Source organism: Rhipicephalus microplus, unplaced genomic scaffold (assembly GCF_043290135.1).
Source record: "Rhipicephalus microplus isolate Deutch F79 unplaced genomic scaffold, USDA_Rmic scaffold_15, whole genome shotgun sequence".
Taxonomy (NCBI): Eukaryota; Metazoa; Arthropoda; class Arachnida; order Ixodida; family Ixodidae; genus Rhipicephalus; species Rhipicephalus microplus.
Window position 1 is genome coordinate 16438088 of NW_027464588.1, and position 72089 is coordinate 16510176.

At 43.5% G+C, this 72089-nt stretch overlaps 1 protein-coding gene and 1 pseudogene across 1 annotated transcript; both read right to left on the reverse strand.

Moving 5' to 3' along the window:
- Positions 1 to 18918: 18918 nt before the first annotated feature.
- LOC142784601 (glutamate receptor ionotropic, kainate 2-like) lies at positions 18919 to 39582 on the reverse strand (annotated as a pseudogene).
- Positions 39583 to 42098: 2516 nt separating this feature from the next.
- LOC142784641 (glutamate receptor ionotropic, kainate 3-like) lies at positions 42099 to 45427 on the reverse strand. The gene is made up of 3 exons (XM_075883070.1): positions 45248 to 45427; positions 43160 to 43213; positions 42099 to 42269 (listed from the first exon to the last, which is right to left on the reverse strand). The coding sequence occupies exons 1-3, from the start codon at positions 45344 to 45346 to the stop codon at positions 42186 to 42188; spliced, it is 237 nt and encodes a 78-aa protein (XP_075739185.1). The 5' UTR covers positions 45347 to 45427; the 3' UTR covers positions 42099 to 42185.
- Between the last annotated feature and the right edge of the window lie 26662 nt (positions 45428 to 72089).

The window sequence follows — 72089 nt, forward strand, 5'->3', positions numbered from 1 at the left end:
ACTTCACGTAAGTTTCTAACAATTACAGCATAATACAATGTTGTATCTACGAAGCATCTGGCAAGAGAGGTGGCTTAGTAGTGACCTATATTCGGTTACAGCCTAAGAATGAATGAAAGCTCCGCCCACAAGAATAATCGACCAACCCAGACAAGATTTTTATATACACCCCACTAAGTGTTATGGTTTGTTTACGTGACGTCAGGAACTTTCACGTATTTGAGGCATGAGACTTGGACGTTCAGGCACATGTTTATTTCGGTAGATTTCGGTACAAAATTTTTACTTCACAAATTTCATGGAAAATTTGGACTTCACTGCTCACCCAACTGTAAGCTTTTAACAACAAACGAGGAACTGTTAATTAATATTATGCAGAGTATTGGCATGATCAGTGAAAAAGTTCTTAGGCTTTGAATGGGAATAGCCAATCGTTGTTTCGTTGTAGAGATGAATGACAGGCACGCTGCCGTACTTGGGGCGGTGCAGTTATTTATTCTGAGGTTGTAACCGACTATAGTTACATGCGCTCAAAAAGCTGGTTGTGAACGGCAAAATTCACAGATGCTGGCTAGTACAGGAAAGATGCTAACGTTGTAAACTATGCCTAAAACAGCTAAATACTCGCGTTTAACATCACTGCACTTTTTTTTTAAAGAGTTTACTGCTTTACCTACACAAAGGATGCACTTGCGGAAAAGATTCGGGTAGTCACACATTTCTCTGTTTGAATCTCGCACACTCTAGACTTTCAAAGTTGAAAATTCAGGCATCGTGTAGCTCAGTGGACTCTGCACAAGAACAAAATTATGTTAAGAACTTGTGGGGTTTCACGTACCTGCTAAACCGTATTAAATTAACAAAGCATTGTCCAGTGTGTGAATCCTGATTAATTTTCAGCACATTCGGTTATTCCATGATCAAAATTTAGAGTCCACCAGTGTTTCAGAGATCTGACCTTCATCTAAAAGCAGCCGCATTGGCAAGAAAGTTAGTGCTTAGCTACCTAACGCGGTTATAAAATATCTCTTCTGTTTTCTATGATAGCAATTCACCAATAAAAAACAAATTATTTATTTTCTCATTTCGTGTGGTGCTTCCTTGTGTAAATCAAATATGGGAATACCAAGAATATGGTACCTTATTCTGTCAATGCGACCATCTCATTCATAATGTTTGACGTTCTCTAATACTCTACTTCTAGTCTTAGTCACGACACACATAAACAAAGCATGCTGAGACACCGTTTACTAGTTGATGGGAGGCTTGTTACAAATACAAATAATTTCTTGCATGTGTTTCACTAACGTGTGGATGAAGCTAATGTGTTGATAACTGCAATTCTTACCATTACAAGATAAAACACACTGACGCGCAGGTGTTGCGAAATCACAGGAATATTACGGGTCGTGGTTCTAATGGCCGCGTTTCGCGTTACTCTGAAATGCCATCAGCGCTTATTTGGAGCAGCAACGTGGAGCCAGCTGGCGACGAAGGCCGGACCAGCAAACGTGCCCCGGCTGCGCCTCACTGTCACAACAGTTGTTGTTCTTTGAGCACGTGTAGAATAATGCAAAAAAGAAATGTTTGAGGAAAAGCCATAGGAAGCCATATGGGAACTCTCGCGGAAGCTGTACCGGTTCGCAACAGGACGTGAAAACGACCTCTTCAATTCGCATGTTCTTGTCAGCAAAGGGCGTAATTTCCGTTCATACGTTCAGCTACTCTCGTTTTACAATCACGAGCTAACTGAGCTCTCACCTATTTGTAATTTTCAGTCTTCCGTTAACCTTCTGTATACACGTGCATACATTTTTTCCCAATTTTTCAGCAAAATCTATTTTACACAAATATGAATATGCATTTACGATTTACAACCTCGGACAATTGCTTGACACACTTAAGCCAAGTTATATAATTCAGAGTTAAATGAATTGTCGCCTGCATTCAAACTCGGGTAGAATTTAAATTATTTCAGGACAAAAATGTTTCTCGGTCACACACGTTCTACGGGCGACGAATCGACGCACCATTCACAACGATCTGCCTACAACATTCTGAAGAAGGGCTACAATGTTTATTGCGAAACTTCTTTGGTGAACTTACGACTTCAAATATTCGTTACTCTACGTATTTTTTCCATTTAGCATAGCGCAGCAAACCAAGAGCCTGATTCACCGATTTCTGCACAGCACTGTGGCAATTCGACATAAGTAGCCCCTGACGTAACGCTTCTCAATCAGGAGTTTCAACGTTAAAGAAGGTACCTCCTTGAACGTTCAATGGTTCACTTTGTTGTGAATCCTTGTAGAAAAAAAATCGCCACGCTTCGCCTTTTTGAGCTGACTAACAAGAATATATGTCATCGTTTGAACATGAGAGTGATAAAAATAGTGAGAGCATTTCTGTTCATATGGTTCTTCATATTTCTATCGCTTATGGTTGGCTTTCAGTGAAGAAAGTGACTGGTATGTCTATCAAGAGATGATTATAACACAAGTTCTCTGCGCAAAGCTGTGCCTAATTTTCAGTTCGATTCTTCCAGCATATATTTAAAAAAACTGGACATCTGTCTGTAGAGCAGGTAATTGAAATATTGCCTCTCATTGTGTTATTTGGGGTAAGAACTCGCAATGCCCAGAACACAACTTTGCGATTGTGTTTGTTCTCGTGGTTATAATATTGGTGTATTAGTATTGTACGAAAATATGTGTCCTCCTAAGTAACACATTGAGTTGAACATTTATGCTGTGCATGTGGCCTTCTTTTCCGTGAATGTCGCGTCGCTGTTCGTCATACCTGCTAAGAGTCCTGGCCAACTATTCGGTAACGTGAAATACTGACGCGCTTTCTATTCGAGTGTTGCCTAAAGTAAAGCTCCGAATTAGTGAAAAACTGCCACCTTGGTGGGACATCATTTGCGGTGCGTAACTGCTAACGCTAAAGTCGTGGGTTTGATCACAGCAACGGTGATCACAATTTAAGGAGGGTAAGTAAGTAGGTCCCTCTAGACTGCACGTTGAGAAACCACGGACTCCAAAAATATCTGGCGCCGTGCGCATGGTGCACGTCACAATCATGTGAATATTTCTGTACTGAAAACTTCAACACACAGCGAAAAACTTTTACGATATTCTCCTTTTACTATACCTTCTCGATATCTTCTTATCAAGCGTAGTAAAAGCACACTGTCAAAAGGATGCAAAGTGTAGACCATTATAAACATTCCTTATCCGTGTAAAGAATCTCAACTCCCTAACATTCATAAAACACCAACCCTCCGAATATAAATGCCTGTATTGGGAAACATAACGAGAAAATTATGAAAGGAAAACTTGATTATCTCCGTGCATTTCGAGTGCGGCTTAAAAGCCTGCACTAAATGTTGGGAAGAAATCACCACGGCCACACAGTTTGAAAAAATACTACGTAAAACCTCCATGTTGAGCCAGCTTTACTCTTGTTTTAAAAGACAGCATCAAGAAAATGCACAAACGACAAAGAAGAGGCAGCGTTTGGATGACTGCAAACCAGTCGCTCTCGACTATCGTGATGCAGTCTCAGTCATACGGGTGGATGGCCTCTTCAATTAACTGCTCAAAAAGTCTTCCTTCTGGGTAACCCCATGGGAACCATTTACTCTGACAGAGTGCTTTTGATATAGAAGATGGTAGTCTTGGCTGATATAAAAACATCATACTGAGTGGAGAATTAAAAAGAAAAACTTGAACTGGTGGTGGCAAAACTTTCAAAAATTTATTCCAAACAAAAAAACCTAAAAGTGCATGACACAAGAAAGTCGGATCAATGAGCCTGGCATATTACTATGTACATCAATCTTTCTCTTCATTCTAAAAGCAAGGCTTCTGCGACACGGACACTAAAAAACTCAGCCTCCTTTCTTTTGGATCCACAAGAATTATAAATATAGGAATTCTGTTAAACTGTCACGTATGTTTTCATTCTTTATTCATTATTCTCTGATTCATAATTTTTCATAGACACCAATGCTATAGTCGCTATGGTGGTTGGCTGCTGACTCGGAAAGTGTTGGTTTCATCCGGTCCTGCCATGAAAAGTGCTACAAGCCCACCGTTCACTTTCTGATTTCCGAACACGTTAGGAAACAGCAGATTGTCTCAATTTGTTGAGCCACCACTAAGGCGTACCTGAATCACCTCATGCTTTCGGCACATAAAACAACATATATGATAATTATCCATTTGAACCAAGTATCCTGTGCATTCACCTTGGATTGGTATTTTTCAATAAACCACCAAAGATGCCATGGTTAGAAAGAGCTCTTCTGTAATCTATCCTGTTTCTCCAGAGGAGTAAGCACTCTATTAGATACCATTTATTTTGTTATCTCACTGAATTTATATAACATGGTTCTCTGGCATAGTGCGCTTCAGGAACTATTGAGCTTCTGAGCTCGGCAGCTGCTCAGAACCTACTCGGGCACTACTGATTAGTAACAACTATTGAGGAAGTGCACCCCCTGAGTGCCCCAGTGACTACTATGTGAGTGCAAGTTTTTTTCACGGGATCTACCGTTTGTTATCCACAAACCAGTGGCTTAACTGGATAGTTTAACCGAACTCTTGGTGACATGTCAATGCAGGTTGCGTCAGACCACTCCAATCGCGATCTTGTAGTTGTGTTTGTCGTATAACACCATCTCCAAAGCCACTTCAAGACTTTCAACTTTTTTATCACACCTGCGAGTCTTCCAGCGTCATTTCTGGCGTTTTCCGCACCGCCAGCGCTGCCTTCTTATAACCTGTGTCGGTGATCACTGAACAAACTGATCCATGCCAAGAACTGGCCAGTTCTTTGACGCCTGCTCAACAACGTCAACAAAAATGTAATCAGTACAAAACACCTCCTACCTAGTTCGCTGACTATTCTCTGTCGTCCTGGGTGCCACCTGCTCTTGTTTCTGGCCATTCATCTATGATTCTTTAGGTTTACCTCGGATGCCATTATTTGACTGTGCGGGTACAACTTGTAATTACATGACCCAACCTAAATCAATACTTTTCACTTACATCACTGCTGGTTGGAGATGGTTCAAACTGATTAGCTCAAGTTGTCTTATGGTCCTCTGACATCTATTAAGGTCGCCAGGATGCCTACTTCACACTCCACTTGTCGCCATCATTGTTCTGTTACGATAACTATGCATGCAAAAGAACGCTAGGCCTACTGCATACAGTTATTTATTTAGGTGCAAGCGTTAAATGTTTATCGGACGTACGACTGATTTCAGTACCCCTGGCGTTTCTGGAGCATACTTCTGAAAGAATCGCCATAAGTTTATAGCAGTTTTAGTGGACTCGAGCCCATTGGTGACGTTATCAGCAGGTCAAGAAGGGCTGCCGAAAGTATTCGTTAAAGGGGATTTACATTATCATTACTGTAAATGAACGACATGATGGTGGTAGAATGCCAATTTTTCTGTTTAGCTTCTCCTTCAGGAAATGGCCTGTTTCTGCGGCTCCAAGTAGCAACAACTGCAAGTGCTACATTTACATTGTGTGAATGGTTACACACATAAAGCCATCCTCCTCCCTCAGGACACAATAGAAGTGATGGCCAATATCTTAATAACTGAGATTTTGTACCCATATTTGGCATTTCATTGTGGTAACTTACACCATCGTTGTGGTATTCTGAACTGAACGTAGCTAGTAACCACAACATTCGCAGCGGCAATACGGAAGATGATCATGGTCAGTTTGTTCTATTTACGTGATAATCTTGACGCCACCAGGAGTGTGCAATGATGGCACTCTGAACCTTGTGATTTTTTTTAACTTACATTACTTTTGAACACACATCCTTTCATGACACAGCGGCGTTGTCCTAAGGCAGAAAATCAAGATGCGGGAATATTCGGCTGATTTTTTTTCTTTAGGCAAGACTCTACGTTTAACAAATGAGTGCCTTGTAAACCTTACGTATTTCCGCCATCTACCTTTTTTCTTGGAGTTATAAAAAGTGAACACCTTCAAAGTTGGGCTGTGAGGAGGAGTCGTAGGTATAGTTTTGTGTATGAGTGAGAGTATTAGAGCCTCATCATGTGGTGTCCGAGACAAAGGACGCCAACCATGTAGCGGCGTCATGCTTTGGCCCCCAAGCTCGCTTGTTTTCTACAACAAATATTTGCAGCCCTCTATCTCTTCTACGTTCAACGCCTGCGTTCTCTCGCGCCTGATCCACGTTGTGCTTACACAGCAGCAGAAATGTTTCCAATCTCTGCCTGCGGTAGTAGCTTCACAATACATTTGGCTTTCTAGCAACTTACTGCCATTCCTGTTTACCGCGGAAGTTACGTAAGTTATCTTTGTGATTATCCAGTCATTTCATCATGTGAAACGTCGAGCCAGGAATCGGGTAACGCGTGAAAACATCAAGCACCACACCGGGCGCAAAACTCCGGTTGGACCGGCACGCTGCGTGTTCAAACGCCTGACACCTTCAGAAACCTTCTATTTTGGCCCACGCACACTTGGTGAAGAACAAAAAGTGTTGAAGCGCGGAAAATTCAACGTCTAATTAAATGCCATCTCCTACTTCTTAGCGCAAAAGCACAAAACATGGGCTGATATTACTCGCTGTTCTCTCATCCATTGTCCTTTCGAAGTTTGTTAGGCATTCCTTCGAAAGGGCCCAAAACGTAAACACTACGTCGAGTGTTTTCTCTAAAGTTCCTTCTAAGGTCTGTTAACTATGGCAGTACTTTGCAGAATTCTGGCAGGGGGCTTGCCCTGAAACTTATTTCTGAGCAAAAAAAAAAAAAAACTTGAAAACAAGTCGAGGCAGGCACGTTTGCTAGTAAACAGTTTTCGTTTCGTTTTGTTCGTAACTAGAAGAAAGCAGCGCTCGAAAACTACGCCGCGCAATGATCACGCTTGCCTCTGCATACCTGTCTATGAACTTTTATATCTGATTCGCAGTAATATTTTTGGATGGCTTGGATAGGAGTGATGGGAAAGTGGTTCTTTGCTCTTTTAATTGTAAACAGGATAGACGCATAGAACAGCCTGAGCTTTGATGATGTCAATCTTGTTACAGGTTCACGCCAATACGACAGTTTTGTTGCGCTCCATTTAGGGCACCAGGGTCTCGTTATAATATATGCGTTTTTTTACCAGTTTTAAAAAGGCGTAGTTCATTTTTATACTATTCCGGTGCTACCGGCGAACGTATGAACTTTGCACTGAACCATATTGAATAGAAAAACCAGGCTATAGTTTAGCTGTTTTCAAGAATTACATTAAACCGACAAATGCAATGCCATTCCACCTGAAGTAAAACTGCCACGGGCAAAAAAAAAAGGAGCAGCATAGGTTTCATTCAAAGACTGTATTCTGGAGTGAAATGGTGTCCAACGTCAAGTACTATATAGACGTCTCTTATAATCATATGGTGGTTTTGGGACGTTAAACCGCGCATATCAATCAAGTACTATACTAGACGCATGTGTTTGAGTAATAATAATGAATGCTTAGTGCTGATGGCTAGTTTTGGCCCTAGTGTGGTGGTCTAGTAGCTAAGGTGTGCTAAGCTAAGGTAAAGAGTGACTAAGGTACTCCGCTGCTGACCTGCACATCGCATGATCAAATCTCGGCTGTGGCGGCTGCACTTTCAATGGAGGCGGGAATGTTGAAGGCCTGTGGGCTCAGATTTAGGTGCACGTTAAGGGGACACTAAAGTCAAATAACAATTTAGGATAGAGTAAAGCTAAATGTATGACAACATTTAAAACGACAATATTATCAACAACAGTGAACTACTTACCAATAAATAAGGTAAAAGCACAAGAATACATGAGCCGCAGTAGCACGTTCTCAAAATGATCCCGATGACATCAGATGGACATGGACAGCCTGCAAATAATTACTAGTAATTGATCTAGCTGCACAAAATAAAGAACCCTCCGTGCATCCAGAGACCAATAAAATTCTTCATGTTCGTTTCTGTTTGATTCAGGGAAAAAGAACCGTTGGACTTTACTATGGGAATGGCGCGAGTGGTTAAAAAGTACAATTTTTACGTAGTTACACTAGACAGGTGGTGTCATATAGTGCGGCGCAGTTGAATTAAAAAACGTCTGTGATCTCAGAGCCAATGGTAAGAAATTGATCAATGGCTGTTGTTGCTGCTGTGGCTCCCGCTGTTTTCGTCTGCTGCTACCAGCGCAGCAAAGCCGGGCAAGGTTGTACGCGACAACAGTGACGCGAGTCGGTCCGCTTCTTTACGCGGGTAATTTGAAGTGCGCTAACCAGATGCAGACCACTGAAACGTTAGTTTATTTGAAAATAGGCCCTTCGAAGACACAAAAGTAACACTACGAGGTTCCTGAACCACTATTTCAAGAATCAACGTCAACTTCACTCATACTTTAGTGTCTTTTTAAAGACCCCAAGGTGGTCGAAAATTCTGGAGCCATCCCCTACGACGTCTATAATAATCGAATAGTAACTTTCGGACGTTAAACCCGTCAAATCAGTCCGTTATACCTGATCAAGGGGTACTATCTTTGATATAGTACCGTTCGCGTGCGTTAGTATGTGTGTGTGGGTGCAAACCACACGCACACATACACTGTGGTCCGGTACATGTGCTGTAACACACACAAACACACACACATGCACACAGTGAAGTATTCCCGACCACCACGCTTTTAGTGAAGAAATGCGCTTTGACCTCTGAGAGACTTATCATCCCCGTGAACACTACTTCATCCTCCAGGCCACTGGCTCACATCCCACCGCGCCGCCATGTTCGTATTTTTCGTGTTTCCCGCGTTGCAGGGGTCTAGTGGATAAGTACTTGACTGCTGACCTGCACGTCACAGGATCGAATCTCAGCTGCGGCGGCTGCAGTGTCGATAGAGGCGAAAATGCTGTAATCCAATGTGCTCAAATTTAGGTGCACGTTAAAGAACCCCAGGTGGTCGAAATATGCGGAGCCCATCACTACAGGGTCTCACATATTCATATGGTGGTTTCGGCACGTCAGACATCACATACCAATCAATAAATCAATCAACCAATCAGTCATTCAATCAAGCAACCAAGCAATTGATTTTCCCGAGTTCAACAGCAACACATCTTATTCACACACACAGGCACGTAGACACACGCATGCACTCACACACGCGCAAACTTCAATCAGTGATCTAGGGAAGTACACCGCTGATGCTTGTCGACCTGCTTCTGTCTTAAAAGCTAATTAGTTTATTGCTTGCACCCCCATGCCACAATCACTGACTTTTACCCTTGTGTTTTGTCTCACGTGTGACATGACTCGATGCGCTCTTTCAGCTCCTCTGCGCGCTCGAGGCACTCTAACGCAGCGCCTCCAAAATACCATTCATGGAATTTCTAGCACAGAACATCAAATAAATGCTTTGTTCACTCTCTCCGCACGCAAGACTATCTTCTTTCGACGCCATTTGCAGATTACACGCAGATACGGGGCCTTTTTTTAGTGAATATGGCGCGTACAGAAACATTTCTTAGGAAAACACAGAAGCAACACATTGTCTGAGGAAACAAAAAAGGCGCGCCACGCCATTCTAAAAATGAGCAGGGTTTTGTATAGTTCACTCTTTTATCGTCAAGTAAATTTGTCATAACAACGACTACTTTTTGTTATTTCGTCATACTTGGAAAAATGTGAATGCACTTCTATTAAGGTTGTACTATAATGATTACATAGTCATTCATTACTTTCCTGTATTAGAGAATATACCTTAGTTGTAAATGCGATTGCCGGTTAGAAGTATCGTTATCTTTCTCTTTAATGTACCATGTTAACGGCAAGTTTTTTTATGTCTATGTGGCCTACACTAAGTAAGGTCGAGTGCGCGAATACATATGATGATTTATAACCGCTAACATTTGGTACAGAGTCCCATACAGGACAGCTTATGTCCTGGAAGAAATTTGCATGCGTGCAAATCTGGCTAATGAAATATCTTGAAAATATAATGAAAATATATGTCATTATATTTGCTTCATTTTAGCTGCGGTCACTTTCCCATGCATTGTTGTTATGGTGTATTAAATCAAGCATAACGTGGTTAACGGCTCTGCTTTTCCACTACCTCATGCACATTTCGGGGCAAAGCTCCTAAAGCCGTGAATTTTTCAGTGTATGTCTGTGACGTGTTCGTAACCACCTAGTTGTATGACTCACTCAGCAGGTGGCGCGAGTGTGAGCGACAGACAGACAAACGGATGGACGGATGGCCGGACGGATGGACAGAGGGATGGACAGACAGACAGACAGACAGACAGACAGACAGACAGACAGACAGACAGACAGACAGACAGACAGACAGACAGACAGACAGATGAACAGAAAAACAGGCAGAAGACCACATGCACGGACGCAGCAAGGACGGATGGACGGAACACTAAGGCATGGACGAACAGATGAACGCTACGCCCCATTCATCATTCAGTGCGTGGATATGCTGCGATTTTTTTCGTTTTCACTGATTGCTCTCGTAAAACTAATACCTTGAACTTACATCATCGTTTATCCAGGAATTACAATCGACTGCTTGTGCAATGACGTTCCGCAACACAAAAGTCTTGCAAAGAAAACTACCAGCAACCATGCAGGCGGCTTCACCCAACCATCAGCATTGTTACATGAACCGCGCTCAGCGGAATTCTCAGCAGCTCAAGTTTCGGTTGGTCAAGGGTTTCACCTTTAGGATTTTTTTTTCGCTCTTTGCATCGCTTCCTGTTTTCTTCTGTGCGACTTCACTAATGACCCCTAATGAGTTTAGTCGGACGGCTTCACCTAACTTCCGTAACAAGGGGCGATTTGGCCCCACTTGAATGCTTCAGCGCCGGAAATGTGGTAAATTTTAGGTTTTCATCACTGCACATGAAGGTTTGTAAGCTTACGTGAGCTCAATACCATTTAATGACACAAAAAGAAGGTAGTACACAAAAGTACTGAGAACATTCGAAATATACTAAATTAGCGGTTATGTACCACAGTTCAATACTTTCTACGCTGTGAAAATGGCGGTATAGCGACAAATGAATGAGAAGCAGTCATTTCGTCCTGCTTCCATGACGCTCACCTACAAATCATGATTACGTGCTTTAATTAACAAAAAAACGCTTCTCTATAAAACTGCTCGTGTGACGTTGACTTAGAAGTAACATTGTTTTCAACAGCATACATGGCGAAATCAGCAGCATACAATGTTTAGTTGACCTTGTTGCCAAAGCACACGTAGCATTAGTTTGTATAACAAGAAAAAAGGGGCTATATAATGAAATGTGAACTTCAGGATGAAGCAAGAAAGAGATGAAACCTAAAGACTTCTAAATACAGCTGCAAGAAGCAGGACCGTACTACATTGCAGTGAATGATACTTGACATGCTTGTACAATAAATAATCACCAACTAAAAATTACGAAGAAATACTCGCCCTTCTATATGTATTCAGTATTTTCTTTTTTCTTGGAAAGGCACAAAGTTCGGGCGAAATTTAGGTAAAAGTACACTAGTGGTCATATTGCCAGTCTGATAAGCCCAGCTGCGCTGGTGCTTTGAAATTACGCCCCGGTGGTTACAACGTCACATCTACATAATTTAGTTTCGTTTAGTCATTTTGCTGCAACAAATAGCACCCAAGAGATAACAGACCGGTCCATTCTCATTGCGCCAACGATGTAATTGCACATAATGCGTGCTAAGATGGCTGTCAACATGGCTATCTCCATAGCCAGGCTAAAAGCGTAGATGGCAGCACAACCAATTTGTTGTTTTTCTCTACTTGTACGTAAAACTGACGAATACATCCATAATATTAGTTCACGTAATGAAGGCTTTTTATTTTTTCGGCTATGAGCGCGACAGACACATCAGAAACAGCTGAAACTAAGCGCCGACATATAAGAAACATCAGAAACATTTGCGCTGAAACTTTTGAGATCATAGTTGCAAATTCTATAAGAGTTTGGTATTGTTGAACAGACAATATGTTTCCAAGAGGGAACAGCTAAATACGTAAATGAACTCGCCGTTTTTATTACTTGGGTACATTTGAGCACGAGGTGCTTTGATTATTCATGCGGTCAAGCAGCAAAAAATCTGTGATTCTTGCGAATTACTTTTGCACAGTTTGCTTTTGTCTCGACAGCTTTGGCGAAATTCCTGTGAAAGGAAATATTTTCAAGTCATAACAAATCCTTGTGAGTCTGAAAATATTCGCCTTTGTGATGATAAATAAAGAGTACTGATTCTCTAACAACACGCACTTAATAAACGAGAAACATGTGTATATGTCCAGTACAGCAAATACAGCAGTCTTTCTTCTTTTAGTGGTCTTTTGTTGCACCGTAAGGTATTGTAGTACGCATATCACATGCCAAGATTATTTGTTTTCGCTCCATTTCTTGATTCGTTTGTAAACGGGGCGTTGTCGCATTATTCTAAAATGCCATCCCTCGTCAAATCGTACATCTGTATATTTTTCTAAGGAATCCCAGAAGCGAACAATTTCGAGTTTCTTTTTATTTCCTTCTCACCATACTCACATCTATTACGCATTCGTTTTTCTAAAATCATCTGCGCTCACCCACCACAGTTACAAAAAGTGACGTACGCGATTAAGGGAAAACGTGCGTTCAGAGTTACAATGCCTTTTGATTGCAGCGAAATTCACCTTACCGGCGGATCAATTCTGTCTGTCCATGCGTTGCACCACGATGTTCACTCATCCCCAGCCAAACATGTCTGTGCCAAAAATGTCTGTGCCTATCTCCTTCGTATTTCTTTAGGTAATATTGACGCATTCCTGAGACAGTAAAGCTGTGTTCAGATGCTGTAGCGAGGACGCAATGATCTCCAGGAACGAAAACAGGCCATTTGAAAGAACGAGGTGCTTGTGGCGTGGCTGCAGCTGTTCAGGCGCACAGTTATACTAGAGCTTGTAGTGGATTTTCATTTTTCTTTTTTTTCTTTTTTTATGGGGCCTCCTGAAGTCAAGCACTTACAGCGAAGCAAAAAAAAAACATTCATGCACTGCCGCTAGGTATGTACACATGTGCTCCCTTTTTGCACTGAGCAGTAAAACAGCAGCAAAAGCAATAACAAAAACAAACAAACCGTGTAATTCAAACTACCGGTAACTAAGACCGTCAGAATAGAGTCTTGCTGGTAAAAAGCAGGATATACTGAATTGATAGTGACTGAAGTGCTTGAACTCTTCACTCTAGCCCATTCCTGGTTTCGGCGATAGTTGTGACCTTTTGGCACATTTCTGAAACTTTATTGAGGTTTTTTATTTTTCTCGATAGCTTAAAGAAACATCCAGAAAGAGCAAATATCAGTTGTTTGGAAGGACGAGAGAAACAAAGAAGCAACAAATGTTGGTGTCGTTTTTGCACGACGTGCTTTGCTGTGTTTGTAAGTTTTCGGCAGATTAACGTTACTGTTCTGCAATTTTCTTCTGGATCACAGCCTGTGAGAATGCACAAATTCGGGAAAATATTTAACTCATGGTATCTCAGTACACATAGGCACAATAACCAACAAAGATACGAGAGTAATCACGTATAGTTAGAATAATTACAGAGCAAAATCTCTAGAAGACCGACACAAGTCGACGAATTTAATTGAAAACAAATGCATGCGGAGATTTATTCAAGCAGCTTCACAAGAAAAATCTGCGGAGGTCCTATTTTCTTCGGCTCCGCCACCACTTCAAGAACATGCAGCAAATATTGAAGACATGAACTAAATTCCATTTCGTTGTTTCTAAAGAAGGGAAAGATTAAAGATCTGGCAGCCGTTCATGACATTCAGTAAATGTGAGCGTTAGTTTGTTTTTAACAGAATGTCTCTGAGATCAATATATGTGCTTCTGGCGAGATTTAGTGTTTTGTGTACTATAACTAATTGTGTGCATGGGATGATTTTGTGCTGTGGATGGATTGTGTGCTTCGGATGATTATACGCAACATTTATCTACGTTCAATGTACAGTTTCATATATTTATTGTTGCTTACAACTTTCACCTTACTGTAGCAGAACCCTTCCGCATAGATTTTTAAATGCATAATTCGGGGGAAGGGGTGACCGAGGAAATTGCTGAAGCTTGCTTCAAAAACGTAGAAAACTGGGCATTTTGTGGAATTTTAGGATTCTACATCGTTTCACTTCTACAAGTAAATGTTTGTTTCTGTATTATGCATAAATTAAGTAGAATAGTCATTCTTCCTCCAAGTCTAGCAATGTGAGCTTGTTGGTGCATATTTGAAAAGGTGGTATTTTAGCGCCGGTGAAGACGAGGCCAACAAAGAAGAGTCACTGGGTACTATGGTGAAATTTGTAAGATTTTTCGTCTTGGGGCTTTGACGAAAGTTATTGTGAGACGAACAAGCAATTCACTCACGTAATTTTTGTTTTCGAATCGCACAATGAAGGTATTAATTTCAGGGTCGGTTCAGAGTGAAGCACGTGGCAAATCCAAGTGTAAATGGCATGCTGAGGCGACTGAAAGTCGAAAATTAATTTCAACCAAGTCATTCTATTGAAGCGCGGGATTTTATAAACTAATGCTAACGTTATGTTAATGTTTCTTCCGTATATGTGACAGAGTAAAATTATTCTTGTTAAGACAGGATTGTTAAGATGCTTTCAGTAATGCACTGATTAGTATGGACGTGTATGAGTGTTCTGTGAATGTGGCGTTTCCGCCAGTGTCTTTTTATTTATTTATTTATTTCAAAATACTGCAGGCCAACTTGGCCATAGCAGGAGGGGCAGTACGAATACAAGAACACACTATAAAGACGGCCTAATACTTAAGATGGTACAATTTGGAAGTAATTTCAACATGTAACAATTGAAGCATAAAATTAAAAACGCTCCTACACCGAGAATATAAAACAGTAGCAGCACTGGGGAAATAAATAATCTAACATATAACATGTTTTTCTAGAGCTTTCAGGAAGTTTGGCGATGTAACTACTGGATTTTAAAATATGTTCTAATCCTGTATTGTTTGGGAAAGAAGCTATTTGGTTGTGACTTAGCATAAGGAAAAATCGGTTTCAGTGCATTAAGTCTAGTGTTTCTTGTTCTTCTTGTGTTGAAAAGAATAGATAGCCATCAAAATTTTGCTACATTATAAATGGCAGTGCTCTGAGCAGAGTACACAAACATAAATACCTAGGCTTAACAATTACGTCCAACTTAAGGTGGGATGAGCACATTAGAAACATTACTACATCTGCCATGCAAAAATTATTTATTCTTCGCAGATCACTTCAAATGGGAACATTGCGAACAAAGATACTAGCCTACAAAACATTCGTCAGACCTATCCTCGATGGTGTCTACGATGGTGTCTACAGGGACTACGTCGTGAACTACGACGTAGTCCCTGATATGGCCTTCTAGCCACGGTGTCGAAGGCACTACTCGGAGATTGTGCACGTAGTGCGACTGAAGCCGTACTTCACGTGGAAGTGCGACTGCGCATGAGCCTAAGACGTAATGGCATCGTCTGGACACACACACACACACACACACACACACACACACACACGCACGCACACACGCACACACACACACATACATACACACACATACATACATACATACATACATACATACATACATACATACATACATACATACATACATACATACATACATACATACATACATACATACATACATGAAAAGAATATCGGCTGGTTCACTACTTCATTAGGCGCTCTCGCAAGGCCACAATTGCCATAGAAGAACCTTTGTGACATACAATCATTGCCATAAAATAGAGGCCAACAGCACAGCGTACACCCATTTTATAAATATGCCTCTGATTGCGAAGGAAGCAGTCATGCATGAAGGCCATTATGTGTTCCTGTTAAATCAACACATGAAAGGAAGTCTTGCTCTTCCTATCGCAAATAAATAAACGCTGTCTAACTCACACACACACAAAACAAATCTATGACAACAGCCTAAAATTATAAAGAAGATTTATGCTCAGCCGTAAGTACTCAGTCGACCGTGCCCTTATAGATGTCCACTCAGGCTGTCATTTAGAGATTATACAGGGTCTAGAGCCTGCGGAACTTAGTGGTCCGATAATTTATGCAGACAGCGCAGTGATTCTCTATTAAACTGAAGAGCTAAACAAAACTACGGCAGCCCATCTCGGACAAAAAATGATACCGCAGTGCGGAAACAAACCTATGGTAGTGAACAAAGGAAGAATAAAGTGAATTGCAGAACAAAGATATTGACGAGAGAAAGATAAGAAATATAAAGAATGCTGTGTCGAATTGATATACAAAGTCTTGCAAGCAGTACACACACCCTCTCCCCCGCAAAAGAAATAAAGACAGAGACCCACGATAATGCTCTGCAAATGACGCTACTAAATCTTCACCACCGTTAACAATGAAAACAGGATTTCTTTTTTCATGCGAGAAGTGAAATTGCAATATTGCCTGACTTTATTCTGCTCTTAAATCTGCATATCTAAGCCGCAATCTTCCGGTATTCACCTTACTGCAGGAGAGGCGGGATGTAAAGCGTTGAATAGTGCGAACGACACCAGTTCTCAAATAAAAAGTTTTGGCGCAAAATATAAATCGTAATTTTTCTTCCAGCGAATATTGAGCCACAATTAGTATCTGCTATAGCCGAAAAAAAAATCCTCATCCTCAGGATTCCACACCAACAAGATGACCAGCAAGTGTAGCCTAAGTTATCAAAAGACACGGAGCTCTGTCAGACTCACTAATAAAATAGAATTTGCTTAAGCATTTTTGTTATCAACCGTGCAGACAACACAAATGCAAAACGATCAGAAACAACTAAACATGCATTTATAAGTGTTCATGCTGAACTCAGTCTTTTATAAAAGAATAAAAAAATACTCCTGTTTTAATGTAGCAGACGACGGTAGTGTTGCTCAAGCGTGCTTACATGAAACACGCGTCTAGTCATCCGATACAAATAATTTTGTTTGAATGAAAAGGTAACAGCTAATATGACTGTAAATTATGACTTCCGTTGTCCACATCAGTATCACGTCTTTACGTCTTATGTGCACTGCAGCACGAAAGCCCATTCGAATTTTTTTTAATTCGCTCTGCCCTGCTAGGCCCTCGTAATTTCTTGATTATGCACTTGCTTTTTACCCATCGCTGCCCACGGCTAGGTTTTTCATATCTTGGTATGCATTTCATATCTTGGTATGCATTTCGGCGCTCCAATAACCATAGTCTGTACTTGGCATTACATGACCTATTTCGGTCATGTAATGCTATACAAATCCCACTAGAAGCTTTAGTGACGAACACAAAACATTTGTTACCATGTGCGTGCCTTACCTTTTGTTGTCATTAAAAGGATTTTGTGCGGGCCAGGGACTTATCTACCAACTTGTACAAAGCAAAGTACAAACACGGCTCAAGCGAAGAACAGTAGTAATTTTTTACTAATACTAGCGGTGAATACAAATAATACTAATTTGTTCTACATTGTACTGTTATATTACATATCGTAGGAACTGCATTGCGATAGTACTGCCGTTTTATCGCCCCGTATTCAACTTTTTTCTGCAGGGATTAAACTGACTGAAACCTGAATTAAAGCCGCTGGCAATTGCATTAAACAAGGTGGCACTTGGAATAAACTCAATGGCACGTGGTATAACTGAGTTGGTGCTTAGAATAAATGCTTGGCACATAGATTAATTAGCATGGCGCTCGGATTATTTCAATTGCGTGCGCAATATTTAAGCTGGCACTTGGAGAAAAGTGAGTGGGAAAACCTGTAGTATCTTGCATGTACTCGACGCAGCGTGGTTTTGTCCAATGGTACACAATACTATGTAGCATGCAAAAAGCAAGCAGAAATGAATGAATTGCGCCGAAGGAGTAAGGTGAAAGTGGAGCTGTAGTAATTATATAGGAAGTGAGTGGATGATATCTTTGTACTTAAGTTTTGTGGTGCTTGCCACAAAACCGTTAAAAAGCAAAGTATTCGTATATACGCTTTCATAGGACCAAGAAAGATGCGTGGTATTCTAGTGCCTTTGTGAATGGGGACAATTCTCAAGATACATTCTTGTTGGAAGAACTGTTCATCGCAGTTCATCAACAGTGGCGTCTGAGAAAGTTTGTATCATGTGGATGATCTTGCAATAAAGAAATACCTTACTTGCTTCTTCACCGTTGTGTTCACACAAAGAGGCGCCAACGTTCATCGCTTTTCTTTGAATATATCAGGAAGGCCTTAGTGGCATGAATGTGGTACAAGGGCATAGATGGCATAAAAAGGCTAAATAACGAAGTTCTTCTTTGAAGGGAAGTCCTAAACACAAAGTATGTTTTGTTGATTATATGGCTGCCAATAGAACATGCTCTTTTCAAGCTGTAAACATTTGATAGTTTGATGAGGGCTACTTGCTTCGTTATTGAAATAATAAACACTCATAAAGATGTTCTTAAGATATCATAAATGTTTAAATTTTCAAAACAAGCAGCCATTACAAGATGCAAAGAAGGACGTAAATATTGATGCCAGTGTGGAGTTTTCCTTTAATCGTTCCAACAGCCATGTGTGACCCATTTTTACAAAACGCGCTACAGGTCACATGAACAAGATTGGCAGCTATTCTGCAAAATATTTGTAGTCATAATGAAAATGCACTTTATTAGACTAATGATCAGTGCTCAAGCAGAAAAAAACGGCACAATCTCGCAGGAGCTCTGAGCATTTCCACGCATATTTTTTTCCTCTCTCTCTCCGCACAATTTACAGCCAGGAAGGTTTCAAACCATCTTAAGTGCAACACAAAATTTCACGAGAGGATCAATAGCAATTTTATTTGTGTATCTTGCATGAACTTTGTTTCGCTTGTCATGCTTCAGAATCAACAAAAGCTAAATAGTCCCCTTCATGCGCTGAAGTGTAAAAGGCTCAGGCACTTCTTCAACTGCGTCCTAATCTCGCTTTAAAGAACAACTCGGCGAAAGCGATGAGGCAGGCCAGACCAAGACCAGCAAGGAGAACGACGAACACACCACCGACTGTTCGCAGGCCCAGCCCGCTAGCTGCATCAGTCCTAGATTCGCCGGTCTCGGTAGTAGGACATCGTTTGAGCGGATCCCGTACGTTCCACCAACGATCCTTTAATTTTTGCAGGGTGCCGTGCTCCTGCAGCCGTAGTAACGTTGACGACAAGATGTTTCGGTATGGCGACCCTGCACGAATGAATCATTATATGACATGCTTTGTTAAGAATAAAGTTTTATTCCGGGACCCACGAAGACTGCAGTAACGTATTTCATTCCAGAAAACCACGTAGAAAAATGAACGCAATCAAATGACAGTGCTATTCATGGTCGCATTGAGGGGCTAACGTTCACCGAATCAACTTAGGTCTTTATTCAGTTTATACAGCAGAACATCCTTAAATAGCACGTTCTATCACAATATGCAGTTTACGTTAAAGAGAAAAAAATTATTGTCCTTTGCCTTGTCTTCGCAGCAAGTGCACCTCTGCGCATTTATTCATCATTCGTGGAGACACGTACACATTGTTTTGCAGTCGCATAATCTGATGGCGTTACCACCCCTTTTTTAAATCTTACCCTTTCATCTCGCAGTGATCTAGGCTGACGAGATGATGTCACCGTCTGGAAGCGGAAAGGTGAAGCATTGTATAATGACCAGGACCTCCGCTATTGGCTCCTGCAGGTCGTTGTTCCTACACCTCCGTTTCATTCGATGCCTTTACCATGATAGAAGTGCAATTTCGTCAACGTCGTGGCCCACCACGATTTGGCGACGTTAGCCCAATGCTCTACTTGCCTCATACGATCTATCCATACGAATGATAGTTGTACGATGCATCCCTGACTTACCTGGCTAAAACTTGATTAAGTGAAACTTTGGGCCAGTTGGTATATTAGTGCGAAGTACGAACAGCACGATTCCAATACGGGTACACAAGAAAAAACACTGACAAGCGCTGTACAGTATCTTCTTGTCAGGGTCTCTTCTTGTGTCTACATGTTGAATTCGCATTGTTCCTAATTCATACGGACAACAACGCCGCTATTATAACGCTGTGCTTCACACTTAACGTTCACCCTGAGAAATATCGCTGCCAGGCTAGAAGGTACAATCAATGCGCGTTGCCTTTCGCTCCAAAATGCCATGGGATGGCGTCCTTAGCGCAAGATGTGAGTCCATTCAGAAACGCTCTTCCGGCTTTCGCACGACTTTCTCTGCTTGCGCTCTTATCGGTAACTACTGCAGTTACCACATAGCTTTGTTTATTCTTTGATCATGCTATTTAGTTGTCGGCTTGGAGATGTGCAACCAGGTGCTAACGTGTGTGTATCTACGTTAAACAGTGCTGTAAGTACCAAACAACAACAGACATTGCGCAAGCTCTCCTATATCAATGTACAGCAAGCATTTACCTACTTCGGGAATGACAGGTTTTGCTTTCGTGTTATGCCACTTTCTGTGACGTCGGAATTACCCGTTCATTTTTTGCTTCACGGACATGAACCCAGCTTCATTTTGACACCAACTTTACCGGCTACATGTAACTTGGGATATATGGGACAATATTGCATTACTCACTATATTTTAAAGTACTAACAGACCTGCTTATAAACAACCATACAACATCATCTTAAATAGGAATTAGCGTCAAAGACAAACACAGCTCTAAATTTCTTCATTACGCGCTCATTGGCATATAAGACATTCTAGAGAAAAGCGGGGACAGTGTCAAAAACTATAGGCAGAGAATGTTTACCTGCATACATAACTTCGATGAAATGATAATGCAAACCCTCAATTGACTTAACACTCATTAAATAGGTTGCCTGTGAGATTTTTGGCCTCTTTATGCACTAACTTTTATTAAAGTTGCATGAAAGAAACGTGTATTTGAAATTCTTTCATTATTGTCAGAAGAGGATTTGTCATCAAACATAGATCTTAGTTTTTACGTATCAACGTCGTGCGATTATAAAATTGCAGTTTCATAGATGAAAAACTATCCAAAAAAGACATGCTGACGTCACCTTCATTACAATGTTTTTACATAAAGCTCCTAATGACACGGTTGTTTATGAGCAATGTGTCATATATTAAAGTATGGTTAGCGCACAATTGTGGACGATGCAGCAAGCCAATTGAAGAAATATGATAGGTGTAACATTTATAGACAAGAAGAGAGCAGAGTGGAGCGAGGAAATAAATGTTCATTATCAACATCAGAATAAATAACACAACAAAATGAGCATGGGAGGGGTATGCAGCGTGAGGTCAGGCACTCGAAGAGGACTCAGAAAGTTAGTTGGGCAAATGACATTACCGGTAGTCTATAGAAATAAGGTGAAATTAGCAAAAACGTCGTCGTATCAATCGCACAAAACGGGAGCCCGAAAGAGGCACCTGTCCTCCTGGGGTGAGTGAAGTCAGCCTCATGATAAGGAATATGACAATAATTATATTGAATATGAAAATGAGACACGTTTTACAAATTAAGGCTCACCATGTGGCGTTGCGATGCCGTAACCCTTGGAGTCTAGAAGACCACCAATCTGCTTGAGTTGGCACCGTCTTCGTACCACGTACTCAATGCTCGTAGACTCCATGAGGAAGGCGTAGCCACCGCGTTCCACACGCTCAATGCCCTCCGCGATAGAAGACACCGTGTCTTCTTTCATGGCGTGCCACATGATCTCGTACGTCTCGTGCCTCTACTCCTGCGAAGCAGCGATTCCGATAATATGAACGGAAAATATTTATTTATGTGATGCATGAGCAGGGTGCAATTGCTTTCTGACTTTTTTGAAATAAATTTGGACAGTCTCAAAGCGCACCAAGAGCGAAGTTTCGCTTTAGAGGGTGAGCTTTTCATTGTGCTTGTTTTTGTGAATGCCGATACGTTTCCCCTTCGGAATATTTTGACAAGTAGAGATTACACGAAGAAGTAAGCGACACTCACTACAAGAAATAGTAATAAACGGAAACACAAGAAGAGTGTGTCTTGTCATGGCGCTAGCTCGAAGTGGCATTAGGTTTTTAGAACAGCACAACGGAATTGGTCCCCAGAAGAGTCGAAGTCGTCCATCCGGCTTGAATGTTGCGAAATTGTAATAAACAAAACAAATGTAAAATGAGGCAATGGTTTAAGCCAAGGGTTGTACAGAATACATAAGATATCCAAGCATAGGCTTGGATCGAGTGAGAGCCCGCTAGCTGCAGTTATATTTACTGAAATTTGATTTATTTCGTTACTTAGATGTGTAGCCTTTTCTTATGAACCACTGGAATTGTAATCTTTCCTCAACGACATGCTTTTATCTATGTGGCCTCTGAGATATGCGTCTACAGCGCTGCAAGATGCTGGCAGAGTCGATATCGAAGGCTACGCAGAAAAAAGCGCAGCTGGTGCTCCGCCTATATGGGATTCATCAGGAGAGGCCCCACATGCCTGAACGAGCTAGACCACTCCAAGACGCGAGGTCTCGCTTTCCACGACCTCGGAGAACTCCCCTGCCGGCCCGCAGTTGTGGAGAACAGAGATAAACCGACCACTTATAATGAAATTACGCAGCCCTTTTATCTCGGCTTAAGAGGCTTTCCTCTTCCAAACAATAGGGTAAATCGAGCGCAGGCTTTGACTCTCGGTCTACTTTCATATCAATGACGTTCACCCACAAAAGTAATTCTGCCAAGAACTGGGTATCAGGATGCTGAAAGTAATGTACTTCGGAACTAAAATCAATTCGAAAAGTTTATTTAGAGATAACACTTCTAAAAAATAAAAATACCTATTTGACAAGCAGTCAGACCATCTTTGTTTCCCGACAGAAATAACAATGTTGATTGAAAGAGCTGAGCGTTGATTTATGGTTGTATTGAAGATGGCACATACTTACTACAAAACTGTTTTATTTCAATACTTAAAGGGGCGATTACACCAAATTTTCAAGCCTGTTGTGGGTTTCTTCTGTGTGCAAGGACTCTCCACACGATCAGTAGGACACAACAAAAGCGTAGAATATATTTTAACTCCCTTCTAAAAGTGAAGTTGAATGCTCACTCTTGCAATCTAGGCAAGTCGCTTGCGCAGCAACACTGACGTTTCTAATGGCTGTGCTTCAATTATTAGACAGCACGTGGACAGTCTGCCCCGCCGCGGTGGTCTAGTAGTTAAGGTACTCGGCTGCTGACGCGCACGTCGCGGGATCAAAGCCTGGCTGTGGCGGCTGCATTTCCGATGGAGGCGGAAATGTTGTAGGCCCACGTGCTCAGATTTGGGTGCACATTAAAGAACCCCAGGTGGTCGAAATTTTAAGAGCCCTCCACTATGGCGTCTCTCATAATTATATGGTGGTTTTGGGACGTTAAATCCCACATATCACTCAATCAATCATGTAGACAGTCTACGCAGACTGCTTAGAAGACAGCACTAAGACCATTCTGTCCGAGAATTGGAACACGTCTGTACGGCTTTTACGCGACGGTGCGCCAACTCGCGTCGAGAAGAGAAAGCCAAATAAAACAAACGTAACAGTTGTGTTTTCTCGCTTATTTCGTGTTTAAATCTAAAAACTTTAAGCGTTACTCGCATTGACCGTCTGAAGAAGCATCTGCTTGTGTATTGACGACCATTCCAGCGAGATTTGATCTATTTCACCGATGCGCTGAGCCGCCATCTTGTTCAGACAGCAAAGTACCCTGCATCGTATTTCTCTACGACGCGGTCTTCTCGGAGCGGTCTGTTTTGCTAGATACGTGAGAATCGCAATGGGACTTAAGCTGGCCGCCATCGATTTAGCTGTCTATTTACCATCTACGGTGAGTATTGAAACACACCCTGAATAGGAGAAGTAACGGCAGTTGTCGTGACGTCACACCACGTTTGTAGTGACGTGGGTGACCTCCACCATCTCGGAAACGCATTTTGTGAACAAGGAAAGAACTAGCATGCCTGCTGTTGCGAGTGTGCTGGCGTCCCTTGCAGAGGCACTTTGTGCGTCTCTGAAGGACTCTAGGTGCTTTCGAAAAGACAGTCGACGCGTCGTTCAGAGACGCTGCGCGCGTCTAACAGCAGGGCTGTCTCATCCTCCATCAGCATCTTGGCATTTATATAAAGTCGGCGCATCGAGCGTCGGGCGGCTTCCTCGTCCACGTAGTTCGAACGTTGTAAATGTTTCAAAGTGAAGCCATAGAGCAACATAGTATATACGGGACGGTTTTACGCTCTCCCATAGCAGAGTACCTAGTACTTGTTATGCCTACGAGTCCACAGCGAACGTCCATGCCTCTGAAAAAGGCAATCTGTGTCAAGGCCAGCACGCGAGCCCGCCTGACGCGAACAACTCAACGGCGTCATCACGCAGCGTCGACTTTCTGCCACGCACGCACAGTGAGTCACCTCGGCCAGCGAGCCCGTCGAGCAAACAACCGGTGCCTTCCTGTCAAGCGAGTCTGACGCGATGCGTGGCGACGTCACTCGTCGTTCGGTGCAGCCACGTGCAGCGCAGCGGCTTCAGATTCGATGACGTGGCCCAGCGGCAACCCCATTGGAAAATTCTGACCTCACGACCAGCGGCGCTTCTGGTTGGACATTTGGTTACTCAAAGAATCCACCCTTTGCATATAAAAAAGCTCTGCGGCGCGTCGTGAGCAGTAGACCTATGTGTTAAAAAGAAGAGCTCGGCTCTTCGGGTCTCTAAGCTGTCGGCCCCAGTGCCGAATTTGTAATGTCTCTGTATATATGCTGTACATAAACCTTGTTTAACTCACCGTCATCTCGTGCGCTCGTCTATCAGCTCTGCGCAGAAGCAGTGGCGAGCTGAGAAACCTACGCTACCAAACGGCTGGTGACCGGGTCGCCGGAGTCGGAGCAGTGGCGCCTTCGGGACCGTGTTGGCGTCGCCGTCTTTCGAAACAGTGGTTGCAGCTGTGAGATTCGTGGCGCCCTTCGTAACGTCGTCGGAGGCGCGCTTCGCAACAATGGCGTTACGTTGTTACGCGTTACACAAGCAACAGGTCACAAAAGGAAAGTCTAGACATGCGTGTCATTAACAACATGACTACATGCCACGATCATGATGCACTCGCGGCCGTTTCGCTAGCGCCCCATATACTGATTGATTGATATGTGCGGTTTAACGTCCCAAAACCACCATATATTTATGAGAGACGCCGTAGTGGAGGGCTCCGGAAATTTCCACCACCTGGGGTTCTTTAGCGTTGTTACGAAGCGCGCCTCTGACGACGTTACGAAGGGCGCCACGAATCTCGCCGCTGACCTCCACTGTTACGAAAGGCGGGGACGCCAACACGATCCCGAGGGCGCCACTGCTCCGATCTCCGCCGAGAGAGAAGTGATTCTTAAAAGAGAAAGGAAGAGAAAGTGAGCCTCATTACTGTCTGCTTCAGTGAGCGACACCGCCACAGTAGCTCACGAGGGATGGGGGTGAGGAGGGATAAAAAAGGAGGGATCGCAACATACTCTAAATCGTTACCCACTCTTTCTAAACATAGACATAAACGCTTTGTTTCCTTCTTGCTGCCTTTTTCCTTGCCACTGCCTCGATGCTATTGCAGCTGGTCATGGCGACTGTTAGTGCGTTTGTTTTGCTGGCGCTTGGTGTGGCACGTTGTGCGTCACATCCTTGTGTGCTCACGTGACCAAGCCACCTATGCATCGACGTCACTGTCCAATTCGGAACCGGGAAACCAAAACCCGAAATGGTTCGCTTAAGTAGAGTAATAATAAATAGTTTAGCGAAAATACACGAATCTTGGTGTATGTATCATGCTTCCTGGAGCTGAAGGAAACGCTTACAGCAAAGAACATGCATGCCACAAATTTGGTGGCGTCATTCCTTTAAAGTGCACTAGTGAACCCGAAGGGAATCAGAAGTTGACCAAATTTTACGCAGTAGGGGCATTGCAGTCACCTAATTGAAACACTCACGTTGCCTTAAGGTTTTCTAGCTTTTTTACAGTGAGGTGTATTCAAGCTGAAATACGTGGCGCAAGGTTGACAAAGAAAAAAAAAGACGAGACAGAAAGAGCGCCAATTCTCGTTCCAGGGCTGAACTTCCAACAGACATGACCTAAAAGTAGCATGGGGGCACAACTTTTATCAATACCTCTGGCGTATCTGTTTCCAACTTTATGTCACTTTTAGAATTTTACCTTCGTAGCACCTTTGTCTCTTTTAATAATGGGTTGTTTATTCAACAAAAGGGCATTTGTATTGGCTCCTGCATTGCGCCTGTCCTTTGTAGCATTTTGTTGGCGTCTATTGATCGTGCTTTAGAAAATGCCGTTGATCCAGGAAAAGTCCCTAAGATGTTTATATATATGGACAATTTCCTCGTGTTGTTAACTTCTGCTAACCCTGTAACGCACTCTAGCGAGGTAGATTTGGTTTTGAACCTGTTCCTACAACATGGAAAAGGCTTGATTTTTATGTATGAACTGCCCATTGACGAAAGCTTGCAGTTGCCGCTGTTTCTGTCTCATCTTTTTTCTTTTTTTTCTGTTTGTCAACCTTGCGCCACGTATTTCAGCCTAATATGTACCAACTATCCAAACATAACGTACTGTTAAGATGTATTCAACTAATACATTTATGTTCATCCTTCTTTTTCTTGCTCATTCGCCTTGTTTATTGCACTCACCACGTGAAGATATACTGATATTACGACTTTTGGGAAATTTTTGGAGCCTTCCACTATGTCGTCTCTAATAATCGTATTGTAGTTTCGGGACGTAAACTCAACAAAATATTGAATTCAGATTTCGAAGAAATATGACTTTACTAACAGCACAACAATTGGATAATTATTGCTATTGTGATAACGATGTTGTTCAATACGAAATATATTATTTTAACAAGACAACTTGCTTTATCTTTGGTGCATAGTGCCATTATAAGCAATACTGGACGCACTTATCAGCAGCCGATTATAATACTTGTCGCTTATAGACGATGCCATACCTTGAACAAGGTGTGAGTCGATCCTGAGCGAACGCATCCGTAGCGCACGGCTGACTGCTTCACCAAGTCTTCGGCACTCTCGATGGGTGACAGCAGCCTCTCTTTAGTCAGGAAAGCTACCAGGTTAGCCGTGTAAGAGGAAACCAGCACGAAGGAGAAGATCCACCAAGTTGCAGCAGTGATGCGTGCTGAAGGTGCCCTGCACAATATAATGTGTTACGTAAAATTATTTTGAACAAAGGACGGTCCCCAAGCAGGCCAAAGGGTAGAACTTTGTCGACGCAGTGCCATCCTATAGGGAGTGTGCTACCCTATATGTTTTGTATATGCTATGTAGATGCATGATGTAGGATTTCTGACGGAAATAGGTAATCATTCAAAACTGCACTGACAGGTTATGTTATGTGCCCTAAATAACTTTTTGTTGTTAAACATATAATCTCACTGACGTTTGTTTTTATGTGCTACTTTTACTGCATTTTTGTTGTATTACTCATCCCCTCTGTAACGCCTTTATGTGCCCTGAGGGTAATCGAAATAAATAACAAAGGAAGCTACGAAAAACGAGCCAAATATAAGTAACGTGAACATTTCAAACTATCTTCGAAGTTGCGTTAAAAAACATGTAAAAAATAGGCAACCAACAGTCGGGATGTGCACAAAAAATCGTTGCTCTCTGAAGAACGGAAACACCATATGAGTACTTTTCTGTAATTTTTGCTACAAAAAAGTCACCAGGCCACAACAAACTACTGCGAAGTATCATATTTGTGAAAGTATGTTCTCATTGTTTCATTTTGAATATTTATGTTGGATTCACGCCACCGTTAAATACTTTGTTGCTGTCTATCGTGGGGCAGCGTCATCTCATCGATAGTACTTCAAACACGTGACATGGATTATTTCAACCGAGATGACCAAAGCCTAAGGTGTGTCACAAGCATTACCAGTTCTTACCAACGGAACTGGAGGACGTCTTTAAGAGCAAAAACAATACACTAAGGCGATTAGCCACATATCTCCTCAATCTGTCAGCCGAGTTTCAATCTCTGCACAACGTAACATTACTTTTTAGGCTTAAAGTGTAACATACAACTTCGTGATTAGTCATTCTGGAAAGCTATACGGGCTTTGAAAAAATTGGTGTCAATTTAATTAGTCAGCGTAGTCATATCTCACGCAACAGAATAAAGCAATCTCTTAAGCGCTAACATTTGTCTTTTGAAGCATCTTTTTTATCAGCATAAGGTCGAAAACCCGACATTTGCTTAGCTGAAGTTTTCTCTTTATTATGAAAGACATAAAAGGTAGAGAACGAGAGTAGCAATATCTAGCTTTATTAAAGTCTACGCAATGAAGCAGTGGATGAAGGAAAGACAATTTTCTTCTTACCTAGGAAATATACCACATTCCTGCCTCGTGATGGCGCTAACTATGAACCAACAACTGTTAGGGAGAGTGAAGTCACTTTGCACCGTTGGCAGAGTTTTATTTCTCCAGCTGTCAAAATATAACGTCTCTCGTTGAAGCTCGGAGGAACCGACTGCTTCCTGACCCTTGATGATTCCGAGCCTGGCACGGCCACTGTTCGTTTCAGTGTACCAATCTCCATCACTGCGCGATAAACTGTTTCCGCAGCAGCAGCATCCATAACGTCGTGATACGGCACTATTTCAGCGACACACTGCGCTCTGAGCACGAGCGACGCACCACAGAATTACACTAACTGCGACGCACGCCCCAGCGACACAAAGCCACACTTCCCCCGAAAGCGGAGACAAGAAGAATAGAAGGAAACGCTTCTGGTTGGTCTTCTTGTAGAGTATGCTGACCCCCAACGTCATGAAAGGCATAGTGAAGTCGACAGATTGCTCGCGCTCTGAGGTGATGGTCAGGTCACCGATCGCCAGGTCTGTCTCCTGCAGCGAAGACGTAGGAATTGTTGAACAGTTAAGCCGATTAAAATAAAGAGAATTTGCTAGAGATGAGGTGGGTTATAGGTACGCTTGTATACTGAAAAACGTATGACACTGCAATTGACTTCAAGAAATTTTCAGATAATTTTGGTGGTTGGTACATTCAAATAAAAGCTGTAAAGTGATTGTTTCGAAGTATTTGCAAATGGAGTGGCAGCCAGTATTTGCCCTGAAATATGTATGGTTGAAATGTCTCAACAACTTCACTAAGCTTAGCTAATCAGTCTAAATCAAGCCACCTGGAGCTTACAAGCCTCACTTTCCATCTACGAGATGGTATCATTTTACTTATTACCCAATTGTTTTCGGCAACGTCATCCCTGATCATAGGGTCAAATAGGACAAAGCTTTAGAGCACGGCGTTCCGTTCACAGTGAAAAGAACATCACAGCTTGCGTTTAAATTTATTCCTACGAAATGAAAGTGGTTAGGATTTTGGTGACTATAGTTCAAAAACAATATCTTGACTCCTAATATTAATATCAACTATAAAGCACTGCGGCTGCTTGACCCTTAGACAGAGTTACACAACTAGCTACGGTCTTTTTCTTTATGCTGGCGTGTAAATGCGGTGGACAAAGAGCGAGGGCGAATACGTATGATGCATGCCACATCAGCCATACTGAGTTTTTACGCATATGACACAAGCAGGTGAAAGCTGTCTATGTATGTGAACCAAATCTACGGTATGGAGAAGTTTTTTTTTTTTACGAGATAATAACAATACCCTAAGCTGGTTGGAATTATAACTTATTGATTGTATTAGGAGCGGCAGAAGCTAGACGATAATTTTATGTTTAAAGTACCATTTATTCTGAAGACAATAAAGCGTTTAAAGCCTAATAGAGTTCATATCGGTTGTATATCTTGAGCCGGAACGCAACCAAACTTTTTGAAGTACTGCATGGACTACTTAAGAAGCATGTGGAGTGTTACAATTACAATCTGCACAGGCAAATACAACAGTTGTCCTAAAAGCTGGCTACCGTGTGCATTGATTTGTTGGAGTACACAGTGAATTTCCTGAATCAAAACTTACCATGTCCACAAGTTCGCGCATTAGGCCATTCCACCTGCCCTGTGAGTCACGGGTTCCGTAGGCGCCATCTCTGACGAGTGTGAGCCGGTAGCGGAAGCCCAGCGTTGCGGATATTTCACGGAGCAAATCCACGCAGTAACCCTCGAAGTGGTCGTTTCCTTCGAGCTTGTGCGCGGATTTCTTGAGCATGACGTATGGTGCATTCTGCAGTAAGCATCGTGTAAGGCATACGCGAGATCCTCACTCTAAAGTTCAGACGATATCGCCTGCATGTTTTCGGCTTTAAGAGGCTTTTAGCTTTTGTCTATGCAAGTTTACGTTACCGTGCTACCAGAAGACAGAAACACATATTTTTGCAAAGTTTCAGCTCCCCATGCTAAACTTTTATGTACGTACGTAAACATATACCTTCTAGTTTGTGCAAATCACTAAATTGTGAAGAAAAATGCATTGTAACTATATTTGATTTTCTTAAAATTGAATCATAACTGAGGCAAAACAGCAATAAATGTTTTATTGCTTTAGCCTATACTATTATACAAATACATTGGATTACCGGATGATGGTGTTGACACCTCGTGATGACATGGACACGTTTGTTAGCGCCTAGTACTTATTTATTCATTTAGTTATTTATTTACTTCTTGTATACCTTCATCGCCCCATCGGGCAATACAGCAGGGGGCTTACATAAAAAATATACAACGTAAACACACTCACAATATATATATATATATATATATATATATATATATATATATATATATATATATATATATATATATATATATATATATATATATATTATTTCACGAAAGGCAGCTTTACCCGGCAGACCACCTACTAAACAGAAAACTAAGTCAGGCGCCGCAACTTACACCAGGTTCTAATAGTGAACGACGGGCTCACCAATATCGTCGTTATTCTCAGAGTCTTGTTCTTCAATACGCTGAGTATTTCGTCCTCAAACATCTTTTCTGCTCGAGTAATGTTTATCCCTGACGACATACTCCACGTTCCAACCTGAGAATAAACATGCAAACATGAAAAGTACGAAGATTAGGCAAGAAATGCCATCACAAAATCTTCCCAGGGCGGCACTTTAAGTTAAAGTTAGTTTGTACGCGCGATACGAAAATGAAAAAAAGAAGATACCTCGAGCATGCTTAACTTTCACTTTTTGAAGTAGGATGGGATGGCTCATATTGTCATACACTTCGTCATGCTCCACCATGCCATAGGCAACACCCCATGCCATAGGCATGGGGTGTTTATGCACATGACATTGGCTTTTTCGAACTATTATAGCATGCCTACTGCAAGAGCAGGTGTGCCATGCCCACTACGTCATACTTATTTGATTCGAAAATTGACGAAATACCCGCCCACAAGGCGCGGCGCGCATCTGTGCAGCAACCCACTTTGTAATGAGCGGGCTGCTTCAAACATCTGACTTATTGCGCAATTCGCACGTTTTGACGCCTGGTGCAATGGTAAGATCCTGCAACGTAATACTTCTTTCATCTAGATGGTCCCTTGGTAGATGATGTTATTATAACGTTTTTCTAGATTGATTGATTGATATGCGTTGTTTAACATCCCAAAACCACCATATGAATATGAGAGACGCTGTATTGGAGGGCTCCGGAAATTTCGACCACCTGGTGTTCTTTAGGGTGCACCCGAATCTGGGCACACGGGCCTACAGCATTTCCGCCACCATCAGAAATGCAGCCGCCGCAGCCGGGATATAACGTTTTTCTTAGGCAGCCTGAAGGGTGTAAGTGGCTCTCTGACAGAACACCGACTACCCGCAGAAGGTACAAGTTTGACTCTCATTTGAACCAAAATTTTTAAAATATTTTTATTCACATGCACTTCGAACTTCATCTCTCGACCACTTTCGCTGTCTACCAAGGATTCCCCTGCCAACACCGATGCCGAAATTTCAGCTAATACAGCCGTTTGATGCTATCACATTAAATTATCTTTATTGTGAAAAAATTCGGCGAGCTATAAAAGCATCAGATATTAACAAAGAAACACAAGCATGCTTTGCTACAGTTGCACAATACAATATATAATCAACTGAGCAAACGAGATTCGTTGTCCACGAAATTCAACGACCACGTGAAAATCACATTGTTCTATGTAGTGCATTACAACGCAATGTCATACTTACATCATGACAACGCATTATTCGTTCATTCACTATTCATGCTCAAGTTATACTCAACAGGATTCATAATGTGAAATGGTAAACAACTGGTGTTAACTTAAACAAGGCGGCAGAATATCTGCTGATAAGAGCAAAATAAAGTGCTCTCCAGATTAATATTAGAAGTTGTGACGTAAGTTGTGCAGTCTTTGTTGTCATATGTTACATGCATCTCACACCCTGTCCTACAATTAATCACAGTAGCGTCTGAGTGGTGTGACTATGCCTGGTAGGTGACAAGTGAGAAGGTGTTAACTGATGTGAGGTCGTGTAGAACCTGCGCAATGTCTTACATTTTAGGTCCTCGAGATACGCTTATAACATTCTTACCCTACAAAACAGAAGTGCACCCATCTAAAAGGAGGTGCGATTGCATGTAATTTTAATTATCCGTGACGTCCCTTCCTTTAGAAAATTAAGCGCACGTGTTGTCCAACACTATATGGTGAAAAGAAAACACATTTTCAAGGTATTATTGTATGTGAACATGTGAGCTAAATGTTGCTTGTAAACCACGTCAATGCTAAAAACCAAATATTCAATGTTGAAATACAATGACACAGCTAGATCAAGGTTTTCTGCACTAAGCGGAGCAATCACATTGCAACGGAAGATAGGGAGCGCACGTTGTGTGTTCAAATGGTAGATTGAGAACAACCGTAGAGCACGGATTGCTCTTTAGAGCGAAAATTCTTCCTCCGCCAAAACTGGTGGATTTGGCCGGAATTTCACGTGACGTATTCGGTGCGGCCGCCTTTCATCCAATCAGCAATGGATGTCCATAAAACACTTTGCGCTCGCTCACGCCCAGACATGCTCATTTTCTCTATTTCCGCTCACAAACTGCTTCAGTCGAGATGCGTGCGCTCCAGTCACAGATTTGTGAGATACCCGGCTTGGATCTGCGCGCTCTTTTCGCTGTCTGGGTCCGCTACTAGAAGTCGACATCACTTACCGAAGTCAGTCCCGTACGCTTGACTTTTGCCACGTACAGGGACACGTTTCTCCGTCGGCCCGAAGAATCCAGCCAAAATGGTCCACTCAAGCCCGAGAAACGAATCTGCCAGAAACAAGATTTAGTGAAAGGAAATTTCAAACAACTTTTACCCAGTTCTTCACTGTGAAAATGGGCCACCGGGTAATGTATGAGAGGATAGGCAAGGAAGCCGCAAACTTGTTCACTATGGACATCAATTAGGACCATCAATATAGTTATATTCGCCTTGTCTAATATGGATAACGTTTATCTGAGCTTAGCAACTTTGAATGCAAAACAATATTCAAGGTTGTGCTTTGCTTAGGCTGACAGCAGCTTGCCATTGTTTACCAAAACGTATCACACTCAGAATGTCCTCCAGCGAACATTTTTACAAATAACACTTCCACGCGTGTCACTTTTCGAAGCCGGCTGGCTAGTGGCGAAACGCACTTGGCCAAGGCTGCTTCTATAATAAAGTCAAAGCTTAAAATATGAGAATGGGCTACTTCCTTCAGTAAATAATGTCAGATTGCGAAGACAAAACAAGGAAGAATGCTTCTCATTGAGTAACTCTCTTTCTTTGTTCTTCGCCGATTGATAAATTTTCAAAACCTCTTATCATAAACAATGCTTAAGGCAAGAGTACCCACAAAACATCTGCTCATCTGTTTGGTGTTGAAAAACACCTGTCTTCGTCGTCGTCGCAAAAAACAGGCCAGCTCATCAACGTCTTCCTGATTTTTTATGTGGGGTAACGTAAACTGATCATTTTGCCTAATTGCCTTCACATCTGCATAGAATATTCGTGTCCCTGAAAACACCCTCGATATTCTCCTAAATGCAAATAAAAAACGCCTCTCCTGCAAATAGTAAATATGAGCACGTATTATGGACGTACATTGAGCAAACGCGAAAAGCACCTTGCGTTGTCGCCGAAATAACAGCAAGACTTTGATCGAAAAATCAATCTCCCAACTTCCACATACATACATAGCGCCGGTAATTGGTTGTGCTTGTTCGTGATACTTTTACAGCTACGAGGTCCTCATTAGTCACTTTCTGCCGAATATAATTCCATTGCCTGTGGCTCTGTTTATTCAGCGTTTTACACGCTTTCACAGTGGAGAGTCTGGTAAGGTGCCTTATCAAATCCAAACCCTGATCAGGTATTATCCAGAACAGCCCTTCTGGCAGCGACTTCTCTTGTGCCTGATTGTTAGACTAAGAATAGTGAACTATGTGTATACTAAGTGTCCTTGTCGTGAAAACCTTGCCTAGCACGCTTATAGCCCAGTATACTTTTCCTGTTCGTTATTACTAGAAGCGGATTATAACGTTACAAACTTTGCTCGCTGCTCCCTTTATTTGTCGTTTTAGTATGATTACTTCCACTTCTATAATGCAGCTGCTAGCTGCTTTTGTAAATATACTTAACTATATCTAGTGGCCTGTACAGTGGAACGCTGTGACGGCACTTTTATTTCTCTGACAAAGAAAAGCTCCGGTGTCAGATACAAAAAAAGGGCACAACCTAAGTGCAGAGGAAATCGATGATATTAGAAGTACGATTGAGAACTGTTGATATGTCACTTCAAAATGAGCACAGCGTTACGAGATGGAGGTAAATGATGCCGTGAATGACTTCCATGTCATAATTATCATGTTTGGATTGGTCGTTTGGCTTCGTCAACAATTCACGTCACTTGTTACCAAATTTAGTATATGGGGAGCTAGCGAAAAGACGGCGAGCAAACTATGAGCGTGGTTTGTTGTCATATTCTTACATGATACGCGTGTCCAGATTATCATGTTTGCACCAATCATATATTTGTCATTCATTGACGTCACGCAACACCGAATTTGGTATATATGGAGCTAACAAAACGGCCGCGAGTGCATCATGAAGGGCCCAATATACCCCATTGTAGCCTTGACGCGCGCGCACGCTGGGCACAGCGACGCTAAGGTAGCAAAACGCGAGCACTCTATAATCTGACGCCAGGTGCGACTAGCGTTCACGGGCACGGCCCGACGGCAACCGAGAGTAATCTCCTGTTTATTATGCTTACACCAGCATCATACTTTCGTCATCCCTTCACGTCCCCTAATACCAAAGTAGGTATAAGTGATGCTTGTTAAACGGCCGCCAGTGCATCATGAGCGTGGCATGTAGTCATATTGTTATATAACACGCATCTCATGATTATCATATTCGCACCAGTCACATACCTTCGTCATTCATTCACGTGATGAAATACCTAATTTGGTATATGTGACGCTAGCGAAACGGCCGCGAGCGCATCATGAGCGTGGCGTGTAGTCATGTTGTTACATGACACGCATGTCATGATTTTCATGTTCGTGTCTGTCGCTTGCGTTCGCCATGCAATCATGCCATACTATACCATATTTTCAACCTGCCATGTGAACGAAAGCACCGCAAGAGCTGCAGAGCCAAGAACTTTAAAATCATGAGATTCATGACATACATGACATGATTTTCATGTTATGACTAGTAAAATATGTTCTTCATAAAGTCATGGTATGCCATACAGAGTTTGGTATTTATACCATTATCGAAACGGCCAGGAGAGCTTAAAGTCGTAGCCGGCTGGCTAGCTAGATAGCCGCCTACGACTTTTAGCTCTCCTGGCCGTTTCGATAGATAGATAGATAGATAGATAGATAGATAGATAGATGGATGGATAGATGGATAGATAGATAGATAGATGGATAGATAGATAGATAGATAGATAGATAGATGATAGATAGATAGATAGATTTATAGATAGATAGATAGATAGATAGATAGATAGATAGATAGATAGATAGATAGATAGATAGATAGATACGCTTAAAGTCGCCGAAGTTCGCTAAGAAGTGATCGCATTTAAAAAGTCGCGCACACATGCTGTGCACACCCAAGAAGTGACCGGCAAGAAATCGAGACGTTGTAGGAGCCGGCAACTATCACAAAAATGAGGAAGCGATACTTTTTCGCAAGCCGCACGATTGACATCTCTGTGTCCCGAAAATGTGTGTTCAGCCGAGAAGTTGACATGAACCACAAACTCGCAACGTCGCTCCAACCCTGGTAGCTCAAGCAGTGGAAGTAACGTCACCACCTGCGGAAGGTTCAGAAAGTCCCGAGCAACTCGCCAAACCGACTTTGATCACCGGTTGTGGGTGAGGACTGAATGCTTTTTTTTTATTTGTGCTGCCCACATCTATCTCTTGCACTTCCTGTTGCCTGTATTGTTGCAATGCTTGCTTCGCCACCTTACGATTACTGTGCGTCCGGTGTTTTTGATGCGCGCAAACTATCTAGTATCCCATATGTTACTGTCATTCATGATAAAACTCTCACGCGCCACTAAGTGGGTTCTCTGCTATGCTTGCTATGCTCTGTTATAGTACTTCCATCATGCGTCTTACGTTGCATGTTGCATGTGCTATTCCTGATGTTACGGCCATTGCTTACTGTGTTCGTTATATTTGTGGGCGTGGGTAAATCGCAGCGTAAAATCTTCAAGTATCATTACGCTGATTCATCTATTAGCACTTCACACAGAAGATGTCGTGGCTTCCCCTGAGTCATTGTTTTGATGGCGAAAACGATTGCTCTTTTGCCGTCATAGGCCCAGCCACATAAGTCCAGCAACCTTTGCGTTACGCCCCGCCGCGGTGGTCTAGTGGCTAAGGTACTCGGCTGCTGACCCGCAGGGCGCGGGTTCGAATCCCAGCTGCGGCGGCTGCATTTCCGATGGAGGCGGAAGTGTTGTAGGCCCGTGTGCTCAGATTTGGGTGCACGTTAAAGAACCCCAGGTGGTCTAAATTTCCGGAGCCCTCCACTACGGCGTCTCTCATAATCATATAGTGGTTTTGGGACGTTAAACCCCACATATCAATCAATCAACCTTTGCCTTACCGCACCACGATACCAATGAGCACGTTCTCTACATATAAGTACGGCCACTAAGTACGGCGAGTACTGCTAAACACGGCTACATCTATACAGGAATGTAATGGAGCAAAAGCTATAGAAAAATATTCCATATGCCATAGCTACTACATGTATGACAGCCCTAAAAGAGCTCTGCCGTGCATTTCTAGTCTTCTTCAAATCTACACTGTTACAACAAATGTAGTTGATATACAAGAGCATCAGCACGGATAAAGGAACAGCATAATTAAACTTTCTCCGCCTCATTTATTAGCAGCCATCAGGCGTGTGTGGAAATAACGCCAGTGCTAAGCTCAGCGATAGCCTCACATTTCGAATAGAAAAAATTTATCATTGACTCATGAAAAGAAATAAGATTAAAGACTGCTTGCTTTCGTTATTTCGTGACGACTGCATCTTACAAGGCGAAAACAAGAAAAACGTTTGTTTTTCGTAGCAAACACTAGTTGGAGAAAGTAACGAAGAACGAGGCCTGCAGTAAGTAATCTTGTTACATGCAATGATTGAAGGTACCGTAAAAAGTGTGGGTGACGGGGGGACATCTTAGCGAGGTTTAATGTGCAAAGGTTTGTAAGTTGGTACTTCTCATAGTGTAGAACACCGCGAATGACACGGTACCATTCTCAGTCTTCCTCGCGGCGTTAGGTGACTCAACGGTTTCATTTATAGCAACAACACACAATGTCATGGCGGCTCTTAGGAACACTCCTTCCTATCAAATTGGCATACGAAGTCTCGCGAGAGATTATCAATGTCAATGTATACCAACGATTACTACGCACTATGTTGATTCACGCTCAGGAAGTTGGCATTGTATACCTCACGAACAGTCTGTGCCATATCGTGTAATACTTCTTAACAAGGTTTGCTACCAAATATATTCTATCAGTCTCACTACTCATATTTTAAGTAAACCCCTCATTTGTGAAGATGTAGACTTCGCTATCAGAAACAATAATTCTCAGTTATCTTCTGTTTTTTTTCAAAACCACGAAATTAAAGATCTTTGTCTACCTTTCAAAGAATGTTCGGTGCCAGCCATTTCCTATTAGTTTGACTTATAGCACCTCATTTGTGAAAAAATAGACCTTGTTACCGAAATTACAAAATATTGGTAACCTTGGGTTTCTTCGAATCACGAAATTAAACTTCTCTACCTTCCATATCTTGTCTCTCTCTCATACGTCAATGGCGCTCTAAGGTGACGAAACTTCAAACATCTCCACAGCAGCAAATTTACCACTGTGGGCAAGAAAATTACACATTAAGGGCACCTCCTTCAGAGCTTGAGCTAATACGTCTATTTGACATATTTGATTGACAATAATTTATGATTCTTGCGTGATATACACAAAATGTTGCCGTGGTCTCGAAGGCTTAATCGTCCAACAGCGTCAAACCATATGATGGAGCATGGTGAATTGTTTCCTTCATTAGCACCTAAATATGGAACAGATGTTTTTCAACAAACCTTGATATATATTATCGGCACCAAAATGGTCTTATCTATCATTATAGCTGATGAATTAACGTGACTACACAATGCAATTTCAAAGAAGCCAGGTTAGTCTTACTACTAGTAACATCACAATGTAAAAATTTATTTTGTTTGACCGTACATGTCATATGGCCGATGATCTGGTGATTCTATTATATACGATACGAAGTATGTAAAATTTCCAATACAGCTGGACGAATTCGTGTTGTGATTACTTCTGAAAATGAAAAAAAAAACTGCGTAGCGTCCGCCGCACAGCATGGCTTTGAGTCAAAGTCCGAGACAATGTTTTATTCTGCAATGAATACACACGATACTTAACGAATATGAGCATTCTCGCTGCTGTATTGTATGCAGGTTTCTATGAAGAGCCGTTTGGCCTGCGCATTCTGCTTATTGCAACATTGACATGGCACATTTCAATGCTACCTTGGCAAGATTGAAAATTGGAGAGCAGTTATTGAGAAGGTTTGATGACGCAACTTACGATGCTTTGATACGTTCAAAATCACTATTAGACGTCATATTCAAAACAAACATCTTTTTGTGTGTTTTGCACCCACGGTAATCGTCGTAGTAAAATGATGCTTGGAATCCTTCAGGACACCAATAAGAAAGTTTTTCATCCATATAACAAGAGTCGAAACTAATTGTATTGAAGTAAATTTAAGATATTAAATTACCTTTCTCACTGCCTCTTTCAGCATGTTCGACTGAGTCAGGTTCCTTTCCGCAGAGCTTGTACGGCAGCTGAATTGTGGTGGTGCCTCCATTGCACGCGCCTTGGCTAGGCTCTGGATAGCTCGCACCAAAACGATCAGAGCATCTTGAGTGAGAGCCGCATCTGTCTGGACGGAAACACTAGGACTTTTTGCGATAGTTCACTTGCAACGTTGTGAATAACACTGATTGAAAGTGATTATTTCGAAGTTTCTTACACGCCTGACTTTGCCAACCATGTTTCGAAATTTATAGGAAATTTATTACTGTAAATTTTTATATAGAGATAATTTGATAACAAAATATTATTGAAATGCACTGCAGTCGTCTATTGCCCTATCATTCGGTAAAAGGAATGAAAGAATTCGCAGCACATCGACAACAATATAGAAAGCCTGATAATTATTCATGATAAAGGCCAATTTCTACGTCAGGAGAGAATTAGAAAAAAATGATTCAATTGTGACTGACACCTACACACAAGGCATACACCACGTGTTTCTTATGCTCAATACTTTGCAAGCTGCAATGTTCCTCATCCTCTTTATTATGTGGAGTAGCATACCAGTTGCTCTAAACTGGTTAACCTCCGTGCCTTTTATTCTTAATTACTTGGTTCATCTTCACTGAGAGCGGGTAAAGAAATCCAATTGACACGGGTACGTCATGAGCCAGAGAAAATTTGCCGGAACAAGATAACGTGAAGCTGCATGGCTGAGAGCAGATTGCTTGAAAGCGATTGTGATTCATTCTAATCAGCAGTGCCGATGGCTATACATCAATACATTGGAGATGGACTGAGTCCTGTGTCCTGCATGTTTCTTGACCCAGCATTCTCGTTCCCGTTTTGATGATCCGTTACCCCGAGTTTCAAGCAAATCAGGCAGTTTTGTATTTTACACCACATACTTATTGTAATTTCGCAAAATATTGTACTGTTGGGTTCGTTGGTAGAGCATCTTGCGTAGGAGTGCACAAGTTTCCTTGGAAGAAAGTGCACAAGACAAGATACAGGCTCACTTGCAAGTGGGCGTTTTGCCTGTCTTGTGAATTTTTTTCCGAACCACTTCTCCATAACCGTACACAAGGTGATATCTTAACGCGATATCGCCAGAGAGATCGTTTCGCCGTAATTCCGGTGTTTGCGTTGTTGGTAGTGAGTGAAAAATCACCATCCTATGCGTTACTCAAAAATTTAGAACGATGCAAATAAAGTAAGTAAACGATAAAAAAACCTGAAAAAGAGTAAGGACCGCTCCAGGGTTGTTTGGGTCCGAGTGGCGATCGAACGTCGGCCGTTTGCGTGGCAAGTGGATGTTCTACCTTACGACCACACCTCTGATTGCGAATACAGCGAAAAGAACTTCGTGTGCTTGCAAATTCAATGAAAGTAGGTCTCATGCTTACCAAACACATGCGTCTAGTGTAGACATTCATCGAGATGTAAGATGAAATATTGCAGTATTAATGGGTGATACAAGCGTCCATTGCCAAAGGGCGTCAGAATATGTGATTAGCATAATAGCTCCATGGTTTAAAGCTGGTACCTCTCTACAAAAGGACCACTTGGCACTGCACCTATTCCCTTAATGCCCCGTATAGTGGGTGCATAGCAAATTCGAAAAGGTTTCATGCACTGAAGGTCTGAAAATATGTACTAGGAACAAGCTGTCACTATTGCGTTCAACTTCTAAAGGTGAAGCTTTATGCTCCCCAAATTTCTGGTTAGTCCTAAGCAAGTAATCTGGAAAAAACAATTATCCTCTCTGTTTCTTCAGGTAGTTGAATTAGAACATTGGATGCGAAAAGAGTATCATAAAACTATGCAGCTATTCGTGTGATGGTAAACGTGGCAGCAGCTGCAGATATCAGTTTTCAGTGCACGACTTTTTACGATTAGTACACTGCTTTCGGGATAGTACATTGCTTTTGAGAACTCTGCGTTTTCTATATAGCAGTGCATTACAGTGCGACTATTCTGCTATGTTTAACTTGCGTATTGAATGTAGGTAATTATTTTTCTAAGCGATCTATGCATAATCTAGGACACACAAATTTCACTTCTTCTTCATGACACAATTTTTGACTAAAATTCACTGCATAGCTTAGCAGAATATGCCGAAAGAGTTCAGTTTGTTCGGTGCCAGTATCCACCTCGATGTCCAAAGTGACATCTATTCTTACGGGAGTAGCAAACACCATGTTATTTTCTACTCAAAGAGACACAGTGTCCTCAATATAAGAGATGGTAGTTGATGCTTTCAATACACACGAATAATTTTAATAACGATGCCGTGACTGCTAAATATATAAATTTTAAAATATACCTTCTTGCGACGAATTGTGGTTTGAGTATGGCGTAGTCTCTTCAGTGACTGTTATGAATGTTCAACAGAAAAATTGCACCCTTACTAAAGTAACTACTCAATTCAAGCTACTCGACTGATACGCAGTTTTTGCTTGAGTACAGAAACAAGATGTAGGGAGTATTTGAGGCAAGTAAAACAGTGCTAAAATAGCTTATTTCAAATATTTTCCAGCCTGCTTGCAGAGCAGCTTGAATCCTCTAACTGTGATGGCCAAGTCTGTAAACAGAGGTAATACAAATAGACTGCTTTAGGAACTCACCCTTATTTGCTTCCAGGAGACCCGATAAGTCAAGAAGAGTGGGTATAAGCCACTTTTTGTGTACTTCTCACGTACAGCTCCAATGTCTTGTTCTCAGACCTCTCTCTTCAGGAGCATAAAGCCAGTCAAATTTGTCCCCGAGTTCTGTAAGGCTGTTAAGTCGACACTGTGGAGGTCCTGCGCCAATCAGACACTTGGTTTAAATAACAAAACCACGGAACCTAGGTTCATAAACAATCGTAGCATTTTTGTGCAATATACACTTCTATAAATTGTATCTTGTGACTTAAGTTTACTGTTAGAGATCATAAACACTTGAGGCTCGATACGCACCAAGTTCCGAACATTTTATTCCTATATCACCGACAATGGGCAACAATGTATCTTTATCATATTTTTCCACAAAAGCTCGAATATAACAGTCAGGTGGTGATTGATGTCACGCTGTGTCGTGTTATCTAACAGAAACGCCCTTTAAGACCTTTTAGCTACAAATGCAGTAATGTACAAAAAATTCCGCTTATCGTTCGAAAACAAGCGGTAACCTGTGGCTAAATAAATCTATATTTTGACATGACAGCACAACAAATTGACTGTCGAAAAGAGCATTTGGCGATCAACGCTTGTAGACAGAAGAGTTAAAATGGACCAAAAATAAATCACTAATGATAACAATTGAGACAGAGCCACAGGGAAGTCGGTTTTTGCAAACCCACATATTTTTTGTTTTTCATATTTATCGTAGGGACACTCTGGAACCTTTAAGTATGAATCTGAGTGCAAACCAGAATGACCGTTGGACAGAATCCACTATTTCGATGTGCGGCATTTTTTCAGTAATGTTTGTAGACGCATATTGTAAAGAACACTTTCTTCAGACATCACGTGGCAAAGGTCCGTTTTTTAGGACAAGGGCTGGGTGATGGATGAGCAAGTCCATAAAGTTAGCTTTTGTAATCGAGAATTTTATTGCCCCTGCTGTATTATTCTTTTGTAAACCTAACGCCCGAAAAAGCTCGACAGAGAGGACAACATTGCCATTGCAAAAACTCGTCTATGACGCTTACCAGTGTGGTGACGATGAAGTTGTGATACTCATTCACAATTCCAACTCTTTGTGCCTGTAAAAATATTTGCACATTATGTGAGATGCCTTGTGTGTTTCATAGAATAAGGACATTTCGAAAGAACACAAGAATATGTAGCAGCACGTCTAGAATTTGCGACAAAACAATTGTTAAAACCTGCTCGCGCGAATACCTCAAATCAAACACGCATGATGCTCTCAAAAGCTGCTCAAATTCTGATAGAATTCAGTGACAAAAAGTTATGATTCTATTATCTATATTTTGAACACCCAACACAAACCAAACAACCCAACGTAGTTGAGTATGTATCGATTTAATTTTCGCTTAATGAAGGGTAAGATACTGACGAAGGCTGGTGTTCAATGATATTGCAACGGGTATGAGCCAAGAGAGGAGAAGAGGAGGAAGATGTTAACTGGCGCAGACACTGACGTTGTAGACTTCGGGATAAGCCGCCCTCGGACGCTGCGAGTAGCAGATACGATCTTCCAAGTGCCGATTCGTCGTCGTACCCCGATAAGCGCGTTGGCCATGCCTCACGTCGTGAGGAAACGTATGGTGGTGCTGCTGTAGGGGATCGGTTCTACTGTCTGCAACGCCTGGCGTAGCTGACAGAAAGAAACCACTCGTGCAGCTTCGTGAGGTTAATAAAAAACGCAACCGAGCTGTTCGGCCTTCGCGGCGTTCATGGATTTGCTGTGTCGCTCGAGTTGATTGATTGATTGATTGATTGATATGTGGGGTTTAACGTCCCAAAACCACTATATGATTATGAGAGATGCCGTAGTGGAGGGCTCCGGAAATTTAGACCACCTGGGGTTCTTTAACGTGCACCCAAATCTGAGCACACGGGCCTACAACATTTCCGCCTCCATCGGAAATGCAGCCGCCGCAGCCGGGATTCGAACCCGCGCTCTGCGGGTGAGCGGCCGAGTACCTTAGCCACTAGACCACCGCGGCGGGGCGTGTCGCTCGAGTTTCTCACGGACGATTTGCCTCACAGTGGTAGCAAGATCCCAATGGATACTGCAGCTGTCCTCAATGCTTGAAACAGTCGCAACATTCGCCAACCTGCCGAACATTGGCGTGATACGGTGTAGCTTCAAGGTCTCAAATGTGCGGCAATGATGGATCACTTCAGCTACCGAATTGAGGCTCTCCTTGCCAATCAAGTAGGTATACACGTCTTCGGCAGTACCTTCCAGAAGGTGCCCGACTTTGTCCTCTTCGGACATACGAGGATTCGCCGTCTTACACAGCTTCAGGATTGTCTCACTGTACGTGGTACAAGTCTCACCTGGCACTTGAGCACGCTGAAGTAATATCTGCTCGGCTCACTTTCTTTTCGCAGTGGAATCCCCAAAGCACTCTGTGAGTAGGATAGCGAAGTGATCCCAGGCTATTAGCGACTCTTCGTGGTTCTCGAACCACACAAGAGCAGTGTCTGTCAGGAAGAGAGCAACATACTCTAGCAGTGCCGTAGCATCCCAGCTGTTGCATTTGCTCACGCTTTTGTAGTATGTCAGCCATTCTTCCACGTCCTCGCCGGGTTTCCCTGCGAAAGGGCGTGACTACAACTGACGCATCCAGACACCAGGTGTCCGTGCCAGAGGAGTTGAAGATGACTGTAGGTCGCCGTTGTTTGACATCGCCAGTTTCGGTAGTGTTGGAGGCAGTCGCGCGAGGCGTCAGCTTCGGCGAGGACCTAGCGGCAGTGGCTCCATCGTCTTGGGCGAGTACCCCACACCTCCACCACAAAACTCTTACGGTTAAAGTCGAAGGGTGTTTATTAGCAGGGCGGAGTTGATGGTTCGGTAGTAATAACGTCGGTCTCTGCGCCAGTTCAACTCTTCCTCCTCTTCTCCTTTCTCGGCTCATACCCGTTGCATTTGTTTATTTTTCTTGTATGAACGGTAAATTAAATATAGTGACTGAAAAGTAGTTCAGTATATTACGGAAAGGCTAAAATAATATTTTCAAAGACCCGATGGCCCAGAAGACGACAGTAAAGAAAACGTAAGCACACGCACACACTATAGTCATACCAAAATCTAAATGTTCCCGTACATGTCTCAACAAATCACCCAGCTTGTGAGTCGCCACGTCTAGCACGATGTTGTTTTCGCCGTTCTCGGCGATTTCCCGCAGAACGATTCCGGGATTCATCTTCTCCGGAAGTAACCGAAGCGACACCGGAATTGGGAGACTGCCAGGCTGAGTCAAGTGTAAAAGGCTGCGCACCCGCACCAACGCTGCGAATTGAATAAAAGAAATAAAAATGGCCATCGCTGCACCAATTGCGCCAGCCTTTGATAAGTGTCGCAAAAATATGAACAAGCCTGCATTTTAAGAAAAATATTGCACCAGTGCATTCAAAACTTGTACTTTCGGCATGCCCAGTTGAAATTATTACAGAGCCCCAGAAACGTTGATTTGAGGTTTAAAATATTCCCGGCATCCAGGAAGCAACAATCTGAGCAAAAAATCAATGAACACTGCTTGAATACAATATAATACCCGCCGTATAGGTAAAAAAGCGCAGCCTGGGTGCATCATTTTTTTTTACATCACTAAGTCACACCAGGTCATGTGATGCGCTGATAAGGTAAACATTGTGAAGGGAAAATAGTGTTGCGAGTGTTAGGGCAAAAAGCAAGGATAAAAAGGATTCTCGTTTACAGTATTGTGGGATGGGCTTCCACAAAATCCATGCCGTTGGTTCATGTGCAAATAATAATAAAAATATTACTTGTTGTAGTTTAACGTTCCAAAAGCACCGTAGTGGAAGGTTCCGGAAGTTTGGACCACCTGGCAAATGTCCACTGTAGTGACCACTCTAGCAAATGTCATCGCCCCACACAAACGTCAATTATTATGTTGGTAATGGTCATTGCTAATGCTTCATAAGCATTCCAGTAAAATCTTTTTTTTTAATTTAGGAATGGGACCCACCGATATCCTTAAAGCCAGAAGTGATAACGAAGAGCAAGGCTACAAACAAAATAACCAATTGATTTCAATACACATAGAGTCACTGTATTTATAACGAGCATACTGAAAAGTGCGTTCGTGATATGTTTTCTCTTCTTTTATTATTTCTGATAGGGAGTTGATGTAAATAACCTCGTTTAAGTATTTCGCTGTAGAGTTCGGGATCATTTTCAAAGGCGCTCTCTACGTGTTTATATGGAATACAAATGCGGAGGACAAATTATATCACCAAGAACATCCGCGGACGAGTGCTAAACATTTATTGAGCAATAGCGTTATGATATGGCTAAATTCTTAAAAACAAAAAAACCGAAATTGCTTGCTAATCTCGACTAAAGTTTATAAAGTGCTGAAAACAATTATGAGTATTTGGCTCCCGCACGGGCTCACTAAACGGCGCGTAGAACTTCATGCCAGGCCACAATAATTTCCGGAGGTGCGCAATCTTGAAAGCTTGTGTGCAGGCACTATTTTCGTCTTGGCTGTGCTAGTGTATAATCAGGGCCTGAACAACAGCCTGTCCTACAATATCATGCCATAACTATAGTGCGTTGTGATTTTTCTTTAGAACTTTCTCTATATAGTCCAGCTTTATCCTCATATTTAGTGACTTCTCTCCTCCGTCAGCGAAAGCGCACTTAATTCCTTATAGCATAAAATGAGCTCACAAACACGGGTACAAGAGCAGAAGGTCATGAAACAAGAAACACTGTTAGCGTTTGCTTAATGCCGTTGGTATGTCCGTGTTTTCAAGCATACTTCCTTTTATGATGAATCTTTAACAAAGAGGTTAACTTTCTGCTTTAATTAAGCTCAGCTCTATACCAGCCATGTGTCTGCCGCCTTGCATGATAAAATAAAGGTGGATCAAGTCTCTTTCCAGTGAATGCACAATGAAGCTACGCTTACATTAACTACTTACATCATCGGTTGGGGCTTAAACGCTATAGGCACAGGGGATTCACCAAACGTACAATTGTCATATTGCTTGCACGCTTCAAGGCAGCGAGGTCTACAATAAACAGTAAGGTTTACGGGCCTTTAGGTGTGGCAGGGAGACGCTGCTGGTTCATGGAGGACATTTCCGCAACTCCTATTTTAGCGTAGAGCGAGTGCCCGTTTGTTATGGTTTCCGCGTACATTAATCGAAAACGTGCAACAGTCATTTCACAGAAAAACAAACAATAAATCGTGTGCGTCGCAGAAAATGTAGTTCTTTCATGGCTGGGACAATGCTGCTCCAAGCAGTTTGTGCTAGACTGAGGGCTAATATATTCTTGTTTTCATAAATTAAAGAAACAGCCCCTGCTCATGTTCATAATGGCCTCTGTAAGTATAATCGTTGAGTAGCGGGCATGCTTGATGTTTGCAAGCATTGCACCGATGCATCTTATATAGCCTTCGTTTCCGACGCAAGCAACACCTAAACTCCCAGACATACGTGATCGCAAGAACTATGAGAGTCAGTGGATAGAAGCATGGATGTGTTCGTAAAACATTGGAAAGAACGCAATGCAACATAAGATCGGGACAAAGAAATGTGACACCCTCAGCGCTGTGTGTCATTCTTGTTCGTGAGTGTTTTCTATACGCTGTGTTCTCTCCGGTGACTTAGCAGAGAACTGTGTTAGACAAGTTGAAGTTTTCTGATCGAGGTACTTAGAAAAAATGAAAGAAAACATTAAAAAACGGGAAACAGTTTTTTTGTCACCCTTCCTCCTATATGAATCTACGTTTTCGTAATCATAGCACCATATATATGCCTGCCAGACATACATTGTCCTTTACTTTGCTACACTGTTAAGCGTAGACACCAAAAATTAAGGCAGAGGTTTTTCAACAGCCAAGCAAGAAAGCTTCAAGTGAAACAACCAATACTTTTCTTTCTGCGATGTTGTATACTATCACTATACATTCATTGTTAAAATGCAAAGCTACACGTTATTAAGTCTAGCGAAAACGCCCCCCTTAGAGCTATAAAAAGCCAAGGTGCTTTTACGGCAAAAACCTACATATGAGTATGAGGAACTTTGTAGTGGAGGGCTCTGGGAATTCTTAGCACCTAGTGTTTTTGAACGTGCACTGACGTTTCATAGTACACGGGTCTCAACTATTTCACCACCTTCGAAATGTGGCCACCGCGGCCGCGATCGAACTTCGTTCAGCAGCCGAGCACCCTAACAGTGGTGAACGTGCCGCCTAAAGCTCGAGTTGAAGACTTCACGAGATAGCAATAATTTAATGTGGAATTATTGTTAGAACATTATTACTGTTTTGCAGTTGACTATCTGGTTCAACGTAGAATTGTCACCTGAAGATGTCTTAAGGTTACGGCGCCCGGCGTCTGACACAGAGTTCGGGGATCTAATTCCAGCCGCGGTGGCCACCTTCCGGGGGCGACGACACGACACAGGCCCGCCTACTCACGTTGATGTGTACATTGAAGAACTTTAGGTGGTGAGTATTTCAGGAGCCCTCCACGTCGTGTATACCATCCTGTTTTCTGGATCACATCGCGTTTTGCTAACCAATGCGCCAACAGTTGTTATCATTACACGGGTAGCAAACCAAGTACCACATACCCGCTATATCATTTCATAGCGCATTCAAGGAATAACTACTATGAGGGCACCTTCGGATTGAACGTAGGATTTGTAGACTTAATGTGAAATCTAATTAGGGTTTTCTTTCAGGGGCGAAGCTCTTTTTGCTTGGCGCAAGTCATCCGCGCGTCGTGTTCACTAGTTCTCGAATTGAGCGTTTTTGGCGTGCTTTCTTCCAAATCGCCAGTAGCTTAGTGAGTTCTCACCTCTACGCAGCTACTCATTACGTACGCCTTGGAAGTGAAGACAGTGGCCCGGAGAGCTCGAAACGCGGCTGCAATGTGCGCCTGCCACCAATGTTACGTAGTAAGAGCTCACCAGAGCAAAGATAGACGCCAGCGTCGACAGCACTCCCGAGTAGGCATCATTATCGCTCCGCATGCGGTGGGAGCGGCGAGAGCTTCAGTAGCCGAAGATAAGCGGGAATTCAAACACAGTCCATTCGTGTTCTTCGGAGACGTCAACGTGGACACCGTAACGGTTAACGGCTGCAGGATAGTTTCGCGCATGATGTCCGGTTACGGTCTCTGGTGCAGCTTGTACGACCGCAAGTGGCCCACCAACATCAGGGCGACCTGTATCAAAATGGCCTTCTCCAACTTTCACTTGGCACCTTTCATCCAAGATCTTCTCGCCTCGTACTTTACTAACTACAAAATTTTCATCTTCAAAAGAAAACGCATTCCGCAGCTTTGATGATGATGAAGATTATTAAACAGCCATGACTCGTACCCACTCAGGAGGATTGGCCAAGAATTTATGACTTAATTCAATTTATTATTCAATATCGAAACCACCCACCAGAGAAAAAAAAGACAGGAAAAGAAAAATACACCCCAAGCTGAACGAAAGGAGTGCAATAGTTAGTTGTCGCTCGTTCAGATCAGACAATCATTCATTACTTTGAATAAGAATGAGCATGATTAAACAAAGCTCTGGAATCAGTAACGTCATCCTTCTCAATACCTTCATCCATATGTAAATGATTAAATATTGTGTGTACTTAAGTTTATGTAATGGTATTCATATGTAAATAATAATCAGCACGTGTAAAAGTGTATATAGAAACATCTCTATAATGGCGAGTCGAGTCTTTATATGAGATGTGAGCGAATGTGGGTGGTTTTGTCGATAAGTCCCCCTCATCATCATTCCCTTCGCGTAGAAAGCAACATTTTATCTTCATTTCTGCAGGCATAAACACTCACTGACTAAAGCATGTGTACATCATACAAAGCGAACATAAAAATTCCTGACTTATCAAGGTGCAAAGCGGTGAGGGAACAAAATGACAACTTGGACTACATAGTACTGGTGAGCATGCGTGCGTGCGCATGTTTTTGTGTGCAGAACTTTTCAGAAAGGCTGATAAGTCTGCGCACTCTCTCATCCAGCTACTGGATAACGAACTGCATAGAAGCGCTGCGCACCCACTTACTCAATAAACTCCTGCCTAGTTGTAGCACAGTGAAAAAAAAGGCAGATCCCACGTACAGTGGCAACCGATGATATGCGAAGCATGAATGAGAAAGGTTGATATGCCACTTTAAAATCAACACAACGTTGCCAGGCGGAGGTAAACTATGCCATACACGACTTCCATGCAATTTTGCTCATTCTTCTGAGACGTGTGGTGTCTGCTAAACACTTGCAAGAAATTTTGTGTGAATTGCCCATGCAGTGGCTGATGACGGTGACGAATTATGGCGGAAGTGGGTTTGCGTCACAGTTAATAGCGGAACAAGAATAAGTTTTGTGATGGTTTAGTGCATTGGAGAGCCCACTCGTTACGCTATTTGCATTTTGCGACGACTGGTTGCTCTTTCGCTTTTGTAAAACACTTTATAAGTTGTATACCGTGATTGCTTTTCCTACATCAAGCCTACTTAAGGCAAGTTTGATAACTCGTAAGCACCAGTGTAGCTCAGTAGTCTTCTGGTCACTGACCATGAGACCACTGAGCTACACCGGTGCTTGCGAGTTATGTGTTTTGTGGAAGCTGTTATAAAAGTGCGATGTGTGTATAAGACTACTGACTGTGTTCAAGATGTATTATCTTTGTTTGATGCGTTTTCACACATGAAACACGCGTGATGGTGATCGTCAGATTAGCTTGACCTGTATTCAAGAAGGCAACTAAGAAAAAAAAGTGTAGCTCAGCGGTAGAATATTGGGCTGGCACCCAGCGGATCCGGGTTGAAGTCCCACTGTGTCATTAATGGAAGTTTTTTTATATAATTTCACGTGATGTGGTTACGGACACCGGCAGCGGACAACAACTGCGCGTGACCCGAGCTGTGATCTCATAACAGCTTTCACTGTAAATAAAACAAAAAAACATGGTCATCCCTCTTCTTAAGAGTCGGTATAACGCGAAAGTGAAACTTGTCCTGGCAGAGGTAGTTCAGAGTTCATAGTGCATTGAATGCTACAGTGGAATGCATGCGGAATGAATGCTCCAGAGTTGAATGAATGCTGAAGATAGAAATCGCAGTGTCAAGGGAGGAACGGCAAGCAGCTCTAAACATGCAGTCCGGTCCTCAAGCAAAAAGCACCGCTCAAATGAGCATACAGAGCTGTGTTTAGAAAAAGTTGTTAACGACTTAGAGTACGAGGTACTATACTATGAGAGAGCATAAAGCCGTCCTGTGGTGCTAGACGTCTTTCGGTTTAATTACGTCTAAAAACGTATACAGAGGATTAGCGCGAACAGTCGACTGTTGTAGCTCCGCACTTCAATTCCACTGTGTAAACACAAAGAAATACACAAAAAAATGAACGCACACGTATACACAGGACGAGCGTGAACTGCCACATTTTTTACTTCGTGTGTGAGCAGCATGCTTCTTTCGTAAACGTAGCTGCGGCAGTGAGCGAAGTGATGTTCGTGCGCTCTTTAACTTTCTCAAATTCAAAGCAAACTTGCGGTGGGAGCACAAGAGGTAAAGAACTCAAAATAGGTGCGTGCTTGAGTGAACCACCTAATCTTTTTGAACCACCACGCACGCCATGTGGAGGCACATGCACAGTAGTGCCGCGCAATGTGGCGTGGCACGAAGACCTTGAGGACAAACGCGCCCGTCATGCCATCTCCGTAGTGCTGACGAAAATGCGCTGAAGTCGCTGAGCTCTGAGGTACACTAGCAGTACATCGTGTACATGAAAGGCTAGCCCTATACACGCTGGAGAAGGTTGCTCTCTAACTTAGTGTTCAGCGTGGCGTGCTAGGAGCTTGATGTGACTGGTTCAACGCTCCCCATTGACTCGGTTTTTTCCATATGTTAGCGACGAATACAGTAGCATCAATGAAAAGGTGGTAGGTATTGTAATTAACAGATACGAGATGAAGGTGGCACAGGCTTACGCGCCAACATCCAGTCATGATGACGCATCAGTTGAAAGCTTCTACGAAGACGTGGAATCGGCAATGAGTAAGGTAACAACACAGTATACTATACTGATGGGAGACTTTAATGCAAAGGTAGGAAAGAAGCACGCTGGAGACCAGGCAGTAGGAGATTCTGGCATCGGTACTAGAAACGCCAGAGGAGAGGTACTAGTAGAATTCGCAGAACGCAATAATTTACTGATTTTGAATACCTTCCACCTAAAACGAGGAAACCACAAGTGGACATGGAGGAGCCCTAATGGCGAAAATAATAACGAAATAGACTATAATGAGTGCACACCCAGGCATCGTGCAGGATGTGGAAGTCGTTGGCAAGGTAAGATGTAGTGACCATAGAATGATACGGTCTCGAATTCGCCTAGACTTGAAGAAGGAACGACATAAACTGATACGCAAGAAACCAATCAATGAGCTAACACTGAGAGGGAAAGTACAGGAATTCAGAGTGTCGCTGCAGAACAGGTACTCGGCTCTTAGTGAGGAAACCAACCTTAGCGTAGATACAATGATTGATAATCTGACGAGTATCATTACGGAGTGTGCAGTGGAAGTTGGAGGCAGCAAAGTTAGACAGGAAACTGGCAAGCTGTCCCAGGAAACGAAGAATCTCATTAAGAAGCGTCAAATCATGAATGTCTCAAGTACAACACACAAAATAGAACTGGCAGAGCTTTTATAGTTGATTAATTGGCGTAAGGTATGCGATGTAAAAAGGTATAACATGGAGAGAATCGAAAATGCTCTGAAAAACGGAGGAGGCGTCAAAGCAGTGAAGAGAAACTTGGGATAGGCAAAAATCTGAAGTATGCGCTAAGGGACAAAGAAGGCAAAATAACTACCAATATGGATAGGATAGTTAAAATAGCGGAGGAGTTTTACAGAAATCTGTAAATTATCCGGGACAACCACAACTTTAATACTATAAGAACTAGCAGTAACCCAGATGACACCCCACCAGTAGTAATAGATGTCAGAAAAGGTTTGGAGAGCATGCATAGTGGCAAAGCTGCTAGTGAGGATCAGGTAACATCAGATCTGCTGAAAGATGGAGGACAGATTGTGTTAGAAAAATTAGCCACCCTGTTTACGAGATGTCTCCTGACGGGAAGAGTACCAGAGTCTTGGAAGAACGCTAACATCATCTTAATACATAAGAAAGAAAATGACAAGGACTTGAAGAATTAGAGGCCGATCAGCTTGCTCTCTGTAGTATACAAGCTATTTACAAAGGTAATTGCTAACAGTGTAAAGAAAACAATAGAAATCAATCAACCAAAGGAACAAGGAGCATTTCGAACAGGCTACTCAACAATCGACTACATTCATACTATCAATCAGGTAATAAAGAAATGCTCAGATTATAACCAACCACTGTACATAGCCTTTATAGATTACGAGAAGGCGTTTGATTCGGTAGAAATATCAGCCGTCATGCAAACACTGCGGAATCAGGGCGTCGATGAAGTATACATAAACATCCAGGAAGAAATCTACAGGGGATCAACTGCTACCATAGTGCTTCATAGAGAAAGCAATAGAATACCGATCAAGAACGGTGTAAGGAAGGGGGACACAATCTCCCCAATGCTATTTACCGCATGCTTAACGGAGGTTTTCAGAAGCCTAGAATGGGAACAGTTAGGGATAAGAGTTAGGTATAAGAGTATCTTAGTAACCTGCGCTTCGCCAATGACATTGCCTTGCTGAGTAACTCAGGGAAAGAATTGTAACTCATGATTATGGAGCTAGACAAGGAGAGCTGAAAGGTGGGTCTTAAAATTATTCTGCAGGAAACAAAAGTAATGTACAACAACCTCGGAAGAGAGCAGCGCTTCGAGATAGGTAATACTGCACTTCAAGTTGTAAAAGACTATGTCTACTTAGAACAGGTAGTAAACGCGGAGCCGAACCACGAAATTGAAGTAACTAGAAGCATAAGATTGGGGTGGAGCACATTTGGCAAGCACTCTCAAAATATGACAGGTAGAGTGTCATTATCCCTCAAGAGAAAGGTATGAACAGCTGTATCTTACCAGCACTTAGCAACGGAGCACAAACCTGGAGACTTACAAAGAGGGTTCAGCTTAAATTGAGGACGGCGCAGCAAGCAATGGAAAGAAAATTGGTAGGTGTAACCTTAAGAGACAAGAAGAGAGCAGAGTGGATTAGGGAACAAACGGGGGTTAAGGATATCATAGCTGAAATCAAGAAGAGGAAATGGACATGGGCCGGGCATGTAGCGCGTAGACAGGATAACCGCTGGTCATTAAGGGTAACTGACTGGATTCCCAGGGAAAGGCAAGCGGGTTAGGGGGAGACAGAAGGTTAGGTGGGCAGATGAGATTAAGAAGTTTGCGGGTATAAATTGGCAGCAGCAAGCACAGGACCGGGTTAACTGGCAGAACATGGGAGAGGCCTTTGTCCTGCAGCGGACGTAGTCAGGCTGATTATGATGATGATGATGATGATGATGACCTGTCAGGAAGATACGTCTTTGGAGCCGTGGCGGACCCTGGCATAAAACAATATCCGTGGAGCTACTCGTATTCCCTGTCTAAGCGGTAGTCCTGCCTTCAGGCGTCTGAAGATCTACGTCACCTGCAATGAAAGCTGTACAATGGGTGCGCGTTGGGCGGAGGGGGCGCAATGGCAAAAAAAACGATAAAGGAAGAGGAGAGAGCCGCAGTGCGAGCCTGGCCTGGCATGGGCCGGCGCCAGCATGGCTGAACTACAGTGCTAGATAGCGACAGCGGCGATGCGCTCACGCATACTTCGTAGCTTGCATGGCGTCGTTCTTGTCTCTGTGTCGTCGTTTTGTTCTCGCGCTATAACTATCGTCTTGTCCTTGTTGTCTCTGTGTCGTCGTTTTGTTTCTCTCTGTGTCGTCTTTTTGTTCTCGCGCTTTAACTATCGTCATGCCATACCAACTAGCCCAAGCTGCCACACTTCTAAGTAGTTATTTCGTTTCGTTGTCTTGTGACCAGTGTTTTTGTATTGCTCAGCGGTGTCATGTGTGTGTGTGTATGTGTGTGTGTGTGTGTGTGTGTGTGTGTTTGTTTGTGTGTGTGTGCGTGTGTGTGTGTGTTGGCAGCTAGACTGTATTAACGATCCTTCAGCGGCGTCATGTGCATGTGTTGTGTTGGCAGCCGGACTGTGTTCACCACGCTTCAGTGGTGTCACGTGGTTGTGTTGTGTTTGCAACTAGACTGTGTTCACCACACTGCAGTACGTGAACGGTGCTTAGTGACGGCAACAGAAGCACGTTCTTTTCGTGATGTTTCGCAGGCCTCGAGGGTACCTGTCCCCGCGACTATACAAGGCAAGATGATGCGCACGCTGCGTGCTCAGAAGTCCTCGGAACCCGAATGGTAATAATGCTCCTGTTTTCGTGTCCTCGTCCGCATTGTAACTCGGGTGCTTGCAGGTATTGTTCCACACTGTGTGTTGTAGGAAAAGAGGAATAAAAAAGCAAAAAGAAAGAAAAGGACATCACGCGCACATAGAAACACTGGGCGGGGCCTGATGCGTGTGTGAAGACTACTGCGATGGCAGTACCTAATGCTTCATACGGCCACTTATTTGACCCGCATGCGCGCTTTGTTGAAGATATTTTATGCGCTATGATTCCTTTCAAGGAACCCCAACTGAAGCGAAGTTGTTTGTAGAAGTACTCATGTGAAATTTCTACTTCGTTGCACCGTCAATTGGTCACATGGCCTCTACGCCGATTTTTCTTTTGATTTCACTCTTTTTCCATAATTTATTTGCTTGTATTCATCCTGTGTTGACTTGTGCTCGATATTACCATGTTGCATGACCATGAGCCCGCGTTTTCCAGCACTTACAGCTGATACAGAAGTTAACTATTCTGGAAGTTTTTCTTCCACTCTCAATCATTTGTATGAAACAATTATTTTATAATAAAACCACCTTTCATAGAAGAAAGATGAACAATGTACGCTAGTCATCACATCTTGTTGTTTTACCCCGCGTTAGGACTTGCTGAAAAATTTCAACTAGATGACCTGCACTATAGTGCCTAGAATATAGGTATCGCGCACAAGCATGCTTTCGTTGTATACTTATCCCGACAATGAACCATCGCATGCGACAACTTGCACATCTTTGGAGTTTCAATTTGCAGCTGCTATTCAAAAGAAATCACATGTATAAAAAGTAGAGCAAATGCACGCTCATGGCGCTTGTAACGGGTGGATGGTCTGCTCTGGGAAGTCTGCACTGAGTGACCGTGAAGTTGAACAAGTTACCAGTGGTTATCCTGTCTACGTGCTAGGCGCCCGGCTAATGTTCATTTATTTTTCTTGATTTCAACTATATATAAGATATCCTTCACCTCAGTTTGTTATTTGACTTAAAATCCCGGCTAAGTGTGGCCACGTCTATTTCGAAAGCCATTTAGAATAGGGCTGCTTCCTCTGGACAATGAACTGACTTGAAACGGCCATAATTTGACAGGGTTTGCTGCTTACGGGCGTGAATTCTAGCTAGCATATCGACCCGATACGGTGATCTATAGGCTAAGGCAATCGGCTGCTGATCTTAATAGGATCGAATCCCAGCCGCCGCAGCCACATTTTCTATCGAGGCGAAAATGCTTTAGGCCCATGTGCTTGGATTGAGGTGCACGTTAGGAACCCTTGGTGGTCTGAACTTCCAGAGCCCTCCACTATATTGCGTTTCTCATAAGGTGTTGCGAACTGAACTCTCCTACTTCTACGTCCCCCTTTCCCCCCTTCGTGTTTCTGTCGATGGCTGAAGCGATAGCCATTCCCGCCCCCCTTTTCCCCCTCTCCCTGTTTCGTAGATGAAGCTACAAAAGAAGCTCGCGCGGGACAATAAACGTTTTTCACTCGTTGCCCTAGTCTGCGGTTGTCTGCGTATGCTTGCCGTGGCTGAGCGGCTAGCTATGTAACAGTGGCGACGAAGTCGGTTTTCGCTACCCACGGTACCTGACGGACTACGAGTCCTGGCGTCAGACGAACGAGGAACGACCACGATGGCCTCCCTGCAGTTGCCGGATTACGACGAAACGAAAGATAAGTGGAAGCCTTACCTCGTCAGAGCAGAAGCGTATTTCGAGGCGAACAGTGTAACGGACCCGGCTAAGAAGCGAGCACTACTAGTTTCGGCGTTGTCTAGCAAGACGGTCGAGGTGCTAGCCGGCAGAGTAGCCCCGCGTGCACCAAATGAACTGACATACAAGGAAGTCGTTCAGAGCTTGAATGAGTATTATGACCCTAAGAAGCACGAGATAACGGAAAGCTATAAGTTCTTCAATCGCTCACAACTTCCAGGCGAAAGCGTTAGCGCATTTCTCGTTGCTATTCGCCGAATAGCAGACAACTGCAATTTCGGCACGTCTCTTGACCGCATGCTTCGGGATCGCATTGTCTGCGGCGTACGCTCCGTGGCACTGAGGAAACAGATGTTGGCAAAAAAGGATTTAACGCTAGAAGAAGCCGAAGCATTGGCACTGTCTGTCGAAGCAGCTGAAAATGGTGCCGAAAGCATGACCTCAGAAGCTACGCCCTTGCTTAAGCTACGCGCGTCCGAGGCCAACACTGTTAAAACATCTCCGACTCGGCACGCGGCACAGCATTGTGATAGATGCGGAAGCAGCAAACACGACGGCAACAGCTGTCGTTGGATTAGAGCAAGGTGTTATCGCTGCGGACGTCATGGGCATCTCGCAAAGATGTGCCGCACAACCGCCAGTAAGAGCCGCGTCGCAACGCATGCAGTGGAGGGAAGGGCTTTGACTCTCGAAGAAGCCGTAACTGAAGACGACGATAAGGACGAGACACATATATGGACCTTACTTTCTGCACGAAAAAGCCGCCTCGAGCCGCCGATAAGGCGCAGTTTTTCATGGAATGGCGTACAACTTACAATGGAAGTAGATACTGGCTCGCCTGTCTGCGTAATTTCCAAAAACGTGTTTGACAAGCATCGCGAACAGTGGCCAGCGCTTAAACCTTCTCAGGTGAAGTTGTCATGCTACGTTGGACCACTCCCAGTGATGGGGGAATTGCAACTTTGTGTGCAATACAGGGCCGTCTCGGTTTACTGCCGTCTTATTGTACTGAACTGCTCGGGACCTAACCTGTGTGGCCGGGATCTGATTTCCTTGCTCCACAGAGCGGGGGTTCCAGTTTTGCAGCCGTCGGCACAAGACTTGCTACACTCAACGCCAGAACCCGCTGGGGCAGTTCACAACATTGTCGACGACTACCACGACGTCTTCTCCAAGGATCTTGGCCTGATCAAGGGACCTCCAGCCACATTGCAGCTGAAAGAGGGAGCGGTGCCGAAATTCTGTAAGGCAAGATCCATACCTTACGCTCTAAGGGACAGGGTGACGCAAGAGCTGGACAGGCTGGTAGCCATCGGTGTACTTTCACCAGTCCAACATTCCGATTGGGCCACTCCCATCGTGCCGGTACTTAAGAAAGACGGAACTGTTAGAATTTGTGGTGACTTCAAAGCCACCCTAAATCCAGCCTGTACAGTTGAGCAGTACCCTCTCCCAGTGATTGAAGACATGTTTGCATCTCTAAACGGCGGGGAGTATTTTAGCATTCTTGATTTGCGAGATGCCTATAATCAAGTTCCTTTGGATGAAGCCGCAAGGAAGCTCTGCGTCATTAACACGCACAGAGGCTTGTTTTCGTATAATAGGCTTCCCTTCGGAATATCCTCTGCTCCGGCTATTTTTCAGAGAAAAATGGATGGAATACTGTCAGGTTTGCCAGGGGTTCAGGCTTACCTTGATGATGTACTGGTTTCGGAGGCTCGTGGCGATGGGAGTGAACGCCTGAAGAGTGTGTTGCAACGGTTCCGTGAACACGGAGTTAAGCTAAGGTCTGATAAGTGCAGCTTTAGACAGCCTTCTGTCACATATCTCGGCCATCGGATAGACAGAGAGGGTCTTCATCCCACAGAGAAAAATTTGGAAGCGATCGCTCAGGCACCTCGCCCACAGAACGTGGCGGAGCTGCGTTCCTTTTTAGGAATGCTGACGTTTTATGCCAAATTTCTTCCAAATATGTCCACTCTACTTTCTCCAAAAGTTTGTTGAGCGGAGAAAGTCTTTTGAAACTGTTGCACGAGACCCACCAAGGCTCGTCAGGAATGAAAGCAGTGGCAAGGTCAAAATTTTGGTGGCCCCGACTAGATCGCGATATTGAAGCGCTTTCAGCCGGCTGCACGAACTGTGCCCAAAACATGCCAATGCCGGCAGCGGCACCACCAGTAAACTGGCCGAAAACCAATGAAAAATGGTCGCGGCTACATGTCGATTTTGCCGGACCCATAGCAGGCAAGATGATTCTAGTTGCAGTAGATGCCCATACCAAGTGGATAGAAGCCGTGCCAGTAAAGCATGCCACCACAACAAGCACAATCACCTGTCTGCGCGCCATGTTCAGTCGATTCGGCGTCCCGCGAACCATTGTTTCGGATAATGGGACACAGTTTTCTAGCCAGGATTTTGCTACGTTCGTGGCAAAGAACAACATAATGCATCTGAAAACGGCGCCCTTTCATCCACAGTCTAATGGAGCGGCAGAACGAGCAGTGCGTACAATAAAGGATGGACTTCGGAAGATGAGGGAGGGTAATTTGGAGGACAACCTTGTGCGGCTCCTGTTCAACTACAGGAGAACACCACAGAAGACGGGAAAATCTCCGTCAGAATTGCTGCTAGGGTTCCAGTTACGTTCACGATTGGATGCGTGTTTTCCCTCCACTGTTGCAGACTCGCCGCCGGCATCAGATGACTGGGTGGTCCCCATGGAAAGCAACGTGTACGTGCGGAACTACGGTGTCGGAGAAAAGTGGACACCAGGGCGTGTGCAGTCCACTGCAGGATCCCGAATGGTGACCGTCCAAACTCCTCATTCTGTAGTCAGACGCCACGTTGACCAAGTGCGCCCTCGACAAGCATCGCAGTCCCCATCGCCGGGCTCTGCATCCTTATCAGAGTCTAACATGTCCATGCTGCCGAAACGATCGCCGGGGCCCTCAACTACAAGCTCCACCGTGCTGCCTCCAGAAGCGCTCACTACCGCAAGCCCCCACGACCATCCAGTGCCAACCATGCCACAGGCCGGTCCTACACAAGCGGCGACCCCAAGCGCGGAACCAGTGCTTCGGCGTTCTACCAGACAACGCAAGCCAGTACAACGGTTCCATTTTTAAGAAGAGAGAAGTGTTGCGAACTGAACTCTCCTACTTCTACGTCCCCCTTTCCCCCCTTCGTGTTTCTGTCGATGGCTGAAGCGATAGCCATTCCCGCCCCCCTTTTCCCCCTCTCCCTGTTTCGTAGATGAAGCTACAAAAGAAGCTCGCGCGGGACAATAAACGTTTTTCACTCGTTGCCCTAGTCTGCGGTTGTCTGCGTATGCTTGCCGTGGCTGAGCGGCTAGCTATGTAACATAAGGATATGATGGTTTTGGGATGTTAGCCCTCAACAATTTTCATCTTACCAGGATTTTACTAAGAGCGTACCTGACCTCTGAAATGTTCTGTGCAAAAAACATTTTTTCTCTCTTGGAACTCGGTGTGAAAGTGACCTGTTTCAACTCTTCGTTCTATTCATTAGCAACAGTGAGTGCAAATAAGTCTTCATAGATAAGCAATTCAGCTGCTCGGACGGAGTGCAATACCTATTTTTGTGACCAGAAGTGTCTCGTCGCACAAGGTACAGTCAGTTATCCAGTTACATAAGGGCAATATGAGGTGAATTGATGAGCGAGCTGATAAACACAGTGAAATACAGAACTGCGTTTTGCCGATGTGACACCGATGAACTATATTCAAGAAAATCAAGTACCCAGGTTGCAAGCGTACATTAGCTTGTGTCATTTAAACGAATGATGCCCTTTACTGTAAGCACTGTACCGGTAGGCATATAAGGCAGTACACTTGTTCACGGTGATCTAAAAGTATTGAAAAATTTTGAGATTTTACGGAAACACACAAGCAGACTACCACTGTGTATTGGATAACAAAAAGATGAAAAAAATACGCGATGCTGCGCTCACCCTCTGGCTTTTCGTAGATTATCGTGAAACTCTTCCATCGTTGAGCTTTCACCAAATCTTGGAGTGCCTTGTCCAACTCGTAGGGAGGAGGTGCCACGCTGTAGACACCTCCCCCCTACGAGGAGGTGTCTACAGGTAGACACACGGATTAGTTGAGGGCATTTTGACGGCAAAGGGTTGAGAATAGCCGCAGACACCGATGCCGCGTTGACGCCAGCATTGGGCTGAAATTCCTGAGACAAGAAGATGTGTGGCACACGCTGTCCAGCGCAAGCGCTGCCGACCAGTGACGCCACTTCTGGCTTCCGTGGTCCCAGAACTGCTACAACACTTTTATCCAGGAGTCTGCACACTGCCCCGAGACAATGAAATAAACAGCATTGACCACGTGCACTTGCCGTATTGGACATTCCTAAACTCAGGTTAAAATGTCGTACACTGGACTATAGGGGTGTTGACGTCTGTAATCTTACGAGATTGTACCCCTAACCATACTGAGCTGGCATTAGACAGCGCATTGTGATTAAGCCTCACAGAAAAGCCAGTATAGCTGGCATTCACCTAAAGCGCAGTCTTGAAGAAATTGCCTCATTTCGAGTCGTTCGCCATTAGGCAGTGCGCCAAAGCAATTCTACATCAAATTTCGCGCTAATGCCAATAAAACCACGTAATCCTTAACCAAATATAGTGTCCTGTATTCCTTGTTCCACCGGAAGGGTTCACTCCTCAAACATATGTGCTAAGCTTCATTAGCCTGCAGTTCACGAGCCGCCATTTGTAAGGCCTTCTTTGGAAGCTTCTCTATCAGTAATATTTACTTTCTATTTTTCTGTGTATTGCAATGAGCGAAAAGTTTGAACATGACAATGTTCGTGTTTCATTCGAACGCAAGTACGAATGAATCACGACAATGTATGTATCTGTGTTACGGGAATTACTAATTCAACTGGCACACTATGAGTGAACCTTTTTCTAATCAAGTCGTGGAAGGCTCAGAAAAATCTGTTTTTCCCCACTGAAACCACAATTTGACAGTTTTTCATATAACTGCCCCGCCGCGGTGGTCTAGTGGCTAAGGTACTCGGCTGCTGACCCGCAGGGCGCGGGTTCGAATGCCGGCTGCGGCGGCTGCATTTCCGGTGGAGGCGGAAATGTTGTAGGCCCGTGTGCTCAGATTTGGGTGCACGTTAAAGAACCCCAGGTGGTCTAAATTTCCGGAGCCCTCCACTACGGCGTCTCTCATAATCATATAGTGGTTTTGGGACGTTAAACCCCAAATATCAATCAATCAATCAATCAGTTTTTCATATAACTAAACCAGAAGCCAGGAATATTCTTTCAAAGTATAAAATATACCTTAAAACGGGGCGAACAGACTGCAAGATGCGCAACTTGTATATGCTTAAAAATAGTTTTTCCTCGGCAAATTGCTGCAAAATTTGCGAAGTTCATCAGCACGATAGACGATACGAAAAAACAAGATAAACGGGACTTGTTGCAGCAGTTCTTTCATTCCATCGTTTGTTCTGGTGAACTTTGCAGAAGTGCAGTCGTAGTAACGATAGCCATCTAAACAGAATATCTCAACACCATCCCGAATAGCGTGGCCATAATAAAGCTGCTTTATGATGTCACAGTAAACACTGTCGTAAATGTTTAGAAGGTACCCGCGAAAGGCCAGTTATGGCAGCATAACCGATAATAGGATTACACGGCCTCCTGTTTCGCAAAACTTACGAGGAGCAACTGGGGAGAAATTGAAGTTCAGACGCCTTGTCGTGGATCAGGTCTCAATTACTGGGCCTAGCTCACACGTATCGCATTTTAAAACGCCGACGTCAGCGTTGGTCATTAAAGTGAAATTTAAATCCCTTAGACGTTGCTCTTTTTTATATTTTCTTCAATTTACCCAGTCTGGTGCACACCATGGCACTGGGACCAGCTGTGTACACCGTAGATTGTACGATGCAAGAGAAGCAGTGGTTGCTTTTATAGCGATGGTGGCGCAGATATTACAGTTACTGCAAGAACTGCACATTCATTAAAGCTGATCTAAAGGATTTTCAGAAGTTGCAGCAATCCACACTTTTTAAAGTGTTTGCCAGGGTCCGACAACACCCCGGTGACATATTTCCGTCACGGAAACTAGGCCGAAAACTAGGCACATTATCCTATGAAAAAAATTGGCAGATCCCACATACAGTGGGAATCGATGATATGTGAAGCACAAATGGGGAAGGTTGATATGTCACTTTAAAGTCAGGATAACGTCACGAGGTGGACGTAAATTATTCTATTCATGACTTTAATGCCATGATCTTTGAGCCTGGAGTTTTTTTTTCGTCGTGCATTCACGTCACGTAATACCAATTTGGCATATGTGAAGCTTGCGAAATGACCACGAACATGCTAAGAGTGTAGAATGTAACCATATTTTACATGATACGCATGTCATGATTATAATGTTCGGGCATGTCATTTGTCTTCATCGTCCATGCACTTTACGTAATAATAAATTTAGTACATGTGAAGCTAGCCAAATGGCCACGAGCGCACCATGGGTGTGGTATGTAGTCATGCTCTGTAATGACACGCATGCCTTGATTTCCATGTTTGCACCGGTTTTACACCTTCAACATTCTTTCACTTCCCGCAATACCAAATTTGGTGCATGTGAGGCCAGCCTAAGGACCGCGAGCACATCATGAGCGTGGCATGTAGCCATGTTCTTACATGACACGCATGTTACAACTTCAAGGTGAAGGCGTGTTACTTGTGTTCGCCATGCAGTCATGTCATACTGTACCAGTTTTGCGATATGCCATATGAACGAAAACACCACAGGAGCAGCAAGACCATGACAAATGTGTGCTGACTTTTATGTTACGACTAGTCACTTATGCACTTTGTATCGACGTGTTATACCGTACCAATTTTGCTACAGACTTGATTATCCAAACGGCCAGGAGAGCTAAAAGTCGCAGGCAGATAGATAGATAGATAGATAGATAGATAGATAGATAGATAGATAGATAGATAGATAGATAGATAGATAGATACCACCAAACTCGCCGAAATTCGCTAAGAAGTGCTTCGTATATATACAAACTTTCGCCATTGTCAGTCGAACACACGACCTCGCGATCCATGACAATATATGCCCGGCACGCTATCCACTATACCGCGCTCACAAACTCGTCTTTAGTGTTTCACAGCTTCCTCTCGCAATGCCCTTGGTCGCATTCCCCGCTGCTGTGGTCTAGTGGTTAAAGAACTCGGCTGCTGACCTGCAGTTTGCGGGATCGAATCCCGGCGGCGGCGGCTGCCATTTTGATGGAGGCGAAAATGCTGAAGGCCCATGTGCTCTGATTTGGGTGCATGTTAAAAAAACCCAGGTGGCCGAAATTTCCGAATAGCTTCGCTAGGGTGTCTCCCAAAATCATATGGTGGCTTTGAGACGTTAAACCACGCATATCAATCAATCAATCAATCAATATTCACCGCTCTTAGTCATGGGGTGTTGTCGCCCTCTAGGAGTGATAACATGAACTAGTTCATCATGGCCGGAGCTTCCTAGCTCATGCAACGCGTCAAATCTATGCGTCCTTCCGACGCCTCCTAGGAAAACTATGCGTGGAACGTCACTCTCAGCACCTAATCTTGGAGGCCATGCTTCTTTCCTTATGGTACGACCGTCCGCCTTATGAGACCGTTTACCTCTATACCGCTCAGTCACGTGACATTAGTATACTGCTCTGTCACGTGACATCATGGCTGCTCGGAGGCAACTGTGAGAGCATTGCTGTCTTCGCAGGGGGCAGCCGTCATGGACGCTTGCCATCGTACTCAAAGACGTGAGTAAAATCAGAGGGTATACAGCAGCGCGTTCGTGGCTCACATTCCAGACATAATTTTCTGAAGAGGTGTTGGTTCTTCCCGTACGGCACATTTCTAATCGGGCAACTGCAGTATTTTTAAATGCCTTAAGGAAGCACGAGGTGGCAACCTTTGACCAATTGTTGGCCTCATTTTCACAGAAGTGGTTGAGCATTTTTCCATAATTTTTTCACCCGAAAGGCGAAAGAATAATTGTGCGTTGTTGAACAATAAAAAAATTCGCATCGTGCGCGTTAACTAAAAGCCGAATTCTCCTGTCTCTCATTCCCCATTAGCAGCCATTGGCATGTTCATTGAGCACTATCTGATCAGAAAGGGTGGATACGTTACACTCGCTTTGCATAACCTTCTTGGTTTCAAAAAGGTTTAGCGAGCGTTGGGCCGCAGTACCATGAGTACAGTGAACTAGTATATACCACGAACTCGAGGTGGATAAAGGTGGGAAGTAGACACGAAGCGCAAGCCGTAAAAAAGTGTGCGTGTGCCAACTCTCGTTTAGTCCTTGGATTGCCCGCTGAATGGCGGTGCTTCTATTTAGAAAATATATGATGAAAAGATGCGAGATGGTGGTACTTGGAGTGTTGAATAGATGGACGAACGGACACGACGACAGATGCATAGATGGACGCACGGATGGCTGCACAGACGAATGGACGCATGAACGGACACAGGGGTGAATGCATGGACGAACGCAGGGATGGTCGCACAGATGGACGTGTGGACGCACGAACAGACACATGCACGGACGGGCGGATGGACGCACAGACGGTCACACAGGGGGACGCATGGATGGATGGAAGCAAGAACGAATGGACGGATGAATGCTTCGCCCCACTATTCATCATTCACTCCGTGGATATGCTGCCATTTTTTTGTTTTAGTAACACCTGTCTGAAACTTCCCACAAGCACTCGCACAGTCTCAGGTGTGCGTCCTTCACCACGCTGTTTTGTTTCTTTCCATAGACCTAATAATGTTCGTAAACAGGGCTAGGCTCCGGCGACATCCTGAGCAGCTTGTGACGTCGTGCTACAAACGCCTCAGAGTGTCGCCAAGCTGCAAAGCTGGATCCGAGTTCAGAGGCAGCTTTGGAGCTGCTGTGTCATGCAGTAGTCTTGTGATCATGGCGAGCATCAAGCTGGGCGGAGCATACGCATCGAGACTTCATTACAAATGCCTAAATATGCCGATGGTGTCTAGAGCTCTTAATAAACATGGGATAGGTTTATATGAGGACCCACTTGAATCTCTAAAAAAAGCCGCAGAATCAGCCCGGTGCTCAGGAATCCCTTTAAATGGGGAATTGTGTCGAGAAAAGGGGCGGTATTTTGTAAGCGTTACTCCGGGGGTGGTATGAAACAGAGGGATGAAAGGTAGACACACGGATTAGTTGAGGGCATTCTGACGGCAAAGGCTTGAGAATAGCCACAGAATGTGCATAGAACGGTCGAGCCCCGTTCTATCACTAGAACGGATAAAAAACAATTTCTTAGATTACGTGAATTCTTGTGAAACGTAAGTGCTTGAACACAGATAATCACTTTAGTCCTGTTTTGAGCCTGGCTTGTTCCAATCTCATGCTATACATGTCGAAAAACCCCGAACGACTCACTAAATTGTGACGGCAACGTACGCTCAGAACATTTACACAAATAAATTGCTAAGGTCATGTTGGTCAGTAATCTCAAAACTTGAATGAAATGCCGGACAATAGTCATGTTGGGCTGTGTAATTTGTATCTGTCTTCATGCGTTAAAAGCATTTTCCATTGTCTCGGCTCGCCTGTTGGCTGTTTGCTCTCTCGCGTCCTTTTTTTCTGTCTCTCTCACGTTCTATATAGAACGCTTACAAAACAGCCCCCAAGGCAGGTGGGGTTTTGCTGCACTGAGAAGTGTAAACAAAAGACCTCTCGCGTCATAGTCGACCTATAGGACCTGATAGTGCGATCTTGATTAAAGGGACACTAAAGTCTAATAGGAATTTATGTCAGAGTGAAAGCTCAGTGTATAACAACATGTAAAACGACAATATTGCTACGATACTGAGGGGACGCGTTGTAGAAGAGGAGAACGAGGTTGGCACGAGCGGTAATCTGCCAGATTCCTGGACTCTCGCATCACACATTATCTCTTGCAAATAAAGGCATCTCACCGTAACAATATAGGTGGAAGGCGCGGGGTACAGTGGAGCGATCCCAGGCGAATGATCACGGACGCGCTACCTCAAGAACTACGCCGAAGCCGCCGAATGGCTGGTCTAGATCCGCTCGTGCCAACCTCGTTCTCCTCTTCTTCCACGCGTCCCCTCAGTATTGTAGCAATATTGATACATGCCATCATTAACATCATCGAATGCGCGATAACGCCGATGAAAATGACAATTAAACAAACGCTCATGTGTGGTTGCCACTCCACCATCTTGGTTCAATGACACTGTGTGCTCCGTCTACAATCGGTAAATATATTTCTACCCTATGCCTACTCTCACCTCGTGATAATTTGGTGAAGGTGCGGGTTGAGAGTAGGCTTGTACGGCCGCTACTTTTCGGTCATCACGCATCACCACGACCTGTGCTGGTTGTCCTCCCTCAAAGATCCTTCTGAACGCCTGGGTAGTTGGGCTTTAAAGCTACAGGAATATAGCTTTGACGTGAGATACAGGTCTGGCCAAATGCACCACGATGCCGACTGTCTATCTCGCCATCCCGTCGATCCCCCCGACTTGTCAGCGCATGATTCTGATGCATGTGTCTTCGCCATTTATGATTTCACGGACATACGTAGGCAACAACTCAGTGATGCCAATTTGCGGTCTATCATACGCCGTCTACCTTCTGACACCTCCTATCCTTCTCTTCGCCTGTTCACGCTTCATGACGAAATTTTCTACCGACGCCACACAAGCACCGAAGGCCCAGAACTTCTTCTGGTGGTTCCTACAACGCTCCGTTCCACTGTGCTCGAACAACTTCACGAGGCGCCTACTGCTGGACATCTCGAAGCAGCCTGCACGTATCACCGCGTACGGCGTTGATTCTTCTGGTCCGGCCTTTACCACTCTGTGGGCCGGTACGTTCCATCTTGTGAGTCTTGCCAGTGCCGCAAGCATCCTTCATTGGCACCACCAGGCCCACTTCAGCCTATCGACATTTCAACAGATCCATTCTACCTTATCGGCCTCGATCTCGTTGGACCATTTCCAACGTCTCTGAGTGGGATCAAATGAGTAGTGGTGGCTACAGATTATGCGACACGCTTTGCCATCACGCGAGCGCTACCAACAAGCTGTGCCACTGATGTCGCGGACTTTCTGCTTCATGACGTTATTCTCCACCATGGAGCACCGCGTCGACTGCTGACCAACCGTGGTCGTTCATTTCTCTCCAAGGTCGTGGACGACATTCTTCGCTCATGTTCCACACGTCATAAACTCACGATGGCCTACCAGCCGAGAACAAATGGACTCACTGAGTGCCTTAACCGCACATTGACAACAATGCTATTCATGTATGTCTCCGCAGATCGTCGTGATTGGGATGTCACTTTGCCTTACGTGATGTTTGCCTAAAACTCGTCACGACATGACACAGCTGGCTTTTTCCCCTTCTACCTCTTGTACAGCCGTCACCCCACTTTGACTTTTGACACTCTTCTGCCGTCGCATACTAATACTCCTACCGATTACGCTCGCGATTGAACAACTCGGGCTCAAGCGGCCCGCCGGATTCCCCGGGATCGCCTTTCTGCTTCGCAGCTCTCTCAAAAGGATCACTACGACAGCCGTTACAGGGCTGTCTTTTACTCCCCAGGATTATTGGTCTTGCTCAGGACTCCCTCCCGTCACATTGACCCGTCCTCGAAGTTCCTCGTTCACTACAACGGGCCTTACAAAGTCTTGCGCTAACTGACCGAGGTCACCTATGAGATCGCCCCCTTGGACACTTCATCGTCATCTTCTCTGCCGTCCACTGATATTGTACACGTCTCCCGCCTTAAGCCGTACTTATCTGCGCAGGATCGCACTAATTCTTAAGCGTCGAGACGGTGCTTTCACCGGCGGCGGCTATTTGATACAAGTCATCATTAACATCCACGAATGCACCATAAAGGCGATGAAGATGACATTAAACAAAAGCTCGTGTGTACTTGCCACTCCACCATCTTGGTTCAAGGGCACTGTGTACTCCTTCTACACTCTGTAAATATACTTCTACCCTCTGCCTACTCTCACCCCGTGACAATATTATCAACACCAGTGCTCTACTCAACGAGAAATTAGGTAAATGCACAAAAACAACACCACCAGCGGTGCAGTCGGACATTTTCAAAATGATCCCGATGACATCAGATGGACTGTCTACAATGAATCACTAGTAATTGATTGAACTGCCCTAAATAAAGAACACTACGTACATCAAGAGACGCAATAACATGCTGCAGATTTGTTTCTGTTTGATTCATGAAAAAACAGAACTGCCAGACGTTACTATGGGAAATGGTGCGAATGGTTCGAAAATTCAATTTTCGCATGGTTACATGGGACAGGTGATGCCATCTAGCGGGACGTAGTTTTTTTATTTATACATACTGCAGGCCCTTCTCCGGCCCATGCATGAGTGAAAACAAAGAAGCACATTGACAGAAATTTGACATACAACTTGACAATTCACCAGTGTTGCTTGACGTAATTTGAAAACGTACAGCACACATAAGGGGAGGCGTAAATGTGCTTACACAATCGCGTGTAGGCATACGATACGGTATGCATACGGTAAAAGAACACAATAATAATGTCTTCCAACTTTGAAACGACACTTTAACTAAAGCTTATATTGCAAAAAGCTTAGAAAACACCTCTAATGACACTGAGTTGATCGTCTCTTCAGGCAACATATTCTATTAAGAAACTGTTCAAGAAAACAAAACTTATGCAAATAAATGTGGCTAATCGGTTGCCTACTAGTCTTACCGTGATGAATTCTCGCTGATCGTTTGAAAGGTTTCCGCCACATATTGATGTGACCGTAGTAAAGCTGATGGAGGAATTTCAATCTAAATATGACCCGACGTTGCTCGAGTGTTTGAAGATTTGCCCTATTACGTAAAGTGGTTACACTCGAGTGACGCGAATAAACAGAATAAATGAAGCGCAAAGCTAAATTTCGAACTCTTTCAATTTTACTTATTAAGTATTGCTGGTAAGGGCTCCAAATGACATCTGCATACTCCAATTTAGGTCGTACCTGTGCCTTATAAGCGTTTAAGTTCACAGCAGGAAGAGCACTGTGCAACTCTGTTTTCAAAAATACCCACTTTGTGCACAATGTCTCAATTGAGTGCAAAGCATTGTTTAACTTAGTTTCGTCATCTCAGGTTTCAATAGCTGAGTATACCACGCAGTCGTCCGCAAATAATTTACTATGAATAGGGGTTCAACAGTAAGATAAATATCATTTGTATACACTAAAAAAAGTAGAGGGTGCAGTACAGAGCCCTGCCCTGCGGGACTCCAGAGCACACAGCCAACTCTTCAGAGATACACTCGTTAATGGCGGCACTTTGTGTTCTATTTCTTAAGTAACATACTATTCATGGAACTACTTTTCGTTCAACGCCAATTGAGAGAAGTTTTGTAATCAGATATGGATGGGGCACTACATCGAACGCCTTTGACAATTTTAGAAATATGGCGTCAGTTTGACCATTAGTATTTATCGTACTAATTAGGTCATCAGTTATTTCAGATAGTTGGGTAACAGTTGACAAACCAGATCTAAGCACATGCTGCTTGGAATAAAGCAAATTGCTATATTTGAGGTAAGTAATGATGGCCTTACAGATAATGTGCTCGAAAAGTTTACAAGTACTCGTTAAGAAAACTGGTCTGTAGTTGCTAATTTCTAGAGAAGAGCCAGATTTATGCACGGGAATAATTTTTGCCGAGCGCCAATTATCAGGAATAGTCAAAGTGCGTAGGGACATAACGTAACTTTGATGCAGATATTTAGTTGAAACAAAAGATATTTAGTTGAAACAAAAGCGCTTGCACTCTCGAAGCCAATGCGGGAAATTGATCATTGGCCGTTGTTGCTGCTGTGGTTCCCGCTGCTTTCGGTGTGCTGCTACTAGCGCAGTAATGACGAGCAAAGTTGTGCACGGCAACATTGACGTGAGACGGTCCGGTCAGTCCGTTTCTTGACGCGGGTAATTTGAAGTGTGCTAACCCGAGGCCGAGCACTAAAGCGTGATGTTATTTCAAAATAGGCCCTTCCTTGGCACGAACGTATTACCACGAGGTTTCTAGACGACCGTTTCAACTACCGACGTCGACTTAATAGTTGCATTTAGTGTCCCATTGTGCTTAATCTCTCCGAAAGAGTGGTATAAATAATACACAAGTTTAAGTAGATTCGACTGGCTAGCAGCTTCCTTTTCATTGGTGTGCAAAAATTACTTGCGTACACCGTAGGAATAATTCCATTTGTGAAGCTGCTTTCTCGATTCTAAAGCGACGCCTGACGTGAGAAATTATTTCCCCGTTTTGATTTTACAGCCCCTATTTACGATCCCGGCACCTCCACCTTTTGTGAGACGACGTAATGTATGGTAGAACAATTGTTGTATATACAAAACAGGCGCGCGAACCAAACACCAAACACATTGCTAGAGAACACGATGGCGATTATTACAAATAATAGTATGCCCAAGGGAAGATGAAGAACTACACTGTAAACGCTTAGGCTTGTTCCATTTCTGTAGTCATAATAAATACACGAAAAACTTTATGCGTTAATATAGAGAACACTTTATATATGCAGTCAGATATACCCCTATTTTTGTACTGAGGCTATATTAGAGGACACCTAAACCGCCTCTGAGAAAACAATAAACCATCTTTGTATTATCTCCCGTAGTTTCCCTTTTTTCGAGGCACAATTCGTGACC

Excerpts from the sequence above, each read along its gene's own strand:
- LOC142784641 (XM_075883070.1), bottom strand. The coding sequence starts at position 45,346 with ATGAATCCCGGAATCGTTCTGCGGGAAATCGCCGAGAACGGCGAAAAC. Across the intron at positions 43,214-45,247 it reads TGGGTGATTTGTTGAGACAT|GCACAAAGAGTTGGAATTGT; the intron begins GTACGGGAACAT and ends ATATTTTTACAG. Across the intron at positions 42,270-43,159 it reads ACTTCATCGTCACCACACTG|GACCTCCACAGTGTCGACTT; the intron begins GTAAGCGTCATA and ends TGATTGGCGCAG.